At 37.6% G+C, this 72,089-nt stretch overlaps 3 protein-coding genes and 1 long non-coding RNA gene across 5 annotated transcripts; 2 read left to right on the top strand and 2 right to left on the bottom strand.

Annotated features, from left to right (window-relative positions):
• Window positions 1-42,132: 42,132 nt before the first annotated feature.
• LOC113288679 lies at window positions 42,133-44,133 on the bottom strand. Its single transcript, XR_003330687.1, has 2 exons — window positions 42,704-44,133; window positions 42,133-42,627 (listed from the first exon to the last, which is right to left on the bottom strand). It is a non-coding gene; the product is annotated as an uncharacterized LOC113288679 (long non-coding RNA).
• A 1,131-nt stretch (window positions 44,134-45,264) lies between these two features.
• Window positions 45,265-47,137, top strand: LOC113285995 (jasmonate O-methyltransferase-like). Of its 2 annotated transcripts, XM_026534724.1 has the most exons (5): window positions 45,267-45,497; window positions 45,589-45,754; window positions 45,845-46,008; window positions 46,332-46,607; window positions 46,703-47,137. In XM_026534724.1, the coding sequence occupies exons 1-5, from the start codon at window positions 45,423-45,425 to the stop codon at window positions 47,060-47,062; spliced, it is 1,041 nt and encodes a 346-aa protein (XP_026390509.1). In that variant the 5' UTR covers window positions 45,267-45,422; the 3' UTR covers window positions 47,063-47,137. The 2 variants fall into 2 exon arrangements, with proteins under 2 accessions (XP_026390507.1, XP_026390509.1); XM_026534722.1 differs by having other exon boundaries at window positions 45,265-45,497; window positions 45,589-46,008.
• A 577-nt stretch (window positions 47,138-47,714) lies between these two features.
• Window positions 47,715-50,394, top strand: LOC113288678 (abscisic acid 8'-hydroxylase 4-like). The gene is made up of 9 exons (XM_026537796.1): window positions 47,715-48,039; window positions 48,245-48,578; window positions 48,660-48,815; window positions 48,917-49,124; window positions 49,272-49,351; window positions 49,432-49,512; window positions 49,595-49,780; window positions 49,883-50,007; window positions 50,083-50,394. Exons 1-9 carry the CDS (start codon window positions 47,789-47,791, stop codon window positions 50,120-50,122), a joined length of 1,461 nt encoding a protein of 486 aa, XP_026393581.1. The 5' UTR covers window positions 47,715-47,788; the 3' UTR covers window positions 50,123-50,394.
• Window positions 50,395-67,514: 17,120 nt separating this feature from the next.
• Window positions 67,515-68,303, bottom strand: LOC113291237. The gene has a single exon (XM_026540794.1). It carries the CDS (start codon window positions 68,301-68,303, stop codon window positions 67,515-67,517), a length of 789 nt encoding a protein of 262 aa, XP_026396579.1.
• Window positions 68,304-72,089: the final 3,786 nt, after the last annotated feature.

The following is a 72,089-nucleotide window of genomic DNA, read 5'->3' as shown; positions in this document are numbered from 1 at the left end:
GTGAGAACTCTGATAGTTGATCGGGTGCGATTCTGTGAGTACGGAAAGATGAAGCATCGCTGATTTGGTCGATCAAAATTCCAATTTTGGTCGATTTAGGATTTATGGACCCAAGCCCAAAAATGGAAGCTCATGTTATATTAGGTTTTGGAAATAAAATTGATATAAGAGGAAGCCCTAAATTTCTTTTATTTTTTGGTCGACCAAGCACTTCATCTCTTCACCACCTTCACGTGAGTAGCAGCAGGAGGGGGAGATTTTCCGCCGGACTCAGCGTCGCCGACCGTCACCGAGTGCCGATCAAGTTCCGGCCGGACTCAGCGAGATAAGACGAATCATGCTAAGGGAACGAATCCTACCATGCCTCTTAATGACCGGAGAGTCACTTATGATGATCTCATGAAGAGAAAAACCGAGGATGATAGGTTGGATGATCATAAATGAAGAAGGGAACGAGTCTGGGGCAGAGAGCTAGCAGCTGAGGAAAAACTTCAATCTCGAGCTGATGGTGTACCCTATGACTCTGATGCTTCGGAAGATGAACCCGTGCGGGTGCCGCGGGATCGCAATATTAAGCCAGACCGGCGTACCATGGAGATCGAGAGACTGGTAAAAGCTGACCTTGAAGCTGAGCGTAAAGAACAAGAGTACTAGGACTCCTTATACAAGATCCTGATATTCATGCAGACTTCGTCAATGGCCCTGATAGTGATTCCGACGAAGAGATCGAAGAGGATTCCGCGAAAGACGGTGATGATGAATCTTATAATTCTGACAGATCTGATGACCCCGATGAATCTGATGATTAGTATTGTTCATGAACCTCTCTGAGATTATTTGTTTTTTTCGAAGTAGATATTCTCTGGTTATTTGAGAAGTTTTACTGTAGGGACGTTTCTTTAGAGATTATTTTTTGAATCATAATCCCTCGTCGTATCGTTTTCCAAATCTTCTTCATATCTCCAGCTGATGGACTAATGTCCACGTGGACAATGATCATCCACGAAGTGCAACTATATGAGCTGTCTAGAGAAATACGCGGTCTGCCGGATAATCAATCTATAGTCGTAATATTGACTACACCTGAATGGTCAGTCCCTAGTATTGTTACGCTTCTCCCATTCGTCATGCCTCTGATTCGAGATTTAGGGTTCCAGTAGAAACCGCAACAACTTGTTTACCCGTTATGGGATAAATATCCACGTTTCGACTTGCAATGCCTAGGGTTTCTTACACAAACAGTCCATCATCTCTTTCCTTTGTATACTATCAGAAGAAATTTTGATCACGATCATACCTCTCATCACCATGTCTGGAAGCAGTGTTTCTTCAAGAAGTGAATCTCGCGCAGAACGTGTTTCGGTAGTATCCGTCTCGGTGAGTTACACATTTTCCCTTATCTCCGTTTAAAAAACGTGATTGATCAAAAGAAAATAATTTGTCGCAGGATAATCAGCAGAATCAGTATTCTTCTTGTAGTTTGAGACCCAAACAGACTGTTAAAGCTCCTGCCCGATACAGGTCGGCTCATGCTGAATCTGGAGCATCCGTAAGTAATTCCATAACTTCTCAACTGGAGTTTTACCATGCTCGATGTTCGATAAAACTAAATATTCCTTCACTTCATCGCAGGATGATGTTCGTGTTGTTGTCGATGCTAGAAAGAGGAAGAATGGGAAATCCGTGGTCGTGGTCGACGATAGCAGCAACCATGTCGACGAAGATCCTACTGATTCCGTGGAGGCTGGGGATAGAGTTCACGCTCACGAATACCCAACATCTGGACTCTCATTTGAACCTCCCATGATCAACAATTGCCCGAATAATGAAGTGGTTGTTGGATTCGTCATTCCCAAGTGTCACGCGCCCCTGTACACCAACATTTGGAGAAGGTACGGGCATATTGCTACGACCGAAGTATGGAAGGGCTTTCTACCAACCCTCCTAACTACAGTTGCAGGGTTGTTACCGATCATTAAAGAGATGAACCGGATGCATCTGCGAGATGTCAAGAATCATGAACTCCACAAATGGGACGAGATGATTTCAAACTGTGAAACCCTGCAGTTCAACATAGGCTGGCTTCGTCATAGGCTCGAGATGATCAAAATTCACAAGGCGGCGGCTGCTGCTGATGCGATTTCTGCGACCACTGCCATATTGGAGGAGGAAAAGATACTTGCCTTGGAGTCAGCAAGAGTTGAGAAGGCGGTTCAGGACTTGAAAATGAAAACCAAAAATTTACGGAAAAAGCTTGACAGGGTTTTCTATAGAGATTATCCTCTGTTGGATGCTTTGGTCCGAGTGAGCGTTTGAGAACGAATATTTTTTATGTAGGTCTGAGATTTTGTTTTGAATAAAGTAGATGATTGAAAAATTCTTGTGAGATTCACAAAATACTTGAAATTTTGAATGAATGAGCATACTGCATACTCTTTTGGAGAAAATGGAAATTACATTTAGAAATTTAATACTTTGAGTATCGTTCAAGCATAATACGCCTTGAGACACTTGTCATTGATGATGTTTCCTTCGACTCCTCCATTAACAACTAAGATTTTGTAATATCCGCTAGATACTGCCTTGATAACTACATAAGGCCCTTCCAATTTAGGAGAGAACTTGGGGGCGGACATGTCTTGCTGGATATGTTTTGTTGTTTTCAAAACCAAATCTCCTACTTGAAATGTTCGAGGTCTTACCATTTTGTTGTATGCCTTGGAAATTCTCTGTTTGTAGGTTTTCACATATTTTTATACCCAGTCTCTTCTCGATTCAAGCATTTATAACTCAGCAATCCTCGAGTTAGATACTTCGGCTTCATTTCATTGCACTCCACTGGCCGCCGCGATTCTTGCAGAGGGAATCTTGATCTCAGCTGGGAGGATAGCATTAGTGTCATAGACAAGCGAATACGGTGAAGTCCCAATTGAACTCCTTGGTGCGGTACGGTAGGCCCATAAATCCATGGGTAATTCATCATGCCACGATCGTGGATTGTCATGAACTGTTTGACTGAGACTCCGGATAAAGGTTTTGTTGGTACTCTCTGCTTGTCCGTTTCCTTAGGGATAGTATGGTGTGGAGAAAATATGTTTGATCCCATATTCGTCGAGCAATTCTGCAACATGTTTGCTGGCGAAGGGAGTTCCATTATCAGTGATAATGTGTTTAGGAATTCCGAATCTGCAAATGATATATTCTTTGATGAAAGATTCAATTGTGACTCCAGTGGTGCTTCAAAGAGGAATAGCTTCAACCCACTTGGTGAAATACTCAGTTGTTGTAATGATGTATTCATGTTGCTTCGAAGATGCTGGATTGATTTTACCGATAATATCCAGTCCCCAGTTGTAGAAGGTCCATGGAATGCTCACAGAATTTAATGGAAGACAAGGAGTGTGAATGAGGTTACCGTGAACTTGGCATTGATGACATCTCCGAACATAGGCGGCTGCATCATCTTCCATGGTTGGCCAATAATATTTTTCATGAATTTGGAGAAATAACTTCTTCTTTCCTTGGTGTTCACCTTCATGTATCTCTTTCAAGATTGTAGGAATTTCATCTTCATCCAAGCATCTCAGGAGATTCCCACCAAAGCTTTTGCGATACAAGATCCCTTCCAGGTAGACAAAACACTTGGCTCTCTGAATGAGTTTGATTGGTCCCTTCTTCTCCGATGGAAGATCGTTGTCGCGAAGATACTTTATGTAAGGTTCTCTCCAGTCCCCACTGTAATGGATTGTTAGAATCTCCAAATGATGAGGCGGTGTCTGGCAATCGGGACAGGATCCTTGCAGCATCCTCGACTGAGCTTCCATGGAGGGCCAATAGTATCCAAGCCTTTGAAGTTTTCTGTAGAGTGTGACCACTAGGGTTTTCCCACATATTTCCTCATGTGTCCGTTTGAGTTATTCAGTGGCCTCTTCATCTCCGAGGCATCGTGACAGAGATCCATCAGGATTGCGATAATATAACGCTCCGTGCAGCAAGAAAAAGTTTTTCAACTCCTTGAGACTAATTTTCCCCTCCGTAAGAGAATTGCTCAATTCATGAATGATGGGCGCCCGCCAGTCGTTCGATTGAGCATCTTCGACTTGAGTAAGCCAGGTAGATGATACATAGCTCCTTTCTATAGTGATGGATTTCTCTGATCCTTCATATTGAAGTTTGGATGCTAGAGTTGCTAGACAATTAGCATGTCTATTATTGGTACGACAGGTATGGACAATTGTTGCATCAGAAAAATGAGTTAATAGTCGTTGCGCCTCGGTCCTGAATAGAGCAAGTGTTATTTCTTTGAGAGAGTATACGCCATTCATTTGATTGACCAGCAAATTTGAGTCTCCTCTTATTTCTAAGTTCTTTGCTCCGGCTTTCTTAGCTAAAGATAACCCTAGGAGAAAAGCTTCATATTCTGCTGAATTGTTGGTGCAGTGAAAATCCAGCTTGAACGAATGTGAGAAGACTTCACCGAATGGAGATACTAGCACAATGCCCGCTCCACCAGTATAATTGCTCGGAGTGGCAGATCCATCAAAATATAGTATCCATGTTTCTTCTTGAATGACTGAACTTTCTGGAAACTCACCGGGCACTTCTTCATGCAACATTGTGACGTCTTCTCCAGGGAAAGCAGCAAGTAAGTTTGTGACTGCTTATCTTTTTATTGCTTTTGGAGGGACACATGCTATGTCAAATTCTGACATTTGAAGTAGACATTTTGCTGGTCTCCCGATCAATGCAGGTTTTGATAGTAAGAATTTTATGGGATCAGCTTTGGCCACCAACACGACCCTGTTTGATAGTAGATAATGTCTGAATCTCTGAATTACGTTAACCAATGCTAGACACAACCTTTCAGCCTTTGGGTATCGGAGTTGGGCATCCCTCATTGTGCGACTGAAGTAATAGATTGGACGTTCGATACCTTCTTCATCCTCTTGAGCGAGGATTGTTCCAATGGCAACATCGCTGGAGGCTGTGTAAAGTATCAGCGGTCGTCCTTTCACTGGAGATTTCATGACAGCGGGTGATAGTAATATTTGCTGTATTTTCTGAAATGATTCTTGTTGAACAGTTGTCCATGCAAAATTTGCTCCTTTCTTCAACAGGGGAGTGAACGAAGCAATGAGTTGAGTGAGTCCAGGAATGAAACGCCGGATATAATTGACTTTGCCCATGAAACTCTGGAGATATTTCACAGTTCGTGGAGGAGGCATGGTAGTAATAGCTTTTGTCTTTTCTGGATCAACCTTAATTCCTTCTGCAGTAACCAAGAATCCGAGAAACTTTCCGGAAGAAACACCAAAAGCGCATTTTAGAGGATTCATCTTTAGTTTGTATTCCCTGTATTTTTTGAAGACTTGTCTTAGGATGTCCGGATGGGATGTCCGAGTCTTCGATTTCACCACCACATCATCAACATAGTCCTCTACTTGCTTGTGCATCATGTCATGGAATATTGCGGTCATGGCTCGCTAATAAGTGGCTCCTGCGTTCTTCAATCCGAAAGGCATCACTGTGTAGTGGAAGTTTTCAATGGGAGTCTGAAATGCAGTCTTGTTAGTATCATGCTCGTACATCTTGATTTGTTTGTATCCACTGTAACCGTCCATGAACGAGAACATGTCGTGACTGTTGGTTGTGTCGACGAGCATATCAATGTTTGGAAATGGAAAGTCATCCTTCGGGCAACACTTGTTCAGGTTCCTGAAATCCACAAAGCATCGGATCTGGCTATTTTTCTTCTTGACTGGGACAATGTTCGCCAGCCATGTTGGATGTTGAATGGGTTTTATTAATCCTGTTGTTAGTAGTTTCTGGATTTCCACCTTGATTTTTTCATCAACCTCGTGTCTCAATTTCCTTGGCGGTTGTTTGAAAGGTTTGGAACCGGGACTGATGTGCAGATGATGAGTGACTAATTTATCATCCAGGCCGGGCATCTCTTCGTATATCTAGGCGAAGATATCTTGGTACTCTTTCAACAGACCTATCAATCCTTCTCGTTCCTCAGGTGAGAGAGCAAAACTGATTAAAATTGGCATTGGGTTCTCGTCTGTTCCGATTTGATAGTTTCAAGATCGTCAGTTGTGGAATTTGTGCCATCTTGTAGATGTCGTGGTGCATCTCGAATTTCCTATCGGGTGATTGCTCACTATGGCATGATTCTTCAGGGCGGGGAGACTTTTCATCGACCTCCCCTGTTAATTTCTAATCCTTACGACGGAGATAAATGACTCTCCTTTCTGCATCATAACTAGTAATAAAGTTGGACTTTTTATGAGTCGTACCTTGACCCTGACGAGCTTGAGTGGTGTGGTAGACGACTTGATGGATTTAGCATCTGTTGATGATGGTTTCTCAGCTTTCTCAATAGACTTCCAACTTGGGAGTGGAGTACTGCAGATATTGCTTGGAGGTTCGGGGATGCTCTTTGGAGGTTCCAGGAAATCAGCATCATAAACTGGAGCAGAAGGATACACCGAAGCTGGGATGCGAACAATTTTGTTTTTGAACAAAGCCTTCATACACTGGCGGTATGTTGAAGGAACAACCTTATTGTCGTGAAGCCATGGTCTTCCGAGTATCATGTGATAGTCAGGGTCTTTCTCGATCACATGAAACTTGACGGTGAATCGAATTGGACCCACTTTTAGATCCACATAGACATACCCGTATGTGTGAATTTGACTTCCTTCAAAATCCGTCATCAATATGGGACGATGAACGATCTTGCTTTGTGGAAATTTGTCCTCCTTGAGAGTCTTCATAGTGATAAGATTCGTGGAGGCACTTGTGTCGATGATAAATCTCCTGAATTCAGAGTCCTTAACAAAAGCAGTTACTAACAGGGCTCGGTTATGGCCTTCCTCCGCCATTCGGTCTTTCTCAGTGAAGGTAATGTTGTTGATCGAAATTTTATATACCATGGACACTTGTTCAACCACCGGAGATGATGGAACTATTCGCGCGTCAGATAATATTTTGTTGAATGCAACAAACGTGTTTGTGCGCTGATCTCTGGAGAAATGAAGCAGTTTACATAGATTCTCGATCAAATGTGTGACCTCTTGTTCCACCAGCTTTTCATATGTGGTGAAGTTGTTGGATTGAGGATGATCATCGGTCAAGGGATTTTTCATTAGCGTCGGAGTTTCTTGAGCAGGAGCGCCACTCAAGTCTGATGTCAGTCTGACAAGGAAATTCAATATGTTGTTCAACGTCTCTTTCATCAGGTCCATGTTCCTTGTATGAATCTCTTGTACTCGTGCCAGTTCGATCAAGGTAGGGATTTCCGAATCTTCTGTTTCATTGGAAGGAGTGTTGGAAGGAGGAACATTTACATTCGAAAGATTCTGACTGGAATTCGAAGTAGTTGAGTTAGACCTAAAACCAACCATTTTGTGAAAGTTGAGATCCCAACCGAGAGATTAATCTCCCAATGTGGTCGCCAATCTGTGGATGGGGAAAAACGGTTTGCTGCTTTTTTAGGGAAGTGAAGAGTCGAGCGTGTTGTCGAGACTCCTCGACCGAGCAAACTGCTGAAACTCACACAGATGCACTGTAAAGGGAGTTCTTAGATTCGAGAGATCAATCTGTAGGAATCCGTCCTAAACCAATTCAATGGCCATTCCAGAGTCAATTCGGTCGCAAAGAGGGAGATGTGTTGATCTGTAGGAGGGAAGCTGAGAATTGTGTGGGATCCAATGATGATCAAGGATTGTGGATGTGTTGAAGGTTTCTGCAAATTGATGAACTGCTGAAGTTGAGTTATGTGAATAAGTTTTTTAATAGAATTGTTTGATGGATGATGATTCCTTATCGGTTTTCCTCGATTTAGACTTATTTATATTGCAAGAATGATGAACCCCCTGATCCCTGTAAGTGTGACGGTTTCTTGAGTGAAAGAGTGGGAAAGTGGAAGATCGTGGAGAAACCAATTCCAGGTCGTGCGGAAACTTGGTTGATCATTCACCCACTACTTTGCTAACTTCTTCAATTGTTGCACGACTTACTCACATTCTGTCATTGTGGATGCATCCACGTGCCGTAGGACGCCATACCAAAACCCTAAGTGATATCCCCCATTTATGACGTGATTGATGTCTCACGAATCGTGGAGTCTGCATGACAGACGTCTGTTTAATTAGTCATGTTGACTGATTTAGACATTCTAGGTTTTGTTGAATTAATGATTGACGAATTGCTCAGTGGAACATTCGAATAACTGAGCAAGTGTTGCTCGACGAATTACTGGATATTGATGGTTGGATCAATATTCGAGCAATTGACCAAGTATTGCGAATTACTGAATATTGATAGTTGGGCAATTGAGAAAGTATTGCTCAATTCGAAGAATTACTGAATATTGACAGTTGGATCAATATTCGAGCAATTACTCAATTCGACGGATTACTGAAAAATTACTGAATATTGATAATTGGATCAATATTCGAGCAACTGAGAAAGTATTGCTCATTTTAGCAAATTACTGATAATTTACTGAATTTTGATGGATTGAGCAAGTATTGCTCAATTCAGCAAATTATTTAGGGATGTCGTGACCAAGTAAAAATATTAATTAAAAAATATTGGTAGATTACAAAATTTATATAATTAATTCGCGTGTTGTTTGCTGGATTAACATAAATTTATTCAGTGTGTGAACATGCTCAGAATGATAATTTGTTGAGCGTTTGTTCAAAACCCTAAATTTTGATCGATTGCTCATTAATTGACGGATTGCTGAAAATATGTCATGAACCAAGGAGGGACCGACCACACGGGACTATGGACGTCCATGTGATGCCAAAGTGCTCGAGTGAGCATACACCAGGGTCCCGAGTTGACCGGTTGGTGAAGGAATGACAATTAAATGTTGGTTTCATCATTTATTGAAATAGTGCTCGATTGAGCATTAGGTGATAAAACCTAATTATGAAAAAGTGAGGGACCGGCCAAGAAGGCATGGAACCGTCCCTTGAGGGTGTGGGATCGGCTGATGGTCGATAGAGGAAATCCCAAATTGTTTGGAAAGAGCTTGGACCCAATATGAGTAATTGCGCAAATTAGGTCAAAATTAGGAAAACGTGTGGGACCGGCTTTGTGCAAGCTCTAGGGATGACCCTGGTCGATCAAGAGGGCATGCACGTGTGACCATGGTGTCCATGTTTCCGTACTGAGAGTTTCAGCATTTTTTTATGTGCGTTCGAGCAAAATTGTGAATTTTCAGAAGAGTTTCATCTTGACTGAAATTCTTGATTTTTTCAGGAATGAGCATGTATGCTCAATTGATCAATAATTTATAAATATCAAAGTATAAATATTTTAATATTCTTTTTGTGAGTAGCCTAGTCGGTCATGGGGACTATGTTGACTTTTGGCTTTTTGATGGTTTGAGCAATATTTGAGAAAATATGGAGAAACCATGATTTTTGCTGAAACAGGGAAGTTTCACAAGATGAGGGAAATAATAATTTACGAAAGATTAGGGATTGCAAGGTGTGGGACCAGCCACGGGTAGGGCATGGCCGGCCGGCTAAGTTGGCCGGTCCCGTGACTCCTTTCCCTATTTTTATATTATTATTTTTTATGAAACCACGAAAATATGGAGAAACCATGAGTTTTTCTCAAACAAGGAAAGTTGTTAGAATGGAGGAGTCTTCATGGGTTCATGAAAACAACAAAAATAAGGAGAATAATGGATGAAGCATGGGACCGGCCATGGCTAAGGCATGGCCGGCCGTCCGGTGGGCCCGTCCTATCGGCGCTTGTCCATTATTTTAATATTATTATTTTCTCTCTCCTGTTTTGTGCAGGATTCCTCATTTGTCCATATTTTGGATGCTCGTTCGCGCATTTGGGTGCTCGTTCGTGCATCATGGTTGAGTACACTTGCACCATTTTATGGGACTCACTCAGGAATAACCCATATGCCCGATTGCTGAGTATTTATTACTAATTTATGAAATTCAGTGGAGAATGATTCATGAAATTGAGCAATAAGAGTGATTAGTTTATTATTATAAATTCATAGAATCAGTCGTGGATTCGACCATGAATTCGGAATAATAATAAAATAGGTATTACCTTTCCATGGGATCGTGGATTCGACCACAAAATCGGAGTAATAAGATTGTTGGTGATATTACCATTTCATGAGGTCAGCCGTGGATTTGACCATGAAATAGGTGTAATATCTATTACCATTTCATGAGATCAAGCCGTGGATTCGATCATGAAATCGGAGCAATACATTTATCTATTACCATTCCATAGAACCAGTCGTGAGTTTGACCATGGAATAGGAGTAATAAGATAAGATAGATTATTTTTTAGGAATCCAGTGGTGGATGTCACGGTAGAATTAATCTATTGCAGAAGGGATATTAGCCAGTTAAAGCGTCATACCCATTCTGAGGTGCATAGTCAGGAAACAGCGGATGTTTGCCGAAGTCCTGAAGACTTTATTACTCTCAATCTTACGGAGAACCTCCTGGGTCTATACACGGTTTCTCTACATAGTCAGGGAACAGTGAGTGTCACCGACGTCCTGAAGGCGTTGTTGCTCTCAATCTTACGTAGAACTGCCCAATTATGTTATTCTACATAGAGGACATGATGAAATGAGAGGTATCGAACCCTCAGCTAGTGGAGGCCTTCGGAAATGCATAATCACCATGGCTTCGTAGAATATGAATCGTCACATGCCTGAAAGACGTGTCAGAAACATGTACCATGATTTTACGGTTTTTACCTTTGTTGAAAATCCACCATCTACATACCCCCGCTTTTTCAATTGGTATCAGAGCTGGCAAGCACGATAAACCTAATAAGTTTGTGTTTGTTTGATCCTAAAGACTTTCCTAATGGGAAATTACTTTGGGAAACTTGTTTTTTGCATCTGTAACACACACCAGAAATCCTCAAAGATTGTTCAGAGTTTATTTTTCTCAAGACCTCTGGTCTCTCAAGATAATTTTGAGTCATCTAAGACATTAGAAATCTTAGATGATGGAAAACAATCTAAATGAAAAAATAAAGGTTCCTTTAAAAAGGTCCGTTCCAGGAAACGCGTGAACAAAAGCTCAAGGATATGGAACCTCACTAGACTGCTTCTCAATCTATTTGAAGAATGCTATCAGGATGGATCAATCGACAAAGATCTATTTAAGGCTTTTGAAAACGTTTTTAAATCGCTAGAACGACTAATGTCAATTAAGGAAAAGGTTTGTACTGGTGAAAATTCCGATTATGTCAATTCATGTATACATGATGTACAGTCGGGTCTTGTTATGAACTCAGGTAAAATCGATAAAAAGATTTCTGATGTTTTTGTTGCAAGTTCCAGATGTCGGAAAACTCCATTCCTTAATCAGAAGAAAAAGGTATCAAAAGGTTCAATTAACCCTGAGTATCATCATTACTATGATTATACTTCTGGTACACTTCACAAATATCAACCGGAGATGGTACATGAGGGATCTTCTGTCCATCTAGCCTCTTGGTAACAAGATTGGCTCCACCCCATCTGTATATAACTTGAGATGGGGCAAGTAACGGTTTGATTAACTTTGTGTTTTTTATGTGTATTATGGGTTAGTTTTGATTTTGAAATATAAAATACCTCTTTACAAGAAAAGCTCCTTTTAAGAAAAAAAAAATTGTCCACCTGAGGTAAAATAATGTCATGTAGGTTTTTTACTCTCTAACATTGCCTCAGTATGCGAACCTCATGGTTCAGGATTTAGAGCTGGAATCCTGTTTCCTTTTATGGGTCACAGTTCTTGAACAGGTCCAAGCCCAATACCAGGCTTTTAAGGGTTACATATGCGTACCCTTGTTCTTCATCTCTTTGTCCGCGTACGTGAACAATGCTGATTTTAGGGTTCACGTATCAACTCCATTAAAACCAATTTTGGAGGTCTAAAAGAGGCAAAGGCTTGTCATCATCTTCAAGGAGCATATCAAGTAAGATTTTCCTTCTATTATCTCTCTCAATTTTTAGGTTTCATGGGGAAAATCAATAATGATGATCAGAATTCAAAGAAAATGTCAAAAAATCTTGTTTCATCTTCTCTTATGAATATGAACATACCAAGTGACCTAGACTCTATTAGAATTAGATTCATCAATAATTGTAGTGGTATGATTTTTGAAAAGATTTCTAGTTGATTCATACTAGAGAAGAAATTGGTGGAGGAAAGTGGTCATAAAGAAAATTTGGTGTGTTTTAAGAAGTATAATCTTGGTAACATCTTTAATGATCTTGGTGAAGGATTTGACACTCTCACAAGAATCTTTTATGCTAACATCCATGATGTTAATCTTGATTTCTTGGAATTCAAGACTACGATAAATAGAAAAATGATTCTAATTGATAGAGAGTTGATTTCAAAGATTACCAAAACTCCATTGGGTAATCTTCGCCTTTCTAGACCAAGAGGAGAAAGACCGTCATGTGAAACCATTTCCAATGGTCTTTGTGGAAAGAATTTGATTGGATATAATGCAAATTTCCTTCCCATATTCTCGGTCTTGCTTTGATGTTTTTCGAAAAATTTGGCATTTCTAATCTTTGTCCCTCCACAATAGAGAATTCTCCGTGGAGTCATGAATTTTCGGAGTTGTCTATTTCCTTGAAATGGGTGCTCAAAGTCTTGATATTTGTGGATTTATCATCCTTCAAATGGTCTCAATGACGTCATCCAATAAGAAGTTAGGCTTTCCATGCTTGATTGGGAAAATATGTAGTGCACATTCCGTTTCTCCCATTGGCAACTTTATTAGAACTCCCAAACTTGTTCGTCCTTGTACCTTCAAACGTATGAACATGAATCTTTAAAGAAGACAAAGATATGATTCTCCTGACGGTTCTTGTGATCCTACCACCTTGAGTATTCTTCATCAAATTCACAAGGGTTTTCGTAAGATCAATTCCAAGGTAAAATTAATGTGTGCAAGAACAATTATGTGTGATTGCTACTAAGTTTCTTAAGATCAAGGAAGAAATGGAAAAAGTTCAAGCCTCTTAGATGGCTTCCGATGATGAAGATAGTGATTGATTTCTCTAACTCTTATCTTCTTATTATTGTCTAGGAAACTTTTTATGAGAATTTATTATTGTTTTTAAGAAGGATATCTAGAGTTTGGAATAACAAATATTGTGATTACACATAGCTATTGCCAACGTTTTTCATCTAGCAATGTTTTAGATTTATTTAATTAAATTCTAAGTTATTTGGAAGATGATTTTGCAGTATTAATTTTTATTGATTTTATATATTGCAAATATATATTTTATGGGATATGTGTGTTTACGTCCGTGAACTATGATTATCTCATATATGTCAAAAGTTAAGTCTATTATGTATTTATGGAAATATTGCTAAAAATTAGAATGAACTTTTGAATATTCCGCAGTATTGATCTTTCCCTGATCCACTTTTATGTGAAAGTACTGTATGGCTCCGCAAGTTTTCTTATGTTGAGTGTTTCCGATTAAATTAATCTATAAGATCTTCTTGTGATTAATTTATTCGAGTTTTATGGATACAAATACATATTTTATATAATTTTTTAATGTCCAAAGAAATCCTTCTTTTCTTGTAAAATCAAGGTCGTTCTTGTTGTTCTTTCGGGAATGACATTTTATGGGGAAGAGTTCTTAATTGAACTTGTGCTTAATTGCCAAATCTTTGTGGGGAGCGCGGTTGTGGAATATTGTAGGAGTTAACTTGTATCTTTATAAACTCCTTGATGAATGCATTTTGTTTCGAATATGTGATTGCATCTAAACAAAGTTGATATGTTCTCTTTTAGTCTTGAATTATCTCTTTGACAATTTCATTATGATCCCGTAATTTTCGTACCTTTTCCAGTTTATATTGACAAAAAGGGGGAGAATTATTTGGTAGTTCACACTACAAACATACGGTTTACAGATCATTATGTAAGAGGGAGTGGTTTTCATTGTGAGATGGAAGTATTGACTAAGGGAGAGTGATACATATCACGGTAGTATTATTGTCAAAGTTAAATTACAATTGGACTTCGATGCTGAGTAATAATACCATGACGTTGTATAACAATGATTGAGAACATATGTTTTTCATATGTTTTCTTATTGTTATGGCTATAAATCTTTAACCACAAGGATGTTGAGTTGAAAACGTTCAGAATCACTAGAGTACGTGGAGTGGCGAACAATTCAAGGAATGTTAAAGAACCAAGGAAATCAAGCATGATGGATGAGAAGATACAAAGTTTATTTATTTTGTAATCCATACGTATTGATAGTTTTGTCACTAAAATTGACAAAGGGGGAGATTGTTAGAGCATTTCTCGGTCGAAATCGCAACTGTTGCTATCTCAAGCTTGTTTGTCAAGTTTAGTTGATCAAAACTATAAGTCTTGATTTCTAGTCTACTTATAGCTATGTCTCGGATTAGGATATAATGTGTAGTTGAGCTTTAGACTTAACGGCGTTCATCAATTAAAGACGAATATCTACTGAGGAGAGCTTGGACGAACTTCATCAAAAAAAGGTATGTGGAGACTAAAACTTATCTATAACTTAGAAGTCTATTCTATTCTATCTCCTAATGAGACATAAGTCGTATAACTATATAGACTTTTATATTATACACATTTGATATTTCGAGCTGAGTTTAACTCGTTATATATTTCTCGAAATATGTGTTGGAAGCTTTTTTTTTAGTTACGTTCATCATATTCTTGAAGAGTTTAGTTGGAAACAATTTATTTGTTGGAAACTAAATAATAAGTCAAAAGATGATCATGTGAAAATTTCCTTGAAACATCTTACATGATTTGTATGAGACAATCATTTAATGCCGACTCGGAAAGTTTCGTATTGATCATTCGATCACTTGAAAATTACTTATAAGCTAATAGTTTTTGTGAGACATCTATTGTCTTCTTCTAATGATGTTTCAATGATTGAAATGGGAGTTTAGAACAAAACCTTTGTCTGGATACAACACAGTATGCATACCAGTATGCAAACAGTTTTGATATGATACAGATCCGGGAACCTTGTTTGCATACTTAGTATGCAAACAGTTTTAATTGTTAAAGTCTGGGAACCAAGTTTACATACCAATATGCGAATGGTTCTACCTGAGTTAAGGTCCGGGACAACAGTATGCATAGTCGTTTGCAAACTGCTGGACAAGACCAAAGTCTGAAAGCTACAGTTTGGGTACTTGTTTGCAAACTTAGTGGTTAAAGTTCTAAAATCGGTCAAGTATGCTTTTCATACTCATGAAAAAATACATTTATGAATTAAGGAATGCAATCTTGCAAACCGTGGCTTAATGTTCATAAATTGATTCTTATGAATCAATCCGATTTTGATTCAATTGGTTCATTCATATTTATGTGAATTAGTGAACAATTTAACAACTTTATTTGAAACACAATTAGGTTCATTTGATTATCTTTCATGATTGATTTATCATCATAGTTGATCTATAAGTGTTAGATTAATGTGGTTAAGACAAAAGTGTTCATATGGCTAACTTCGATTAACTATTATTGAGCCAACTCAATATACACGTTTAGGTACGGTTACCCATATATAAATGAAGGTATATTTCATTTTTGTGTAACAAACTAAGACCATCTAACGGAGGAGATATATTGCTTTGGTTCTAAGCAAACTTAGCTTGAATCTTAAACCAGGTTTTCATCTAATAGTGAATATTGAATGCTTTGTTACTAAGCTACCTTAGCTTTGGTTGAAAGCAAACCGTGATTTGAAAAACTATGTAACGATAATCCCGGCACTTTCTTGTGTCCTAGTTGAAAGAGTCGACTCTCCTTTAACCTAGGTTTTTCCAAAACCATTATAGGTTAATGACTTGAAGACTTCATTTGGGAGTCGTGAAGCCAGACCCAACTATTTTCTCTATAGTTGCGTGATCTGAACTTAATTTTTCTATCGTATTGAGTATTGTCTTCTCTAAGATTAACTCGAGATTTATCTCCGATAGGTAAGATACAAAAAGTAATCACAAAGCTCTTCGTCTCATTCTTTGTAATTCCTCGATAACTTCTTCTACTACCATATAGTTAAGTTATTGCGAGGTGATTGATATTTTTAGGCTGCTCTTCGGGAGTATAAGACCAGATTATTAATTGGTTCCTGTTCACCTTGATTTATCAAAAGATGGAACAAAACTTCATAGGTACTTTTGTGGGAGACATATTTATCTACCAGAATAGACTTATCTGTGGGAGACATATTTGTTTATAAGTCTTCGACTTTGGGTCGTAGCAACTCTTAGTCGTGGGTGAGATCAGCTAAGGGAATCAAGTGCGCAGAATCCGGCGTGGTTCAAGAGGAATAAGGAACGCGACTGTACCTTAATTGGTGTGGTACTTGGTTATGGCTCAACTATATTCCATTCTGAAGTTAACTTGTAGTAGGCTAGTGTCTGTAGCGGCTTAATACAATATGGTGTTCAAAACTGGACTAGGTCCCGGGGTTTTTCTGCATTTGCGGTTTCCTCGTGAACAAACTTTTCGGTGTATGTGTTATTTCTTTCCGCATTATATTTATTATATAGTTTAAATATCACAAGTTGTGCGTAGTTCAATCAATTGGTAAATACGACCTTGATTGTTGGATAGTAATTGATTGGCACTTGGGCATTGGTCTTTGGTACCGTCCAAGTTATTTCTCATATCAATCGGGCTCACAGATTTCTATCTGTTCGATTGCAGATTGTATTGAGAAATTGAGATATAACTCTTTGGTATATTTCTTGACTGAGCTCTCTTTTTAAGTTGGTGCTCTCGGAATTATATTGGAGTTAGTCCATACAGATTGTCGAACGAATTATTGGGTGTGGTTTTTATACCCCTGCTTTCAACTACAAAAGTAGTTAAGCTTAGATTCGCAATCAATCAATATAGATCTCAAAGAGAAACTATAAAATTATGCCGATCTCACGAAATTAATCAATCGAATAAATCTGATTCTAGTTGGATCCCAGCCGATCAAGGTTTGCGCACACAATAAGATACGAAAACCAATAAGAAAATATTCCTTGTCTTCAAATCTTCTTTAATCTTCAAATAACCTGCAGAACACCACTTGAATCTCTTCTGATCAATCACGCATAGAACGGAGTCTGTTAATAATGGATTATCACAAGATGTCTTTAGATCTACAAACATTTCTAAATATCTCGTCAATACTTCGATCTAGTTTGAGTGAATCTTATATCAGAAGAGAAGATTCTCAAGAATAAACAAAGTAGGTGCAATCAAAGTTTCAACAACTGTTAGTCAATCTAATCAATAGAAAACTAATAACACTGCAATCATCTAGTTTCCCACCAATGGTACTTATAGAGTTTCTTAATCACGCAGAAGTCTTTAAACGAGCGGTCGTAAGAGATTTCACCTAATTAGGATACTTTCCTCTCCGAATAGACGGCTCCACCAGAAACACACAAGAAATGAAGTTTTCTGGCTCTTAGGATAGTTTGATAGAAATGAAAACTTAGATATTTATAGACCAAGGATGTTTGGAAACCATGGAATTTCCAAAACTGAAAATATTCTTAAGATTTGTAATGAATGGAAAAATTCGGTTTTCCTAATTCCAATAAATGCTTGTCCAATATTTATGAAATCTCTCAATAGAAAATCTCCAATTAGTAAATGCACATTACTAATTTTTATTTTCTAAAGATACGCATTTAATTGTTGGTAATTAAAGCATATAAAACCAAAAACCTTAATTAAGAGATTCTCAATTTATTTCGGCACGGGATCTCCTTGAGTACTAAGGAATATCTTTGAACAATAAATGATAAGAGGTAATGTATGTGTTCAAAGTATGTTGACATCTTTTTCTGTAAATATTTATTTCACATTTACATGGATTTACATTCTCGGAATCTGTCATACCACATTTCCAAACAAGTTTAGAATTGGTTTCCCTGTATTCCAAGACAACTATGTGATTGATCAAATATCAAATCACATACATGGGTTCAATCGGTTCTACCAATCACTAGAATCGGTTATACCTTATTGTGAAAATACTTGTGATCGGTCACACAAGTTACCAGGACCGGTTACACCAGTTACAAGGATCAATTCCATCGACATATGGTAATTCTTGTGACTGGTCACACCAGTTACCAGGACCGGATACACCAATTACAAGGATCGATTACACAACACTCGTGATCGGTCACACCAATTACTAATATCGGTCACACCAATTACAAGGATCGATCATGGCACACATTGTGATTACTTAGGATCGGTTACACTAATTAATAAAAACCAGTCATACCAAATCATAAGTCAGGCATTGTGATTTGTTATACCAAGATACATAACCAAGGTTAAGATTGGTTCTACCATCTCACACATATTGGTCATCCAATAAATAGCCAGACCAATAAGCCTAATGATTTCCCTTTCAATTCTTAAAACAAGTTCATAAATGTACTTCCTTTAAACGAATGTAAAAATTGTTTCCTAGGATGAAATCTTCACCATAACACATTCACATAATCATAACAATATATACAAGATTATGTTGATGTCACATCTACGAAGTTCAAAAGATAAGTGTTATAGTTCGTAGTTTAATTCCCTAATACTATGATCATACAATTATGACCATGTCATATCACTAGAGTATTATACAATATGTACAATATATACATCTTCGCAGTTATGTTTTCAATATAACACGGCTTGAAAGATGCTTTAGGAATGAAACAGTTCAAGTCAATATTACTAACCTCAAGTGGAAGGATGATGTCTTCATTGTAGTTTGCTACTTCTTCACATTATTCAGGTCTTCGGAGTAATACTTGTATGTCTCAACATTCCTGTACTTTCTAGTCTAACCTAAACGAAGTTAACTCTAGTATTTAACCGACTTTAGATGAGTTTTAACACACTAAAATATGACAACCAAACTTGACATACCAACGCTTGGTGAGTTTAACAGAGCTATGCTCTAATACAGATACCACCTCAACTACCATGAAAGAAGCAGAAGAGAAACAAATGCAGACAATGACCAACGATTGAAATTTATTTATTTTGTCTTAGTTGGTCTTAAAACTATTGATAGACTTCAAAATTTATAATCGTTATAATTATCTATGTATATTAAGAACTCTATCATTAGGAGTGGTGGTGATACACTAGCTACCTGCTCAAACAAGTGCTACCCTTAGGTTGGTCTCAAGACTCTCAGTCTAAGTTTTTTAATTGAAAAAAAAAAATCTTGTCAAAAACTCTCAGGCCCTCTGGGCGATGTACCTGGTACCCGTCTGTGCTGAGCCATTGTATTAGAGCAAACATCATACAATTGACTATTCCACGGAAAGGTGCAGTCATGGTCGAACTCAGCAAAAAGGTGCAACCATGTGCGAGTTGGACTCAGCTCGACCAAGTGAATTAACTAAACCCGTTTTTGCCTAACCTACCCTCCCTGGTCGGGTTAGTTCATTATCCCTGGTTAGGTTAGGTTAGGTAATACAGGTCGGGTGTTGAGATGAGTTAGGTTAGGTTAGGTTATATATATCGTATCTCTTCTCCAAATTCTGTCTTCGTTTTCTATTTCACCATCCTCATATACAATTTTTCAGAGTCAGAGACCGGTGGATATGAACTCATCAAGTCCAGATGGTACGGGTATATAGTTCTGCATACCGTATTTCGTAGGATTCTATAAAATAAATAAGGTACCTTGCTAAAACTATCGTATATATTTAGATGGTTTTCTATCTATTTCTTTGAGTATCATCATCATGTCGTGGACTTATTGGTCAATGAACATCTATGTTTCTTTCTTAATTATATCATCAGTTTTGATTCTTATAATCTTAGGGGTTTATGATAAATCAACTTTAAATCGATTATCTTATTTTGTATAAGCAAGAGAATTAGAAGCATTTGCAAAATAAGCTACTCACTATAATCATATTTTTATAATTCATTTACTCAGATTTTAATATTAGTATTTAGGTTTTTTTAAAGAACCTTAGATCTTTGTTCTTATTTTAGAATTTGCTTGTTATGATTCTAAACAGAAGTCACCTTCTTGATACCACCAAAACATAAACATGCTCATTTAAATTTATACTGCAATAGAACAACATATCCAATTTATTTAGTGCGACCTTCATAAATGTGGTACCCAGTTTATTTTATACGACTGTCTGCCTACTTTCATTACTTGTTTTCCAATTTGATTACTTCCCATTAGTATATCTAGCAGCTAATATCAATTACCACATGAATTTACATCATAAATTGGTTATTCTTATTTTATGTTCTTGTTTGGGTAGGCAATTGTCGAGTATGAATCCTACTGGAATCTTATCACCAAGCTCCGTCGATTCTCTAACTTGGAAATGATGTAATTTTAAACCACCAATGCACCCAACAAATTGTTGCATATGAACGATGTCACATGATTCTTTTTCTACTGATTAATACCTTTTCATTTTATTTTTGGTTCATTATGGCGGGGATTTCTCTTTTATGATGTAGCTAGCTTTGAGGAATTATGGGCTTTGGTGGGAATTGCTCCTTCAAAGGTATGGAGTTTGTTGTGGTTATATTATGGGGTTTTAGTTTTTTTTTTAGATCAGTAGATATGTATTATGTTCTTTATAAGAAGGGTAGTACATATTTATTTTTGTTGTATGGTTATTGTTAACACTCCTACAAGCTCAATTTGAGTCCCTAGTTGTCCTTACCGATTCAGTTTGTTGTGTGATATTACCAGCCAATAACATAAACAGAGCCAGTTTTGGATTTTTTTGTTGTTGGCCCTTTGTTGTGTGATATTACCATCCAATAACTTAAACAAAGCCAGTTTTGGCTTTTTTTGTCGTTGGGACCAACATCTTAGTTTTCTATTTCTTTTCTTTTTTGTTGATTACTCTAGTTGTTTGTTTATAATGAAAAATCAATTCAACTAAGTCTTTCATCCACTGTTCTTTTGCAGTTTGAAAAGATCGCTTTGAGAATGAATTACGAAGATAGGATGAAGGGATCCATCGGTCAGGTATGAACATCTCTTAATGATACTAGATTGTCTTGTACTAGTAAGTGTAGACCTATTTATCTGTATTATACTTGGTACCATGTATTACAAGTCCGAGTATTTTTGATTTACTTTATTGTATTATACTTGCAAGTAAGACAATACAAAATCTACGAAAGACAATACAATGCAAATTTATTGTATTATAGTTGGTACTGAATTTGAACATATATTCTGGTGGAGGATTGATGAGTTTGGGGTGGTAATTGGTGAGTGTTATAAGCTAATAGTTCCCTCGGTAATGAGAAATGAGGCTACATTTTCCATCTTTTATCATGATTTTAGAGATGGGTAGAGACATGGCCTTGTTAAGAACATGTAGAGGTAAAGTTCTTAGTGGTAGGATAATTAGAAATTTGAATCATAAAGCGTTAATATGTATTTCTATTAGCTTCGAGAACTAGTGCTTTCTTGGGATTCGGTCGAATAAGTTTTGACTACATCAACTTACTGTATGAGCATTATTTATACAACGGAATGGTTTACTATGTTTTTTTTTTTGAACTATATCAGTTCAACTCCCTTCTTTACTGACAAATGCTTCAATATTGTTATGAGTTCCCAGTAGCAAGCTTAATTTATTTCCAATATATATTTCTATTTGATATTTTCCCCTTTTCTCATTTATCTGCATCCATGTAGAGCTTTCAATAAGTTAGAATATGAAGGCATTCGATAAGCGCTGGTGATCCTATTGAGGCATGGCTTCATGTGGTTTACTTTACTTGGAAGATACTAGTCCCACTCCTAATATCAATAGGAAAATATTGAGGTATGGATACATTGCAGAGTCCTCATCAATAGGAAAATACTATGGTATGGATACGTTGCAGTAGATATTATGTAAGCTTTCTTGGGATTCGGTCGAATAAGTTTTGACTACATCATCTTACTGTATGAGCATTATTTATACAACGGAATGGTTTACTATGTTTTTTTTTTGAACTACATCAGTTTAACTCCCTTCTTTACTGACAAATGATTCAATGTTGTTATAAGTGCCCAGTAGCAAGCTTAATTTATTTCCAATATATATTTCTCTTTGATATTTACCCATTTTCTCATTTATCTGCATCTAGGTAAATCTTTCAATAAGTTAGAATATTGAAGGCATTCGATAAGTGCTGGTGATCCTATTGAGTCATGGCTTCATGTGGTTTACTTTACTTGGACGACACTAGTCCCACTCCTAATATCAATAGGAAAATACTGAGGTATGGATACATTGCAGAGTCCTCATCAATAGGCAAATACTGAGGTATGGATACATTGCAGTAGATATTATGTAAATAACTATACACTTTTTTGTTATCACAAAAACTGTGATATATTTGTGTAGGTAAGGTTTCTTTTTTGTTGAATCCAATCACTTTTTTGTATATATTTTCTTAAATATTTTTACCATGTTTGAGCAGCAGATGATGGCTCTTTATATATCTTATTGTTAGAGCATTGCTCGGTCGAACTCGCATGCGTTGCTATCTCAAACATGTTTGTCAATGTTAGTGATCAAAACTATCAACCTTGATTTCTAGTCTATTATAGCTAAGTCTCGGACTAGGATAGAAAGTGTAGTTGAGCTCAAGGACTTCATGGAGATTCATCATACAAGCAGAAGAACTACTCAAGGAACCGGTGGAACTTCTCGAAAAAAAGGTATGTGAAGACTTGAATTTATCTATAACTCAAAAGTCTATCTACTCTATCGACTACTCTTTGAGACAAGAAGTCGTATGCTATATATATAGACTTTGATTATATACATTTGGTATTTCGAGCCGAGTATACCTCGCCTATCTGTATCTCGAAATATGAGTTGGTAAGCGTTTCGCTTTAACCAAGTTTATCTTTACCATATGACGAAAGTCATGATATGTTTCAATCATCTTGAAAATTTCTTTCACGAGAAATGGTGTAAAACAAATATAACGTCCTCTAAAAATGTTTCAATGATTGAATAAGAGTTTAGATTACATAACCAATGGTGGACATAAGCATTGTTGTGGAAACACATTTATGTATAAGTCCTATTCCTTGAACCAAAGTTTGCGAACTTTGTTGATCAAGAGAACCGGAATAATGGCGTGAGCTAAGTCCGCGAACTGCCGAAGTTCTCAAACCCGAGAATTTCTGCTGGAATTGACAAACTATTTTCGTGAAACTAAGTACGCGAACTCAGTCCGCGAACCGGCGAAGTTCTCATACCCGAGAATTTCTGCTGGAGTTTGTAAACTCCGCCCGGTAACTTAAGTCCGTGAACCTAGTCTGCGAACTTGAGAAGTTTATATATCTGAAGATGATTTCTGAACTTAAACTTAAAAAGACTAAGGAATGCAGTTTGCAAACCGTGGCTATAAAAGTTCATGAACCGATTCAAGTGAATCAAATCATCTTTGCTTCAATTGTGTCTTGTGTAGTACGTGAGATTTCCTTGCAATTGAACAACTCTCTAACTAGTTCATCTTGAAGTCATTTGAACTAGTTATGGTGAAGAAGAACATGGTTGATATGAAATTCTCATATGGATAACCTTTTGGTTAACTATTATTGAACCAACAAGTACATACGTTTGGTACGGTTAACAAACCTAGAAGCGTGCATTGTCAAGTGTGTGTAACAAGCTAAGTTTTCAATCTAACGGTTGAGAAATATTAGCTTGAATCTAAATCAGGTTTTCATCTAACGGTGGATATTGATTGCTTTGTTACCAAGGTAACCTAATTGCAAACCATAATTTGAAATACTATATAAAGAAGACATCTAGTATTGTGAAAAACTAATCCCCACACCTCACGTGTGATACTAGTTTGCATACTAGAGTCGGTTCTCCTTTAACCTTTGGTTTTCTTCTTCTAAAAACAGGTTAATGACTTAAAGACTTCATTGGGATTGTGAAGCCAGACCGATACTACTTTTATCGTAGTTGTGTGATCTGATCTTGCATCTTCTATCATATGAGTACAATCAGATTGATTGGCTTGAGATTGATATCTCCGATAGGCAATATATAAAAAGTAATCACAAACATCTTCGTCTCATTGTTTATGATTCCGCAACATCTTTATTCACTACCATACGATTAAGATTGTTGTGAGGTGATTGATAACTCTAGGATTTTCTTCGTGAATATAAGACCGGATTATCAATTGGTTCCTGTTCACCTTGATTATTATCAAAAGACGGAACAAAACCTTTTAGGGTTTATCTGTGGGAGACAGATTTATCCTTTGATAGACTTGTCTATGTGAGACAGATTTGTTTATTGTCAAAGCCTGCGATTTTGGGTCGTAGCAACACTTAGTTGTGGGTGAGATCAGCTAAGGGAATCAAGTGCGCAGTATCCTGCTGGGATCAAAGGCGTAGATAGTACAATTGTACCTTGGATCAGTGGGAGACTGATTGGGGTTCAACTACAGTCCAGTACGAAGTTAGCTTGGAGTAGGCTAGTGTCTGTAGCGGCTTAATACAGTGTGTGTTCAATCTGGATTAGGTCCCGGGATTTTTCTGCATTTGAGGTTTCCTCGTTAACAAAATTTCTCGTGTCTGTGTTATTTCAATTTCCGCATTATATTGTTTTATATTTATAATTTAAATAATACAGGTTGTGCGTTAGATCATCAATTAGAGTAATCCAACCTTTGGTTGTTGATTGTCATTGATTGATCCTTGGATATTGGTCTTTGGTACCATCCAAGTTATTCCTTGTGTTTGATTAAGGACTCGCTGATTTCTGTTAGCTCGAGTAAATCAAAAAAATAGAGAGATATTAACTCCTCGATATAATTTAATCTAAATTGAGTCTGACTATCTAGTTGATTCTCTAGAAAAGTATATTGGAGTTAGTCCATACATATTGCTAAGCGAAATATTGAGTGGTGTTGTTAGACCCCCGCTTTTTCAATTGGTATCAGAGCAGGCAAACACGTTCAAGACCTCAAAAGTCTGTGTTTGTAGCGATCTGACTATATGGACCATAAAGTCTCAATTGACGTTTCACCAGGTTTAAAAACCAACCGTAGAAAAAAGTCTGATAAACTGGTTACTCTTCAAAAGCGGTTGGATGAACAAATCCGGATCAACTCTGGTGTTGTTGCAGAAATTGCAATTCTTAAGGATTTGATATCTGGTAATAGTCCCTTGGTGAATCTGAGAAACTCCAGTTGTTCCTCTTTAAAGAATAGTCGTAAATCAGACGGTAATCAACGACCGATTTTTGTGAAAACTGATATGACTAGGAACCACTCAGACAAACTTCAAAGTTTTTGCCCGCATTTTTGTTGTGATTCTTCCAATCACCTTCAACAAGTTTGTATGTCGCTTCAAAAGAGTCTGAATGTTGCAACTAACCTTTGTAAGAAAACTAAACAACTTTTTCATACTCTGAAAGGACATACAAAACTATCAGGAAGCTCTAAACAGAGAAGTACTAATAGTATGGGTGCCTTTGCTTTAAGATCTACGTCTCTTTTTAAATGGTTTATTGATAGTAGGTGTAGTAGACATATGACAAGCGATCTCACATGGTTTGTTTCGTCTATTGACTATGAAGGAGGTCTTGTAACGTTTGGAGATGGGAGTTGTTGCTACATCAGCAAGAAGGGAACGATCAAACTTCCCGGTGTTCCAGAAATTCATGATGTAGTATACGTAAAAGGTATGACTGCTAATCTTCTTTATATTAGTCAAATCTGTGACAAAGGCCATCGAGTTGTCTTCAATGCAAATGGATGTGACAGTGTAGACAAAACTGAGAAAGTAATTTTTCAAGGAACTCGTGGTAAAAACAACTGTTATCTACTTGATACTCAGTTTAACAACCGTTGCAATTTGACTAAGGTGGAATCTACACATCTTTGGCATGAGCGTATTGGTCATATCAATTATCGCCTTCTAACTAACATCATTAAAAAAGAACTTGTTAGAGGCATTCCCAAAATCAATGCAAAGATTGAAAGTGTGTGTGGTGCCTGTCAAAAGGGTAAGCAAACGAAAGTTCACCACAAATCATCTCGAGATATTCTCATTAAAGCTCCACTTGATTTAATTCATATGGATCTCTTCGGACCAATTCAACAACCCACTGTTGCTGGTAAGAAGTATGCTTTAGTTATGGTAGATGATTACACCAGACTCACTTGGGTTGCATTTCTATCTCATAAGAATGAAATTCTTGGTGAATTCAAGATTATTGTTAAAAGGATCCAGAACGAACAAGGTCGCAAACTAAAGAAAATTAGAAGCGATCGTGGAACTGAATTCAAAGACACCAAGGTATTTGAATTCTGTGACGAACTGGGGATCATTCAACAATATTCACCACCTATCACTCCTCAAGATAATGGAGTTGCTGAAAGAAAGAATAAGAATTTTCAGGAAATGGCTAGGGTAATGCTCCATAAAAAAAACTTACCATTAAGGTTTTGGGGAGAAGCTGTTTTTACAGCATGTTACTTGATCAACCGTGTGTATTTACGGTCTAAAACCCTTAGCACTCCTTATGAGTTGTGGTACGGAAGAAAACCCAACCTACACTATCTCAGGGTGTTTGGAAGTAAGTGTTATATTATGAAAGATCGATAACAGAAAGGGAAATTCGACAACAAAAGTGATGAAGGTATCTTTCTTGGCTATGCTTCTGATAGTCGTGGTTTTCGAGTGTTTAATCTCAGAACACAAGTCATAATGGAATCTGCTAATATTATCATCGACGACATTAGTAACTTTCGTCATCATAATCCTCTTGCTGAATTGCCTCCAACCGAGACAATTGAGAAAGTCAAAGAAATCCTAGAATCAGTTGAAGTTATCCCAACTGTTGCTCATCCTGCATTTCTAGTGACGAGGAAAAGAGCACTGATCAAGCCATTCCTGACGAACAAGAATGTGTCCCTCCACGACATCTCTGGGTTCAAAGGAATCATGATCCCAACAGTATTATTGGAAGAAGATATTCTACAGCCAAAACAAGAGGACAACTTCAAAATATGTGCAATTTTGGTTGTTATCTTTCGCAAGTAGAACCAAGAAATATTGATGAAGCTCTGAACGATCCCTTTTGGGTGAATGCAATGCATGAAGAGTTAAATCAATTTCAAATACAAGATGTTTGGGAACTTGTACCTTGTCCATCCAATATCAATATTGTCGGTGTTGATGGTGGATTTTTGTTCAAGGCTAAAATTGTAAAGGCCAAACTTAATACGCTGACCTCTTGCAGAGGATAAAGCTATTTGATAAGTGATGAATACTTCTTCACTTTATTAATTCACCTTGAATGGAGCATGTGGCAACAATCCCGATATTTTGTGAATTAAATACACAAAATTCACCTAGAACGGAGCATGTAGAACCAATCCCGAATATTCTGTGAATTTTTAGCATTATTAATTAATGCACGGCTTTCCTAATATTTATTGTGTTGTTCCCTGGAACTCTCACTATTGGTGCGGCATGATGACAGAGTGTTGCTCTTGAAAGAGTAACATGAATATCCAAGTATCAATAATGAGGCATGCACGAAATACTCGTATAGGCAACATCTCTCGGTGTGTTTATATTAGCCCGATTGAGCATATTTAATCTGGACTGACCGTATGAGTCTCAGAAATGATCACGGCCACACAGGTTGACCGCATGATTTAACCAGCCTAGACGATCCTCAGCAGGAGCAGTCTACCACCTTGATAACCACTGGAAGACCTATTTATGCCCTGGACGGTCGAACATCACGTCTTACTTCTCCGCATGCTGAAAACGCAAGCCTTAATAGGGTGGCCGCGCTGCTTTTGGAAGAAGTTCGAACGAACAGGACTGCTTAAAACAGTCTTAAAACGATCGTGAACGTCCAACTTCACTAGCCTGATTGGACGGCTTAGATCGCGCCATGAAAAATGGAGGAGGCGCTAACACACACATTGGCGGCCCACTCTATCCCTAACTGATCGGTTTGCTCACGGCGTGGTCATGCAGCCACGATCGCATGCCCGAAACATGGCTAGTGTGATGCTTTGCAAGCGTCACGAAAATTCCAATAATGTCTTAAACTGATCACAACCATCCATCTTCACCAGCATGTTTGGATGGCTTAGATTGCGCCTAAGACCATTAGAGAAGTGCACACACCTTAACCGTCGGCCCAACGTGGGTCCCACACAATGGGTCCCTCCAAAAAGGGAGCATGACTTTCCAAACCGTTTGGTGAAATTCGTGTGTGCGTGGTTGTTTTAAAACCCTAATTAGGGTTTGCGGCGCTGCATAACTGTTGCAGTTCGATCACGACCACCCATCTTGGCAATCTTAGATGGAGGGTGTAGATATAGACTTAAAAGGTCCCAAGCATGTCAACATGATCACCGTGGGCCCACCTTTGCGTGGATTTGGTAGGCCTAGGCAGACTAGGACTCGACGACCTCGAAACGCGCGCCTGAAAGTGGCGTGCTGGGATGCTTCTAAATCCTTTGCGTCAATGGATTTCTGCCGCAAACTGATCGCGACAAATCACCTTTGCCGGTCAAATTAAGTGGCCTAGATTGCACTTTCATGAGACAAAGAGGTGTGGGCGTATACACCGGCGGGCCGACTACACGCATACCTGATCGGCCCCACCAAAACTTGCACCCAAGCTCGGATTCGGTCAAGCATAGGAGTGATGCTTGCACACCTCCTAAAACCCTAAAAAATCCATCAACGGTCGTAAATAAAGGTCATAAACCATCTCGTCCGTCCAACTTTGCTAGCTTGGCCGGACAGCCTAGGTTAAGAGCTAGACGACCAATGAAGCATCCATGTGATCACCGTCCGTCACTCTTCCACATGGAGTAATCGGCCATGAGATGGATCGCCCATGCGGCCTCCAAACGATCACTCGAAGATGGATGGACGTGATGATGTTTTAAGACGCTTAATCCGCGACTTATTCGGTTAAGCCTTAAAACAACGATGCTTCATTATTTAACTTATAACCATATGCTACTTCCATTGGGTCCTATGATCCACTCATTCGAGACATCAAGCATGTCACAAACTGGGGGATACTTACTGGGATATTGGTCTGGAGATTTACAGCGTGCAGCGTGCAACGCACCATCACAAGAACGTGTCAGGAGGCATGGACGGTTATCGATAATGGGAGAAGTGGGCAAAGACTGATCGTGTGACACTAACACGACCCTACTATTCCATCACTCCATTTACTCCACTTTCTACGAGAGACGAGGTTGTGCTCAATAACTTATATAAATAGGTTCTCCTTCCTATTTCTAAGACTGACAGAAATCAAGTGTTGATACAACGTATTCAAACACCCAGAGTTGATTACTTACATTATTGCAAGCTAGTTCGATATTCTGATACAAGTCATAAACAGCCAACACCTTCACAATCTCAACACCTTCTTCGCTTCCCTCCCTAAGATCAACCCCATCTCCTTCACTTTGTGACCGAAGCAATTCTGGAACGGCCATTTCTTGGTTTAGGCCAGAATTGTATAGATTGATCTCTCGAATCATAAAGCACTCCCATGCAGTGCATTTTTTTAGGGTTTAGATTCGTTTCTCATCCACACACACCCAAATTTACCAAAAACCGCAGAAACAGTTTTCACCCATAAACAATTGGCAACCACAGTGGGAGATTAATCTCTCGGTTGTGAAGTCAATTTCTTCAATACACGATTCAATTTTACTGATTTCAAAAATGGTGGATCTTAGGTCTGGATCAGCAATCAATCCCGACGGAACCAGCACCGACAACACTCTCGGTGTTGATATCCCGATTAATGGTGTTACCGTGCAACCTATCAATACGATCAATGTATCTCGTGGAATTGCGCCCTCTACCACCAGAACCAGCGGAGCAGGAGGAGATATTCCATTGGGTGTGACGCCTCCTATCACCAGAGCCAGAGCAGCTGCAAACCTCGGCATTTCTTCGAGTGTAACGCCTCCGTCTGTCACCAGGGAAACTACCACTCTTCCCTCAGGACGAGGGGCCGGAGGAGCTATAAGAGGACAACCCCCTATTACCATGGTGGATTTGATGGAGAGACAAGAAGTCCTTTCTAAGGCACATACGGACATGGCTACAACTCAGAAAGAGGTACTCACTTTTCTCAAGACATTAACTGATCGTTTGCCATAAGATCCAAGACACTCCCTGGATCCAACAAGGAGTGCATTCAACGCACCTGGATCAGGTGCCTCAGCGGCACGGGCCTACGTGGACGAAGAATCTCGTGTTGCTTCTGAGCGTTCGAGAGAAAGTGACCAGGAACGTTCCAGAGAAAGGGACCAGCCATCCAACTTCATCACACGTGAGGACCTGGATAGATTCCTCCAAAATCGTAGCAAAGGAAATCCGATGGATATGCACCAACACAACCTCCATACCCTCAAAATGTGCAGCGGATTCCCCCTCCCAGGGGTTACACCTCTCCTCAATTCACCCTTTAACGACGGTAACCGTAACGCCCGGGAACACATCTCTTGATTTTTGTAATCCTTGGGGGAGCATGAGTACAATCATGTGCTCCGCCTGAAAGAGTACTCAAAATCACTTACGGGAAGGGCGTACACCTGGTACAACAACATCGCACCTAACAGCATATCCAATTGGGGCGAGATGGTCAGCGCTTTATACAGGAAGTATTTATTCGTGTCTGAGCAGATCACCTTTCAGATCTGGGGAGAGTCTCTCAACGGAACAACGAGCATCCAAACGACTTCGTTAAGAGGTTCAGGACTCAAGCATTGGATTGTCACGATCCGAACGTCAGCGAACGCCAGTTGGTGGATATGTGTACTAACGGTATGGTACCCATATACCGTGCTTTGTTAGAGAATCTGGTTTTCCAGACATTCTCCGAGATCCATGAAGCTACCAAGCGTTCAGCCACAACGGCCCCAGCGTTGCTGGAAAGAACCAGGGTTATTCGAAACGAAGATCCACGTGAGAGCTGAGGAAGAAGGCATCTCATCAATAAGCAATATAACATTGGTCCTTCTGTGAGCGTGGTGGGCGAAGGAGGGAAAGGAAAGCTTCAGCAACAGAACAACAACCCAAGCGTGCGGCTCCAGCTCACACAACTTCATTTCGAAAGGGAACGGGCAAGACTCCTGCACAAGATGCCGAAGATACAGGCTTCCCATTCCCCATGAATGAGGTAATAGAACTCTTGGAAGCGTGGATTAAAGATGGCGATATCAAGATACCTCCTATCAGACGCCCGCCGACCGAGAAAGAGATGGCAGACCCCAAATATTGTCGTTACCACAGGTTCGTCCATTACCCTACCAAAGATTGCAACAAATTGAAGCACATTTTCAAAGAAAGGGTAGAAGCAGGAGAACTCCAATTAGGAAACGAAGGTGTTCGTAGAGATCCTCTTCCTATTAGGGGATGCATGATTTCCGCGGATTCTAATCGCAAGACTGTATAATCTATGATGGAGCATTTATGTGAAATCATATATCTTTCCAAGGCACAAAGTCAAGACATATTCGCAGCCCTCAACCATATCGTGTCAGTCAAGCGCTTGTATCCAGAAAAGAAAACAGTCTCAGAGTCCCAGTCTTTCCTGGAAGGTACGACCAGCAAGGGAAACTGGGGACTTTTGACCATCGCTTGCTTGAAGGATATCGAGTTCGACAGCACATTGATTGATGCAGCCTCCGAATTCAACATTATCACTGTCAAGACTCTGAAGGCCGCAAGAATTTCAAAACAAGAAGTTACTCGAAGCCCAACCATGATCAGGAACTCAGAAGGAGAACTCATGGACGCCTATGGATGCATTGATCTTGACATAAAAATCGGTGATGCGCCAACGCAGGCCAAATTTTACATATTCAAAGAATGTCTGAATTACGACATGGTCCTGGGACGCCCATGGATACATGACAACAAAGCAGCACCGGGAGTGTGTCCTTTACCAGTTTCGGTACCTGAAAGAATCTCCAACGAGCCATCAAATATTGAAGACTGTTTGTTGCCGTATCAACAACTTGAAAATGTGACACAAATTCATGGAGAAATCTCGTCGTCATACCTTAAGAGATTTCGAGCTTAAGTAAGTCTCATCGAACAAACTTTTTTACAAACAGTAAATCACCTTCCTGCTGGGCCTCGGGGACTTGTTTAGGTCAACAACCTGACTGCCACTAAGAGATGTGAGTGGGGTGACGGCCCTTTTAAATGTTTTGCCAAGAACTTACAAACAGTCAGAGACAACGTGTCCCATAATCGAGATGTAGTGTCCAATTCAAATCCGTTTCAAATTGGAGATATGGTAGCAAAGATAACCACGTTTCAAGTTGGAAACGTAGCAGTGAAAGTAACTACCCAGTCTGATTTGTCGGCAAAATAAGATGAAGCATATTTGGTAGCAGATGTCATCTTGGGCGGCTATTGCAAGAATATTAATGCATACAAGCTCGAAGGAGTGATTATTCACTCACGATGGCTCAAGCCCTACGATACCTAAGAGCACGGCGCTACCCCCTTTTCCTCCAGTTTTCTCCGTATGAATTCCTCCAACAATTTCCCTTTTCCTCCAAAATAATCGCACTGCTTGCTTTCATAATTATTAGGGTTTCAATTTTCAAGTAATTAAAATATTATTTCCTTTAGGAATTTCTTCACCCCTAGGAATGACACGAAATTCTGAGTCATCCTAAATCATCATTACCCAGAAAGAAAAACCTAAAAAGAAATCTTTATACCTTCTGAAAACGTTGGAGGAATAGAATATGTACAGAGAAAAATGGGAGGTGCTTTGAGCAGTTTACTTCAACAGAATCAGACTTACATCAGGAGAGCACAAACATGTTCGTGGTATTTTATTATGGCATTACTTCTCTTATCACAAATATCACAGGCAATCATATGAAGGCGCACCACTACACCTGAGAAGACTCAGATGCAGTCTTAATGAAAGATTTGTCTCAAAATAACGTAAATAAAAAGCCCATGTTCAAAACTATCAAGCTGGAAAAGAAGAATACCTTGAACTCAGCCGCCACTGAGTATAAGGAGAAAATGTCACAAATCACGAGAAAATACTTAGGAAAAACAAAAAGAAAAAAAGGGAACATGGAGATTTAGTAATCAAGAGGATTGATTGTGTCTTCACCACCACTGGAGCCTTCTTCGGCATCATCATCGTGGGTCGCTACTGTTTCTTCCTTTGGATCTGCCTCATCTTCCACTTCAGATATTTCTGCAACCATGTTGTCCGCCTTAACAACATCCTCAGTACGGACAGCTTCCAAACCTTCTTCAAGGGCCACTGCAGAGATTGTGCTGAAAACCTTTGGGTGCTTGGGTTCATCCGTGTCAGAATCAACGATTATCACACCATCACGGATCGCATAATCACGCATATCTTCCTTTGGAGGCCATTCATGTTCAACCTTCACCTTTTCAGCCGAGCTGCAAACCTCTCAGCTCTTGCGCTCTCCGGTAGTAGAAACGACGCTTCATCATGCCGTCATTTCTCCTCCCTATCGATCGTAGCCAAGAGAGTTTGAATGCGTTCTCGAGCGATACACAAGTGTAGAACAGACATGCCCCGTATAGCACGATCAACCTCGCGAATCGGAAGATCAATTCTAGCCATCACCTCCTCGAATGCGTCATCGGCCTCAGGTTTATTGACTTCGAAGCTCCTTTCTGGAGAAGTACCCGAGTATCCCTTGCCGGCTGCCTCTATAAAATTCTACGGGAAGAGAGAAGGAGATTTTTCTGCGACGGGAAAAGAGTTTTGGAATATTCTTTAAATTTCATAAACTAGCAAGACCTTAGGAAGAGAAAGAGTCTTTACTTATCGTCTATAAAAGCTACAAATGCGGGATAGTGGTCAGCGATGCTTATCAGATATATTTGAAGGGAGAAGCCGCGGTGAGAGGAAACGCATCAAGTCCAAGAAACGGACCAGATTCTATCTTGGGGAATTAATCGGTCGTGGGAGAATATGAGTGCAGCGGGCCCGCGTCCACATTTGAACGAAGCAGGCACAACAGGGCCGACGTCCCACATCCATAGTCCGTGGCAGACAAACAGTGGACTTACGTATGACTAAAGCATGCACACGGTGGAACCCACACATTCGTCCAGAATTACATGTGAGCTACACAAAAGGCAAGTAATTATGGCACGTTTATTTTATGGGCGGAGTCGAGTCACGTCCTAAGACTAGGTTTTGCGTGCAATAAAAAAACGGTGGAGCGCTTACCTTGCTGAGGGACGGCAGCGGCGATGACGAATTCCGACGGTGTCGGTATTGTTGCGGCGTGGTCGGCGGCGTTGAAAGCTATAGATGGGGAGAACTAGCCTGAACAAAATATATATATACATATATGAGAAAATAAAAGGGGGTCGGTTCCCTTTTATACACAAATAACGGGAGAATCTTGGTAGAAAAAGGATTCTTTTTTTAGTTTGAACGCCCAAAAAAGGAAACCGGTCCCACCAAAGTTCCATTCTTGCACACGTTCACATGGACAATTGCTAGCAGTCGGTCAAAGCTCTTCCGGGTAAGATTCCTTCATTTCTTTTTTCTCATGTATATATGTCACCATCTAATGCCTACCCCACAATAGTGTAACCATTGTGTGCTAGGCAGGGGACTTAATGTTGATGGTGGATTTTGTTTCAAGGATAAATTGTAAAGGCCAAACTTAATACGCTGACATCCTGCAGAGGATAAAGATATTTGATATGTGATGAATACTTCTTCACTTTATTAATTCACCTAGAATGGAGCATGTGGCAACAATCTCGATATTATGTGAATTAAATACACAAAATTCACCTAGAACGGAGCATGTAGCAACAATCTAGAATATTCTGTGAATTTTTAGCATTATTAATTAATGCATGGTTTGCCTAATATTTCCTGTGAACTCTCACTATTGGTGCATCATGATGACTGAGTGTTGCTCTTGATAGAGTAACATGAATATCCAAGTATCAATAATGAGGCATGCACGAAATACCCGTATAGGCAACATCTCTCGGTGTGCTTATATTATCCCGATTCAGCATATTTAATCTGGACTGACCGTATCAGTCTCAGAAATTATCACGGCCACGCAGGTTGACCGCATGATTTAACCAGACTATACGATCCTCAACAGGAGAAGGATACCACCTTGATGACCACCAGCGGACCTATTTATGCCATGGACGGTCGAACATCATGTCTTACTTCCCGGCATGCTGAAAACTCCAGCCTTAATAGGGTGGCCGCGCTGCTTTTGGAAGAAGTTCGAACGAGCAGGACTGCTTAAAATAATCTCAAAACGATCGTGAATGTCCAACTTCACTAGCCTGATTGGACGGCTTAGATCGCGCCATGAAAGATGGAGGAGGCGCTAACACGCACATTGGTGGCCCCACTCTATCCCTACCTGATCGGTTTGCTCAATCCACGATCGCATGCCCGAAACATGGATGGTGTGATGCTTTGCAAGCGTCACGAAAATTCCACTAATTTCTTAAACTGATCACAACCATCCAACTTCACCAGCATGTTTGGATGGCTTAGATTGCGCCTAAGACCATTTGAGAAGTGCACACACGTTCACCGTCCCCCCAACGTGGGCCCCACACAATCGGTCCCTCCAATAAGGGAGCATGACTTGCCAAACCGTTTGGTGGAAGTCGTGTGTGCGTGGCTGTTTTAAAACCCTAATTAAGGTTTGCGGCGCTGCATAACTGTCGCAGTTCGATCACGACCATCCATCTTCGCAAGCTTAGATGGAGGGTGTAGACATAGACTTAAAAGTTCCCAAGCATGTCAACATGATCACCGTGGTCCCACATTTGCGTGGATATGGTTGGCCTAGGAAGACTAGGACTCGACGACCTCGAAACGCACGCTAGAAAGTGGCATGCTGGGCGGCTTCCAAATCCTTTGCGGCAATGGATTTCTGCCGCAAATTGATGGCGACCACTCACCTTTGCCGGTCAAATTGAGTGTCCTAGAGTGCACTTTCATGAAACAAAGAGCTGAGGGCGTATACACCGGCAGGCCTCCTACACGCATGCCTGGTCGGCCCTACCAAAACTTGCACCCAAGCTCGGATTCGGTCATGCATAGGAGTGATGCTTGCACACCTCCTAAAACCCTAAAAAGTCCATCAACGGTCGTAAATAGGGGTCATAAACCATCTCGTCCGTCCAACTTTGCTAGCTTGGCCGGACAGCCTAGGTTAAGAGCTAGACGACCAATGAAGCATCCCTGTGATCACCGTCCATCACTCTTCCACATGGAGTGATTGGCCATGATATGGCTCGCCCATGCGGCCTCCAAACGATCACTCAAAGATGGTTGGACGTGATGATGTTTTAAGACGCTTAATCGGCGACTTATTCGGTTAAGCCTTAAAACAGCGATGCTTCATACATATTGATCATATTCGATGCATTACATGCATAGAATACACACGATATTTTAAAAATATCGATTTCTTAAATAACTTAGTTATTTAACTTAGCACCATATGCTACTTCCAGTGGGTCTTATGATCCACTCATTTGAGACATCAAGCATGTCACAAAATAGGGGATACTTACTGGGTTGTTGGTCTGGCGGTTTATAGCGTGCAGCGTGCAACGCGCCATCACAAGAACGTGTCAGGAGGCATGGACGGTTAGCAATGATGGGAGAAGTGGGCAAAGACTGATCGTGTGATACTAACATGACCCCACTATTCCATCACTCAATTTCCTCCACTTCCTACGAGAGACGAGGGTTGATAAATAGGTTATCCTCCCTATTTCCAAGACAAACAGAAATCAAGTGTTGATACAACGTATTCAAACACCCGGAGCTGATTGCTTACATTATTGCAAGTCAGTTCAATATTCTGATACAATTCATAAACATCCAACACCTTCACAATCTCAACACCTTCTTCGCTTCCCTCCCTAAGATCAACCCCATCTCCTTCACTTTTTGACTGAAGCAAGTCTGGAACGGCCGTTTCTTGGTTTATGCCAGAATTGTATATATTGATATCTCGAATCAGAAAGCACTCCCGTGCAGTGCATTTTTTTAGGGTTTAGATTCGTTTCTCATTCACACACACCCAAATTTACCAAAAACCGCAGAAATAGTTTTTACCCATAAACAGTTGGTACCAAATGGATATTCAAGAATAAGTCTGATGAATTTGGCACGATTGTCAGAAACAAAGCTAGACTTGTCGCTCAAGGATATTCATAGATTAAAGGGATTGAATTTGACGAGACCTTTGCTCCTGTGGCATGCCTTGAGTTCATTCGTCTTTTGTTAGCTCATGCTTGTTTTCTTAAGGTTAAGCTGTTTCAAATGGATATAAAATCTGTGTTCCTAAATGGAATTTTAAAGGAGGAAGTCTATTTCGCTCAACCTAAGGGATTTGAAAATCCTGATTTCCCAGATCATGTGCTAAAACTCAAAAAGGAATCGTATGCGTTGAAACAAGCACCTAGAGCCTGGTTTGAAAAACTTACCAGTTCTCTCATTAGAAAAGGTTTTTCAAGAGGCTGAGTTGATAAAACCTTTTTTACCAAATGTATTTGGAAAGATGTTGTCATTGCTCAAGTATCTGTGGATGATATTATCTATGGATCAACTTCTGAAAATTTTGCAAAGGACTTCCAAGTCTCTCTTGCTAAAGAATTTGAAATGAGCAATGTTGGTGAATTAAAATTCTTTTTAGGATTACAAATTCAACAACATAAGGATGGAATTTACTTATCCCAAGAGAGGTATGCTCGAGATCTTGTGACAAGGTTCGGCCTGGATAAGTCTTCTCCAAAATTGACACATATGCCCACTACTGGTAAACTACATAGAGATGAGAAAGGAGCAAAAATGGATCAAAAGATGTATCGATCTATTATTGGTAGCCTTTTGTATCTTACAACTACTAGACCTGATATTTCTTTCAGTGTTGGTTTTTGTGCTAGGTTTCAGGCGAATCCAAAGGAATCTCATCTTGCAGCTGCAAAAAGGATCATTCGATATATTAATCACACTGCCGGGTATGGTCTATCTTACACTTTTGATACTAACACTGACAACTGTATAACGTCCTCTAAGAATGTTTCAATGATTGAAATGAGATTTTAGATTACATAACCAATGGTGGACATAAGCATTGTTGTGGAAACACATTTATGTATAAGTCTTATTACTTGAACCAAAGTTTGCGAACTTTGTTGATCAAGAGAATCGAAAGAATGGCATGAGCCAAGTCCGCGAACTGCCGAAGTTCTCAAACCCGAGAATTTCTGCTGGAGTCGACAAACTATTGCGTAAAACCCAGTCCGCGAGCCCAGTCCGCGAACCGGCGAAGTTCTCTTACCCAAGAATTTCTGTTGGAGTTTGTAAACTCTGCTCGGTAACTTAAGTCCGCGAACCTAGTCTGCGAACTTGAGAAGGTTATATATCTGAAGATGATTTCTGAACTTAAACTTAAAAAGACTAAGGAATGTAGTTTGCAAACCGTGGCTATAAAAGTTCATGAACCGATTCAAGTGAATCAAATCATCTTTGCTTCAATTGTGTCTTGTGTAGTACATGAGATTTCCTTGCAATTGAACAACTCTCTAACTAGTTCATCTTGAAGTCATTTGAACTAGTTATGGTGAAGAAGAACATGGTTGTTATGAAATGCTCATATGGATAACCTTTTGGTTAACTATTGTTGAACCAACAAGTGCATACGTTTGGGTACGGTTAACAAACCTAGAAACGTGCATTGTCAAGTGTGTGTAACAAGCTAATTTTCGATCTAACGGTTGAGAAATATTTGCTTGAATCTAAATCAGGTTTTCATCTAACAGTGGATATTGATTGCTTTGTTACCAACGTAACCTAATTGGAAACCCTGATGTGAAAGACTATATAAAGGAGACATCTAGTATTGTGCAAAACTAATCTCCACACCTCACGTGTGATACTAGTTTGCATACTAGAATCGATTCTCCTTTAACCTTTGGTTTTCTTCTTCTAAAAACAGGTTAACGACTTAAAGACTTCATTGGGATTGTGAAGCCAGACCGATACTACTTTTATCGTAGTTGTGTGATCTGATCTTGCATCTTCTATCGTACGAGTACAATCAGATTGATTGGCTTGAGATTGATATCCCCGATAGGCAAGATATAAAAATTAATCACAAACATCTTCGTCTCATTGTTTGTGATTCCGCAACATCTTGTTTCGCTACCATACGATTAAGATTGTTGTGAGGTGATTGATAACTATAGGCTGTTCTTCGGGAATATAAGACCGGATTATCAATTGGTTCCTGTTCACCTTGATTATTATTAAAAGACGAAACAAAACCTTTTAAGGTTTATCTGTGGGAGACATATTGATCCTTTGATAGACTTGTCTGTGTGAGACAGATTTTTTTATTATAAAAGCTTGTGATTTTGGGTCGTAGAAACTCTTAGTTGTGGGTCAGATAAGCTAAGGGACTCAAGTGCGCAGTATCCTGCTGGGATCAAAGGCGTAGGGAGTACGACTGTACCTTGAATTAGTGGGAGACTGATTGGGGTTCAACTACAGTCCAGTCCGAAGTTAGATTGGAGTAGGCTAGTGTCTGTAGTGGCTTAATACAGTGTATTTTCAATCTGGACTAGGTCCCGGGGTTTTTCTGCATTTGCGGTTTCCTCGTTAACAAAATTTCTAGTGTCTGTGTTATTTCAATTTCCGCATTATATTGTTTTATCTTTATAATTGAAATAATACAGGTTGTGCGTTAGATCATCAATTAGAGTAATCCAACATTTGGTTGTTGATTGCCATTGATCGATCTTTGGATATTGGTCTTTGGTACCATCCAAGTTATTCCTTGTGTTTGATTAAGGGCTCGTTGATTTCTGTTAGCTCGATTAAATCAAAACAAGAGAGAGATATTAACTCCTCGATATATTTTAATCTAGATTGAGTCTTACTATCTAATTGATTCTCTAACAAAGTATATTGGAGTTAGTCCATACAGATTACTAAGCGAAATATTGGGTGGTGTTGTCAGACCCCCGCTTTTTCACTTATCACTATAAAATTTCTCGAAAGGATACTTCAAGAAGTGATGTGATATATATTTTCTTCTTCTGGGCTTATACAAACAGTTCAAAGGAGATGGTGCTGAGTTTCAATTCTTGGAAGAGCTGGGGCATGTGCTGGCATGATTTCTACCCTTGTATGTACCAAAACTTGCTTGTTTTATTTTCTTTGTCTTTACTTTGAAAGGGTTAGATGGCTTTCCTTTCTTTGCCATTAAATCTATACATTTAGGTTGACTTGATGTCCATCATACAAGAGTGGTTATTTCAATCACTCGTTCAGGTTTGTCGATCTGTTAAAACCAACCAGAGACTTGATGATTTCACTGAACAGTAAATTCTACAACTGCCATGGAATCGACCAGGAAAACCAATTAGCTGATGGAAAGGGAATCCCCGACAAAGTTTCCAACGGCAATGCATAGAGAAAAAAGGAAAGTGAAACAATACGTACCATCCATTTCATGTGTTGCTCGTTTATGTTCTATTGGAACCCAGTTATAATAGAAGTTCCAACTTTTTTCTTGAAAACAACTGCAGATAGTTATCGGAGCCTTCGCATCCCTTTGTTGGAGGTGGATGACAAAAAAAAAAAGGTACTGCTCTTAACATTTAGCTTTGAAAAGCCTAAAACATACAATTGTCTAGTCTTTGCCCGAACATGAACTTACAGTTCAGTATGAAACTAGGAAAGCAAAAGAAAGGCATGATGGAAATTTCACTATTCCAGAAGGACAACGAATCTTCGATCCAAATATGCTTACTGCAGATAATCCAGATCTTAACTTTTTTAAATATGAGACTCTAGCTATTGCTACAAACAATTTCATTGGATATAATAAGCTTGGTGCAGGAGTTTCTGGTCCAGCGTACAAGGTCGATTCTTGTTCTTGGACGTTCTGCTGTAACATTATAAGCTGGCAATAACTTTACCTGCTTATTTCCAGGGAGCGTTAGCGGACGGGGAAGAAATAGCAGTAAAAAGACTCTCGACGGGCTCTGTACAGGGTCTAGAAGAGTTTATGAGTGAAGTTATAGTGAGCTTAAAAACTCCAGCATCAAATCTCGTTAGGCTGTTGTGTGGAAGAGGATGAAAATATGCTGATATACGAGTACATGCCTAATAAAAGCTTTTATGATTATCTTTTCAGTATGAGATTTTTTAACAATTTTAGTCACTCGAGAAATTCGGACCAAATACCTTACATCTTCCATACAAAATAGTTAACCTTTTTTTTTTGTACGACCATTTGACTCAGGTACCCATTTTAATTTATACTACCGACTGTACCAGTTACCCATTTTATTCTATACGACTGCTTGAACAGAATACCTAATTTTCTTTTATGGTAGCGTTTTGTTGTGTACCCAATTTGTTTTATACATTAGTTTTTGTTGTGTACATAATTTATTTTATACTACCATATGGAAGACAATGTATGTATTGTAGGTAACATTTAAGGTTGCGTGGTACCATAAAAAATCATATAATATAAGCTGAATTTGCTGATTTGTGGCACATAAATTAAAATAGGTACCGAGAAATACATTAAAATGGGTGCATCGAGGTATTATATATACTCAGTCCGGATAAAAAAATGTTCCGAATAGTTTCGTATTTCAATTGCATTGCCGACATCAACATGAAAATGTAGGAATGTCAAACCACCCCATATATCTACAGAAGTAGGCCTACCTGAATTTAGGTGTAAATGGTTGGAACGGTGATGGTACCAGTTGAATGATCGGGTACCTGACTGAAAAACTGTATAAATAACTCTAGTTTGACAGATGTACTGCATAAATAACAACATTGTCAAATCCAAGATCTATTCAATGGATGCTTTCAGACTTAACAGTCCATGCAGACCAATGCAAATACCATCATACACAAACATTTTGACTTTATTATTTTTTGATGCAAAGAATTTTTAAGAGCAGACTAAAAAATTAGAATTTCTTGATGCAAAGAATTTGTCTATCTGACCAATCTAAAGACACATGAAATTTCATACTTAACTTAGCCGGCCAATCATCTAGTTTATTACAGTTTCTATTTAAGAACATAAAGTTTCATTAAGTTTCTCTGCAGTATCTACAAGGACATTGAGTTCGGTTGTGAGATGGTGTTGACATTTCCAGCATAAAATTCAATTATTCCTTTCAAGCCTGTCTCCATCAATACATCCTTTAGCTCTAGCTCCCAGCACCAATTTACTGCATCACTTATAGCCATGCATTATGCATTTAATGCCTTCCCTGAACCTCCAATAAATTTGCTCTGCACCTCCTAAAGACATTCTCCGTTCAAACTGTATTCTTTTATATTCATTTTAGAGAGTGGTTATTCTTAATATGTCCCGGCTTTCTAACGAATGACTACATAAATAATGTTGGAGTACACCCGCATAAATAATGATGGTAAAGTAACAGTGTACCTGCATAAATAGTGCGGGTAAAAAAATTGATTACCTGTAATTTCAATTCATACAACGTCTTACATATGTGTAGTACCATATTCTTGACTCGGTAATAGAAAGGGAAAGAGATGAGCAATATCCGATTTCACATCAGTCGGTTGTTGACATGTTGTCCCTGAATCCATTTCAAATCTAATATATCATAAGAAATCTAAGTTAGTTCTGGGTTACCTAAATTTTAGGAAAAATTACTAATGATGAAGGCAGATCAGGACCCCAATCTGGTGAGCAAGCCTGAAATATGAGAATCTAGTCTTTACTTTGAAAATTGCAGTTAACAAATTTGTATCTTAAGGCAAAGACAGAGATAACATAGTAGCAACTCTACTTCAGCAGGAATCATTGACGTCTTGCACAAGGCTACAACGTACAATAGATCACATAGTACAAGGATTTCTAGTATTAGAAGCACTTGCAAAATCAAAAGTAAAAACCTGAATCCAAAGATATGAGAGCGAAAGTTCGTGTCACTGGCAACTCAAATAAATCAGAAACAATGTAGTGAGTGTGTGAAGGTTTGCTTTACCTCATACCGCCCAAGTATTTACCATTTTCATGGGATTGTACTTGCAATCCCCTTGAACAGAAGGATCTCTACCCCTGAAGTAGCAACGAAAAGAACATAACAAACTGCATCATATTATCATACTTTGCTTGACACAATTACTCTTCATAGTCTAAAGTTAAATCTCAAAATATACGTTGACATCCATAAAAAAACATTCGAGTATGAACCTCTGTAACAATAGCACTATGTTTTTCCAGAAAATAGGTTTTCAATCAAAAAATTAAAAGTAACAACATTGGTATCAATGAATTGATCTTGGCTGCAACAAGTGGACCAATTTAGTTGAAAAAATAGACTTGGCATATGACAATGATACAAATTAGATCAATGTGGTATTAATTTATTTTGTATCAATTAGATGTTCTTCAAAATATCTGAATCACCTGAACAATTATGTTTATCAAACCATAATTAAAAACAACTGATTCCACATTACACTGAAACCCTATAATTTTGATTGCACACTCAACTGGAAGAACCCTATATATCAATGGAAAAACCCTAAACCCATTTGACCTAATTCCCAATGGAGAAACAGAAACAAAATAAATCAAACCTGTCTCAAGATAAGTGATATACCATGAGCTGATTGCAGTTTTCTAATTAGTGATATACCCTATGTTTCCTAATTGCAGTGATATACCTAACTGTTACAGTGCAAATGTTTAATAAACACCATCGTAATTAAATCTGTTGGAACCTTCGTTGCATACCAACCCAACTCAAGTTTTGAACAATAACGGTAGTAGATCACCATCAATTGGACAATTGGATTAAGTTAAAACCATCTCCCATCCATTGATTAGCACCCAGAACATCTTGGAAAGAACTCGACAGAGTTGGAGAAGAAACTGGATTTCTATAAGAGAGTTTAAACCACCATTTCCTATCAGGGATACCGACCAAACCCGTTTGAATCTAACCTAACCAGAATACTTAACCCAACTCGACTATTGAGGGCAGGGTTGGTATGAATTGGATCACCTCACTGGACGAGTTCAGCTGAGTCCAACTCGCACGTGGTTATTAGCTTTTTGAAGAATTGGACTGTGAGTGAACCTTTTTCTGGAATAGTCAATTTTTTTGAGGTTCGCTCATTGTATTATTCAAAAGAGAAGAAGAAAAAAGATACCTCCCCCTTGCATGACACGTATCCCCAACAGCATTGCCCTTTTTTCAACGGGGAACAAAAGAGGCAGGCAATTTTGTGGAAAAACACTGCTCAATAGAAAGAAAACCTCCCAAAGCAATAAGCGAATCAAATCCAATTGATACCAAATCCAATAATGTCACTCATGAATAGACACCCCCAGCTTCTTTCTTCCGTATAAAGCACTGGTGGAACTTATTAGTTATCGGCATACTTCTGTCGCTACTCGCTCATCATGGAAAAGATCTATGCATTTTTTTCTTCAATACTCAACTAACCAAGTACAACTTGGTGAGCAGTAAATTTCGACTTGACTAGTTATATGAAGTCGACATACATGTGACACTACCGGTCGTCTCAGCCGAGTAACAAGGTCAACTAATAAAGTTGGCAGTTTTTGTTGTTAGTTCGGTATTGGTGTGAGATTTGTAAAAATATCCACAATATTGTAAATGTGCTGGTAAATTTTTTAGAAAGTAATAAAATTGTGTTTGGTAGAATATCATGTTCTAAGAGATCAGAAGAAAAAAGAAATTGCGTGCATCATTTTGGCAAACTTATATGCATGAGACGGTGCGATTTAAGTTACCATTTCAGACTCCATCAAATATACACATAGCTATGCCAATGCTTTCTCCAAATATGTAATGGAGAGCTACCAAAATGTCCACACCTGAATAGTGTTTTCAATAGCTGGCTTTGGCATGGCAAAAAGTATTGGCTTTTTTTTATCATTACATACCTTTTGATAATTGGTTTCCAAGAGACATGGTAAAAAATGTTACTTGTCAAAACAACCGTTATTATTCTTCCATCTCTCTCATCAATTGGTTACATCAAATAATTGAAATGAAAACCCAATGACACAAATTATCAACCACCATTTAAAATTTCAGAAATAAGTAAATAAAGCTCAAGAAAAAAGATTGGCTATAAAAATGGAAAGAAAGTGATGCCCAAGTTCTCATTTCCCACTGTCCAAGTTCAGGCAGCCAAGGTTACTGAGAAACCCACGAACTCTTAGTTTTTTCAAGTATGGATGTAGAGAAAATTTTCCACATGAAAGGTGGTATTGGAAATGAAAGCTATGCAAAAAATTCTTCACTCCAAGTAAGTTTTCCTAATCTTTAGACCCGTCTTCTTCTTCTTCTTCTTTTTTCTCACCATGTACTGATTTTGGTTTACATTTTTTGTTTTGTAGAAGAGGGCTTTGGATATGGTAAAGACCATAAGAATAAACACCATCATAGACCTCTATGTGACGCTAACCCCGCAGAGTTTTTCAATAGCTGATTTAGGTTGCTCATCAGGACCCAATACTTTATCAGTGATTCAAGAAATCGTCCAAGTTATCGATGAAGCGAGTAGTAAGATTTCACAACCAACACCAGAATTTAGAGTATCTCTTAATGATCTTCCTAGCAACGATTTTAACTCAATATTTACCGGTCTACCAGACTTTTACAAGGGACTTGTTAACATTAATGGGAAACAAGGCAGGAAAAGATCAGGGCCTTCGGTCTTCATAGCTGGTGTTCCTGGGACTTTCTATGGAAGACTCTTTCCTGCTAATAGTTTGCACTTCATTCATTCTTCCAACAGTTTGCACTGGCTATCTAAGGTTTGTACTTTGAAATCTTTGTGCTTATTATCATGGATAAAGTTACATATAGCTAATCAAAGCAATGGAATCTCCAACTGATTTGATTTTCATTTTAGAGCTAATTTGGCCCCATTAGATGTATTCAAAGGTAGTACAAAAAGACCCCATCAATCACTGGACTGGATGGATAGGGAATCCAGTTCTGTCGACCACCTTGTTTTAACTGCCAACTTCTGGCTCCAAATCTAATGTCCAATCGCCAATCTAGACCTTAAAGTCTGAATTCTCTGGTAGTACGTATTCTTACACTTTGTATACATATACACAAATGTTTTGTATAGGTTCCTCCTGCAATTTATGGGGATCGAAACAGGTCAATAAACAAAGGAAACATATACGTATGTGAATCAAGCCCTGCAATAGTGTCCAAGGCTTACTTATCCCAATTCCAAGATGATTTCTCAGTTTTTCTCCAGTCAAGGTCAGACGAGCTCGTCGTAGGCGGACGAATGGTTTTGATCCTCTTAGGAAGGAAAGAGTCTGATCATTGTAACGAAAGGGGTAACGCGTTCCTGTGGGCACTTTTTGCTAAGGCCATGACTCTATTGGTTTCTCAGGTGCTTGCACACTTCTTGCTTGAGTTGAGTTAGTTAAGCATTTCTTGCGTTCCGTTTTTAATACTAATTGTGTGTTTAATTTTATTTGATTGTAGGGAGAAGTTACGGAGGAGAAACTGGATTCATATGAAGTTCATTTCTACGCACCATCGAAAGATGAAATAGAAGATGAAGTGAACAAACAAGGGTCTTTTGAAATTGATCAACTGGAGATGTTTGAAACAGAAAGGCCGGGCAGCGGTGGCATGAAAGATGGGGAAGTTTTAAGTTACGGAACCATGGTCTCTATGGCTGCCAGGGCGATCCAAGAGTCTATGCTTCAGTACCATTTCGGAGAAGGATTAAACATTGACCATTTATTTGATGTTTATGCTAAATTACTTGATGAAGAAATTGTTAAAGAAGATATTAGGCCACTTAGCTTCATTTTAGTTCTTAGAAAATTATTTACCTGAATTCCAAGTTTTCATTTCTGTTGTACTTGAAATTATATTAATATGACATCTTCGCCCTCAGGGTGTCTGAACAAAGTTATAGTCTCTCTGAATCATCTTTAGCTGCATATAAATTCCACAACTCAAATCTTGACGAAAATATTATTCAGTGCAGCATCTTCTGACCAACAATACCAAAATCGGAAGTCTGTTTGCCATTTGGCCTCCAGTAAACTTCGCTAGCTCCATGGCTGGTGCAAAATTCCGGAACTGTAATAAGACTGATGTACATATGCAGATTTTTCCGAAATGAACCGTAGACACGGGGTAGTTAACAATAGCGTCCTAAATTCAATGCGCTGATTTCAACCGTCAGTGCCAACTAAAAAAAGGTCGGATTAACAGGCATGGGAAATGTGATGCATAAAGGGATCTGAAATGGGAGACATGTATTATTGGGGAGAAGACATCACTTAATGAAAAAGTTCAGTAGTGGTGGAGTGCCATGGGAAAAAAGACTAACGAGAAATGAAATAGTGAAAGAGACAATCATGGCCTGTCTTGACAAAACTTAAAACCCCTAATCATACATGCGTCCACTTCCACCACTATCAAATTATGTAATGATTCTGATGCTAAATATCTAGATTCAAATAGCTATTTATAGGGAGGGGGGAATTATTGTTTAGCTAAATGCACTTGAAAATTGCGTTAGAAATTGAAACTAGAAACATTTGAGTTTTGAGAATGGGTGGTGATCCTATTCAAGTTCCATTTTATTTCCTCATCTACTTACTTTCATTACTAATCGTAGTGTTATTGTTGATTCAAATTGCTAAGATAATCTTATTTTATCATCACCGTAAGCCGGTTGCATCTACCGCTCAAACTCCTCCAGGTAGCTTAGGATTCCCTTTTATTGGCGAAACCATACAGTTCTTATCAGCTAATAATAGCACCAAGGGGTTCTATGATTTCGTTCTCTCTCGACGACTCAGGTAATTTACCTTTACCATACTTTTCTTCATTGTTCTTTTATGCAATGCCAAGGCCTGCTCACATGTAACCGGAACGAACCCGTATGATTAGCTTGCACTCACTAGGCCTGGTTAGTTGACAAGTTCCAATAGATTCATACACTAAATCGCTACAGACCAACAAGGGCATATCTCTTATGCTTCTGATTGCACATCTTATAAACAGGCATGGGAAGTGTTTCAAAACCAACATTTTTGGGGACACGCATGTGTTCCTGTCAGGTAGTACTGAATGCGCAAAAGCAGTTCTTGGAAGTGATTTTGTGAATTTCAACAAAAGATATCTAAGATCAATAGCACAATTGATTGGAGAACATAGCTTATTACTCAGTGCAACTCAAGAACAACACCGGTTCCTCAGGAGCAGTCTAGGGACTAACCTCGGCTCCACATCTTTTATCTCTTCTTTTATCAAACAATTTGATGAGTCCATTATTAACACTCTGGCAGACTGGGCACAAAGAGATACTAATGTGATTGTATTCGAGGAAGCTCTTAAGGTTTGCATTTCCAAAATTTGCTAAAATCAATCAGCCAGAGTTTAATTCGATAAATCGGTCTTATTTGTGTTATTGTTGCAGATAACCTTTAAGGCAATGTGTAAAATGATCTTTAGTTTAGACGATGCGGATGGAGAATTAGTGGATATGCTTTGCAAGGAAGTTGGTATAGTTTGTGAAGCAATGTTGGCGTTTCCTCTCAAGTTACCTGGGACTAGATTCTACAATGGCCTCAAGGTACAATGAGACCTCAACCAATGTATTAAAGCAGCCCGTTTACAAACGCAAAAATTTTATCGCACTGTTTTTACTTTTTGTCCTTAATGTTAAAAATACAGGCAAGAAAAAGATTCATGGATGAGATAAAGAAGATAATAAAAGAAAGGAGGACAAAAACAGCAACCAAGGAAACACAACATTGTTATCAAGATTTGTTACAGTCGCTGATCCCCGGATCATTATCAGATGATGCTAGTAATCATACACAAGTGATGAATATGAGTGCTGCTCAAATACAAGACAACATCTTGACTATGATCATTGCTGGTATTATAACCAAAATGAATTTTCTCACCTTGTAAGAGTGGGAGAAAATGTTCATGGGCCTAGGCAATTTTATACTATTTGGCCTAGGAAGATGTTACGTGGCTTATGCCGCTTATTGCTGCGCCTTTAACAGTAAAACTAATGCAGGTCAGGTAACAACAGCAAGTGCAATGACTTGGATGGTGAAGTACCTAGATGAGAATCAAGATCTTCAAGATGTTTTAAGGGTAAATATATACTACCACGACTTTGCCAAATTAAATGGATGACTGCCCGAGTCGTCGTATTAACCGTTCTAATGAATCAGGATCAGCAAATCAAGTTAGCACCACCGGGATCATCTCCTCTTACACTCGAAAACCTGAATGAAATGTCTTTGGCTTCCAAGGTAATAATAATTCTCAAGAATATATTGACGTGAAAAATGAAATGGAAATGTTTATCATTGAAATGATTGTTAATTTTTGAAGGTTGTTAAAGAGACTTTAAGAATGGTATCAATAGTACCCTGGCTTCCAAGGGTGGCCCTCAAAGACACTCACATTGAAGGTTTCATTATAAAGAAGGGATGGATGGTTAATATTGATGCAAAATCAATACATCTGGATTCAGCGGTCTACAATGACGCCACTAGGTTCAATCCATCAAGGTTTGATGTGAGTAGAGTTGTCCAGTTTGCATTTTGGTACAATTCTCCTCCTCTTCTGAACTCTTTGTGGACCCCTGGGTTTAAGCAATTGTTTTACCATGTAAAACAGGAACATCATCTTTTGATGCCGTATAGCTTCTTGGCGTTCGGGACAGGAGGAAGGACATGCCTTGGGATGAATCTTGCTAAATCTATGATGATCGTCTTCCTACACCGTCTGATCACAACTTACAGGTAACCTAATTTTTGGGCCATCTTGGACATATGGGCCTTAATGGAAATGGCTGATATGTGATTTTGAATAAACAGGTGGGAAGTTATCGACTCAGATCCAAATCTTGAAAAGTAGGCAATGTTCTCGAGATTAAAAAGTGGATGTCCAATTCAAGTGACATCTATTTAATGCACAACACGAGGAAACTACAGTGTACTTGCTTAAAATTAGTTTGAGCTCTTTTGGTTTGATAGTCTTGTTTGAAACTGTAAAATCCCTTTGCCGGGAGGCACTTCTCCTAGTAATTCCGGCTAAACACAATTCTTACCGTTGTACTTGTACAACTGCACCGATCAATCATCATCATTTGTACGTGTTAAATTATGAGAAACTAAAATATTAATTAAGAAACAAACAAATTTCCAGATCATTGGAGATGGAAAGGAAAATGAAGGGAAATAGGGGTGAACCATGAAGGAAATTGATTGACACCACAATTAATGGCCTAGCTTTCTGGATAGATGATGGCTAGGGCCTAGGAGTCTAAGGACAAAACTTAAAAGATACCAAAACAGAGTGACTTTCCTCTTGTTCTTCTAGCCAAATCTCTAGGTACATTCGTGCACTACTGCTATCTATCAAACCTAATGGATGGATTTATTGTTTGCAAGTACTTAATAAGTTCATTTATGTGTCCCCTCCCTCATTAAACCAAAAATCCAAACAAGAAATCCCAAATCATACATGTAGTACAAAATTACAGAAATGTGTTGTAATTGGCATTATTGTCTCTGAACAAATCTATCCAACCATCCAACAGTATAATGCACACCTGTTTTTGTAAGGTATGAAATCTGGCATACATAGACAGACACACAATTTATTATATTAATTGATGTGGTTCATCCTGCCTCTGTTTGTTTTATTTTAACTTAAAATATCTAGTAGGTAGATTCTGTCTCTTTTCTTCTTCTTTTATTTCAACCAATAATGTACTTGTTAATGCCTGAGCTGAGCTCTATTATTAGAAGTTGGAACTGCTAAAGTGTGGGATTGATGATTTTATAATTTTGATTTTGAATTCTACTTGCATCCATTCATTCCTTGTCATATCATAAGGAATTCTGTCAAGGAATCTGACAATTTTCTGAGATAAATCTCTCACATCTTTTGCTTTGTCTCTGCACTCATCCTTGTTGTGGTCAATGATGAAGCATGCTGGACAGAGTTGATGTGGCTGCTTCTGGTAATAGTAAGTTACCCACTGAGTGCAATCAGCTGCATTTTGAGACAGGACACCTCTAATGAGTGACTTGGAGATGTCAATTTCAATTAAGGCTCCTACATCATTGGAGTCGACTGGCTTAGCATCTTCAGGATCAAGCTCTTTGACTTCTCCTAGCATCTTCCCCATTTCGTTACCCACAAACACATTTATAAACTCTTCAAGGAGGTCTTTGAAGATGACCCATAATTGTTGTTTGTCAAAATCCATATCCCTGAAGTTTGGAGTTGGGTTCCATGGTTTTATGATCCATAGATACCCATCAATACACCAGGGAGCTTCAGAGAGAACCCAGCTCCAGTCTTCCTTGGATTCAAAGGTGACAGTAAAAATATTTTTACTTTTCTTTCTGAGCTCATAGTTTCCAATATTGTTTCTCCACATCAATTTCAGTTGTTTTTCAACAAAACCTCTGCTCATTGTTTCATGGGTAATGACTTTTCCAATAATGCTGGTACCATTTCTCTGGAGAACAAGGCTTGGATCAATTTGAGCAATATTGATGACATGCCTAATGTCTTCCCCCGAATCAATTGAAGCACCATCTAATTGGTTTGCTAGGTTATTAACATCTTCTGAAGCCATGAGTAAGTAGACAAGTAGAAGATTTAAAATTCAGAGGTAGTTGATGATGAGAATCAGTTTGTTATTCATGGAATTTATAGGAGGTTTTAAGATTCTCATCCTTCTACGTGTTTGAATTGGATTGAAACGTGCACAATCGTTCATAATCGTTTTGACAAATTTCATCCAACAAGAAGAGGGAACTGCAATTTCATTCTGACCTGACTTTATTCGAGATGACGGATTCTTCAAAGTATCCATTGGGACGAGAAAACTCTCTGTACTGGGACAAACGTCTGCAACAACAACTCCAAGGTCTTAAACAAGACAAGAAAGCTCAAATGGAATCAGAACCTGTAAGCCATAAAGCAAAGTTAAAGAGAAAAGTTAAAAGAAGAAGACAGAAGGAGAGGGAATCAAAGTTTTAAATTGAAAAAAAAGGTTTTACGGGTAAGGGTGTCCCTTTAATCAACAGCAGGAAGCATTAACTCTTCAAAAGGTAACTAGATTTCTTTGAAAATTTAACATGCAATCTGATTGAATCACATTAATGGTGAAAAAAATTGGTGAGTTGATCGCCGAGTTGCAGAGCGTGACTCGGATCCTTTGCCCAAAATTTATACTAACGAGAATGAATATTGGAACATTGAGGATGCCCCAACGAGAATCTCTCCAAAGAAGAATAACAAAAACAGAAGAGCTAATATGGTGTTGTTTGTCAGACCTGAAGATGGCCAATACTGCCATTCAGTGTACCATGAACCAGAGCAAGTGGATGAGAATTCAAATGATACTTCCCAGAGAGATAGAGTTCTAGGAAGCAGGAGTGGAATTTTCAGAAGGTTCAAAAGAACTAGAGAAGGTGAAACTTCAAGGGTTAGCTCCAACCAGATGACTGAGAGATATGAAGAAGGGGAATCTAGTCAGCAGCAAATGCATAATGATCCCCAGATGGAAGTTCAAAAAGAAGGTGACTGGGACAAATATATTAACAACAACCAAGGTGTTGCAGCAGGACAATGAAGCTCAATGGTAAATTTCCTAAACCATCTTTATTTAAAGTTTCAGATTAATATTCAATTCTTTAGTAAAAGTTGCTTGTATACACAACCAAATATGAAAATATTAGCCTGGAACATTCAAGGGCTAGGAAACAAACTCACTAGAGACCATCTAAAAAATTGCATTTTCAATTACAACCCAGACATAATTTTTCTATCTGAAACCAAGTCAACAATCGAAAAAGCTTCTTTTATCTTAAAACAAATGAAGTATCACAATGTTTGGTGCAATGAAGATAGAATTAGAGTGGGTGGTCTAGCTTTACTTTGGAAAGATGGCATGAACCTGGAATTTATTCATAGCTCTAAATTTATGGTGAATGTTATTATTACTAATCCTGAATCTAACAAAGAATGGTTCCTAACATGTCTATATAGTTCCACTTATAATAATGATAGACAGGTTCAATGGAGCTTCATACAAGAAATGGGAAGAAATTTGAGTATGCCTTGGGTTATCATGGGTAATTTCAACTCCACATTATACAGCAATGAAAGATGAAGCTATTACATTAACCCTACTAAATCCCATCTTATAGTTGTTAACACTATTACTTCTTTAGCCCTCATGGATATACCATTCTCAGGATGCCCTTTCACATGGTCAAACCATAGAGATCAACTGAATCAAGTCATATCTAGACTGGACAGAGTTGTTTGCCTTCCCAACTGGATGAACCTTCACCCAAATGCCACTTTAAAAAATCTCATACCCTCTGGCTCTGATCATGCTCCAATTCTTCAAATCACTAACCCACAATCTGAAAATCTGAGCAAACCTTACAGATTTTATGAACACTGGTTAACAAATAAAACTTGTAAGGAAGAGATCAAGAGAAGTTGGAGTAGTAATGCTCAAGGAACTGAAGCTTTCAAATTCACCAGCAAGGTCAGATCTGTCAAGAATGACTCAAAGAGTGGAAAATAAAGGAATATGGAGACACAGATAGGAAGATCAAGGAGGCTCAAGAACAAACTCAACAATGCTTGAACCAGCAAATTATAAACAATCAAGAACATCAAAGGCTCAAACAACAGCTGAAGAATCTATATGAAATTAAAAATAGAATAGCTTACCAACAGTCCAGAGAAAGCACCATCAAGTTTCAAAATAGAAATTCTAAAAGTTTTCATGCTCAAGCTAGTTACAGAAGAAGGTGCAACCAAATTGATGCTCTCAAAAACAAGCAAGGGGAATGGAAAGACACTAGAGAAGAAATTGATGTCATCCTCAAAGCACACTTCCAAGAGATTGCTACTTCTAACTTAATTGAGGATGATCATGAAATATTAAATCTCATTACTCCATGTATCACTGAAGCTGAGAACAAGGAGTTAACTGTTATCCCAGATGAACAAGAAATCAAGAGCAATGTCTTCCAAATAAGAGCTTGGTCAGCACCAGGGCCAGATGGTTTTCAAGCAGGTTTTTACCAGCAAAATTGGGAAGTGGTGGGATGAGATGTTATAAAAATAGTGCAGGAATACTTCAAGAATGGTAAACTGCTAAAAGAGCTCAATCATACTTTTCAAACCCTCATACCAAAAAATAATTGTGTTCAAAACCCTTCTGACTTCAGACCAATAAGTGTATGCAACATATCTTACAAAATTATATCCAAGATCATGACAAACATATTGAAACCCATGCTTCAAAAAATCATCTCCCCTTGGCAAGCAGCATATGTTCCAGGAAGAAATATCATAGACAACACTGTCATTGCTCATGAAGTAGTTGAATACATGAAAACCACAAAAAATAGCAATGGAGCTGTTGCAATAAAGCTGGACATGTCAAAGGCTTTTGACAGAATGGAGTGGAATTTCATCATTAACATCTTCAGAAGACTACGCTTCTCTGAGAAATGGTGTCAATTGGTCAATCAATGCATATCTACAACAAGCATATCAATTCTTCTCAATGGTTCTCCAATTAAAACTATTCATCCTACAAGAGGATTAAGACAGGGTGACAGCCTATCTCCATATATCTTCATCACTTGCATGGAAGGTCTAAGCAGAATGATCCAAGCTTCAGTAGATAGCAAAGACATTACTCCATTATATATCCTGCTAAAGGAAGTCGTCCAATATCTCACTTGTTCTTTGCAGATGACTGCATTCTATTCTCCTCTGCCAAAATGAGCTCCATAAACAATCTTAAGGATATCATCAACAAGTTCTGCAAAGCCTCTGGTCAAATGGTGAATCTCAGCAAATCAAGCATATATTTTAATAAAAGGATCGAGGATGAAATAAAGCAACAAATCTGCAATACTATGAATATGAATGTTATGCCTTTGGAAGAAAAATATTTGGGAATAAATCTATTAATAGAAAGAAAGAAATCCAACTCTTTCAAAAGCATAAAGGAGAAAATGCAGAGAAGACTGATTCAGTGGCAAGCTGGTTTCACAAATCAAGCTGGAAGAAGCACACAAATCCAAGATGTTACAAACTCTATGGCTCAATTTCAGATGAGCTGCTTCATGTTACCTAAGAAAAACATAAATGATCTTGAAGCAATGCAGAGAAGATATTGGTGGAATATAAAACAAGGAAAAGGAGGATTCTTAAAGTCTTGGGAGAGTATGAATATACCAAAAAGATGGGGAGGGCTGGGTTTTAAAAATCTGCAAGTTTTCAATGAAGCAATGGTTACTAAACTGGCTTGGAGGATGATACAAGAAAAGAACAAGAAATGGGTGGAAGTTCTTAAAGCTAAACATTTTAAAAATGAAGATATTCTTCAAGAAGATGTTTCAAGTAAAGGGAATGATATTTGGAGAAGTATAAGCACTGAAATCAATTGGGTGAAACAATTTCATATTTGGCAGATTGGGAATGGGAAGACAGTTTATGCTTTCAGAGATAATTGGATTGAAGGATACACAGCAGTACAAGTGCAACAAAATTTCTCTAACTATGAAGAATATCCATACTACATGAAAGTCAATGAGTTAATTGATATTCATACTCAAAGATGGAATTTGGATCTTCTTCAAAATTACTTTACTCAAGATCATATAGAGAAAATCAGTCACATAAAACCTTCAATGCAGCAAGAAGTTGAAATGGTTTGGTCTCTAACTAGAAATGGTCAATTTACAGTTAACTCCACATAAAATGCAATTCTCTGTCAGTAAAATCAAAGTATGGTTAACAAAGAGGAGGAAGCAAAGTTTTGGATGAGCTTATGGCATCTGCAGATTCCACATAAATGTCAATTTTCTTATGGAAAGTGGCTCATGATATAGTTCATGTGAATGAAAGACTTGCCAGACACAATCAAAATCATCAAGTCAACTGCCAAATATGTAATGATGAAGAAGAAAATATCACCCACCTGCTGCTCAAATACAATTATGCCAGAGATGTTTGGAATGTTGTTGCTCCTCAGATTGGCCAACAGATTGATAGCATCAATGACATACAACAATGGCTAAGAAGCTGGAGCAACTCTAACAATAATATTTGCTTCAGAAGGAAAACAATAGTTAATCTAATTACTGTTACTATGTGGTTCATATGGAAATCCAGATGTGAGCTCATTTTTAATAACAGCAGATGTTCCATCTCAAGCCTAAAACACAGGATTCTAACTTACTGCACTGAGAATAAAATCCACATAAATCAGTCAGAAAGTATAGTCCAAGTTGATAGAAGCATGATAGGCAGAAATGAAGCTAGTAGAGACAATAATAGATGGTGTCCCCCTCCTAGAGGAAAATTAAAAATCAACATTGATGCTTTTATTTTACCTAATCATAATATTGCTGGTATTTCTCTAATCATAAGAGATTTTACAGGGACTGGACACTGGTAGAAAGAGTCAGAGATGTCGCCCAAGCTGAAGAAGTGGCAGTGCTTAAAGCTCTTCAGTGGATTGTTCAGTTGCAGATTCAGCAGGTCATAGTGGAAGGAGACAACAAATAAGTTATGGAAAGCGTCAGGGGTCCTCAGATTACTACAAAATGGGAGGATGCCAATATTATCAGATATTGTCAACATCTAGTTAAGTGTCTAGGGAATGTTCAAGTTTGTTTTAGAAATAGAAAGTGTAACCAAGTAGTTGATCTACTTGCTAAGTTTTCCAGAAATAATAATTGTACTAGGAAATGGATTTCTGAACTCCCTCAGTGTGTCGAGTCTAGATTAAAAAGTGAAAGAATAGTGATGTAATGCCTTTGGTTGGCTTTTGAGCTTAATGAAAATCTTTCATGTTTTTCTTTCAAAAAGAAAAAAGAATTCTACTTGCATCAGTATAAATAAGAAGAAGATGAAATTCAAACATTATTCTATTTTTTGCATTTCCAATCTTCTGTTATTCTGCTTTGTTGTGGCTCGTTCCTGCTCTTTTGTTTATTTGCTAAGAGTGTTCTCTCCAATGGCTAAAGGTGTGAACGTATTTTATTTTGCATGGCTAAATTGGGGCCTATAGGATTTAATTGGGGCCTATCAAATTTTCATTCTCACACCACCAAATTACTCTAGGCACTCAAACTTTTAAAAAATACTAATTTACCCCCACATTAATTCCTAAAACAATCTCATATAAATACTAATCTTTCTATTTTCAATAAATCCAAAAAGAAAAAAAACTAAACCTAAAAAAACTTTCTATTTTCATCATAATCTTTCCAAATTCTCAAAACCCTAATCAAATTTTTTGTTGATCCTCTCCTCCAAGATCTTCGATCCAACCAAGAAAAAGGTAAATCTCCGTCAACCCATTCTATGATTTGCATTTCTTGATTGATTTACATGTTTAAATCTTCAATTTTCGAAAATCAAAATCTCTGATTACATCCAGAATCGGTTTATTGACATATCGAATAAACCGATTATGGGTTTTGGTTTCCGCCATGAAGAGCATGCACAGTAATCGGTTTATATGATGATTAACATCAGCCAATTTTAGGGTTAGAAACGAAATATGAAAATACATCACCAGAATCGGTTTGTAAGTGCTTTAGAATAATCCTATTCTGGATACATTTTTTTCTTTAATTATGACATCCCATAATCGGGTTTTATGTGCCTGATAATTTACCGATTATGTTTGGCTCTTCAGATTCCTTTCATAATCGGATTTTATATATGTATCTCATAAACCGATTACCAATGTTTCACACTCATGTATGTTTTTGTAGTCAGAATCAGATTACATATGTTTAATTATGTAACGATTCTTAACTAATTTTTTTTTATATAGATATAGACTTCGGACACCTATAGTTTTACTCTCGAGAGCTCACATTGGATGACATTCTTAGGAAACCACAACGAGTGCCATAAAGAAGCCTCTATAAGTTTTCTTATGGCGCGTGAGACCAATCTTGAACAATCCCTCGCATTGATTGACAAGCTTGCACTGGAGGAGCTTTATGAGGTCATGAGGTTCACTAGGATGAGGAGAAACATGATTTCAGCTGAGAGGGAGCTCCATGCAGAAATGGAAGGTATGTGGGAACAAATGGCTCAAGCACAAGCTGCTGCTCCTGATGGTGCTGATGCTGGTGATGTTGTTCCTGCTGATGGTGGTGCTGCAAATGCTCCCGATGGTGCTACTGCTGCTGATGTCGGTGCTCCTGTTGTTTAAGTTTTTACGTTTAATCTTTAGATATTAAAAGTTTAGGTTTATAAGACTTGTGGTTGTTTAAGTTCTTAACACTCTTTTAAGCTTTGTATTTTGGATGATCTCTGTGTTGAAATTAATGCACTTGAAATTTTAATCATAATTATGTGTTGTTGCTCAATAATTCTTGCCTGACATGCCAACAATCGGGCTACTCGATATGCCAACATAAACCGATTATGCAAGTTATTTCTCCTGTATGTTTTTCAAGCTAGAATCGGGTCACATATGAACATATATATACCGATTTCTTGTGACATTAAAACACCAGGAATCGGTTTTTATATCTTCATATGTGACCCGATTCTAGCTTGAAAAACAGAATGGGTTATACATACCTTCTAGAAGACCGATTATGCCAAATTATTTCACGTTTTCCAGAAAAATAGTTGTTAGGGACTTTCTTTATAAATAGAGACCTCACCCTTGGATCCCATTTGCCCCAAAATTGATCATCTTATTCCCTCTCACTCCATATACTTCACAACTACTCATTTCATACCTCCACATACAAGAAATTGCATCATTTGATTCAAACGAAGATTTGGCAATCTCCAAAGCATGGTACGCGGAAACTCGAGTTAGACGTCAGTCCTCCGTAAGGGTGGATTCTGTAACCTTTTGGGCTAGGGTACACAACAAATTTAGCCAAGAATTTGGAAATCCTAATGGAAGAAGTGTTCAACAAGTCCATGATAGGCACCTAGTCATCGAAAATGCGATGCTTTCTTATTTAGTTATCCAACCTCGGATTTTTAACACTCGGCCCTTCAACTTGTCCATTGAACAATTTGTAAGTATTTTTGTGGTTTATTTTATGTAAACCATGTTGTTTTATCTTCCAATGAAACACCACTAACAAACGTAAGTTTGTTTTTGTGTTTTTGTAGCACGAAGTCGTGAAAGCGCGCTACTTGGAGGAAAAGAGGGAAGCATTCACATTCGATGCAAGCTATCACTTCTTGGTAGAAAAAATCCCGGAGGATGACGCGGACTTCATGTATCGTGTATCGTCTTCGGAGGAAGATTGATGGCTTTAGAAGTTTTTGTATAGGTTTTGTGGATAAACCTCTATGTAAACCCTCACGAGACTATAACTCGTCCACTAGGGTCTCCTAGGGGTTTAAAGGCTTGATGCATGTGCTAAATGCATCCTACTAATAATGGAATGAATGAAAAAAAAAATCGTATTAAAGGAAACAATCGGTTTATATATGTAATATGTAAAATCCGATTATTAAAATCGGACTACATATATGGCAACGTTAACCGATTATAAATGTCCTCAGTTAATTTGAAACACCAATCCAGAATCGGTTTACAAGTGCATGAACGTAAACCGATTCTGAGTATTGTTTACGAAAAAATTTGATGTTTTGAAGAACTCTCTAACATTAGTTAATCTCACACCAAAACATAATTAACCCCTAATAAGATTAATTAATCAGGGATAAAATAGGTACTTGGGTAATTATTTTGATAAGGGATGGTGTGAAGGTTATTTCTAATGACCTTTTTGTCATCTAGCTATAGTCCCAAATTAAGTGATACAGGCCCCAATTTAGCCTGGTTATTTTACCAAAAAAGAAATAAAAATGATCGGTATAATCGTCAAATAGGTAATTTTCACTGAAGTAATAAAGTTATTATGCTCCTTCCAAAGCCTAAACTAAGACTTAAGAAAAATATATTAAATGCAATCCATTTGGCTTGGTAGAAACACGTATTAACGAACGTGGAACTTTGTTTTTAATAACAATCCTGTTATAGGGGCGGCAGATTTTGGTAGAGGGGCGGTGGATAATAGGATAAAAAAGGGTCATTACATGGCAATTTGAAGTGCCCCTTATCCAAAAATGACTAATTAACCCTTACATAGTTTAGTGTTGATAATCTAGTTTAGTGTTAATGATTAAGTTTCACTTCAATTAACTCTAAATTAAAATAAAATCAGATTTTAGAGTTAAAAAAAAATCCATTTTTTTACATTTTCAGAACTATTAACAACCGTAAATCTTAATTACGGTTCGTAAAAGATGAACTACCAACCGTAACTGGTTAAATTTGGGAAAACCCAATCGTAAAACCAGTTACGGTTGGTAACCAAACGCTCGAGACGAAGCGTAACTTAGTTACGGTTCGTAAACTAAAATAGTTACCAACCGTAACAGTATTTACGGTTCATCTTGAATTTTAGTTATGAACCGTAATTGGTGACCTTTATGAACTCTGGGTTCCAGGGTTATTTACGGTTCGTAATTCTGGTATCGACATCAACTGTAAGTTCACTTATGGTTGAAAAAAAAAGGTAACTGAAGAAAATTCTCAGATATAAGAACATACGGTTGTTAATAGTTCAATTACCAACCGTAACAACATCAGAATCTCCAGTTACGGTTCGTAATTGAGTTAAAATCAACCGTAACTCACATAAACCCAGAAATTTGAATTTCAATTTTCATCTAAAACCCTAATTGTTGATAGAAATTAAACTTAAATCGAACAAAATAAACCAAATCGTAACTGAGTTTTTCAAAACATATCTCATATAAGTCATTACACTACACTTGATTAATTTTCGAATCGTCAATTAATCGAAGACGATGAAATTTTGAGTTTTAATGGAGGTTACGGTTGATGGGAGGCGGAAAAGAGAAGGAAAAAGAAAACAAATTTTCAATTTAGCTTTGATTTAAGTTAAAAAATGGAAAGGGTAACCTAGACAATTTACAGCCCCTATAGGACATTTCCTAATGAACTAGAGGGACATTATTATCCCACTGACGCCACTCTAATAAAACTCGCCCCCTATAATAGGTTATTTTAATAATTTGCATCCTCATAAAATTTTTAAGAATGTGATGGCAGATGTAGTAGGCCTTCTAAATTAGCTCATGACTTGCTTGAGTGGAGTCCGTGACTCCGTGGACCAGACTTTTTTATTTGTACTATTAGTTCATTTCCCGCCTCAAGATACCCAAGCAGACATTATACTGAAGTTGAAGTCCATTTTTGAATTTGCATGCGTTTTATATAAATTCGTACGTGAATCAAATATGTTGCATCCCAGGGAGAATATGAATCAAGATCATTTGATATGGCGATCAACGACCTTATTAGATGATCCTGATTTTGTTGTTACCATCTAACTCATTCCATATTTGACTGCCCAACAGTATTATTATTGTAGTCCATATACCATATTACATGAAAATCTTTTCGATTAAACTTGGAGTTCTCTTGTCACAAAATCGGTCGATTGTGTAAAACATGGTTTGTTTAGCTTTCGAGTAGGGCAACAATTCCATCACAAAACTAATTTAAACAAATAAAATTGAAATTAAGGTTCTGATTCTCTAAAATTAAAACCACTACACTAATATTAGATTTATTTTATTTTTTCTTTATACTAAAAAGAATCCGAGGTCGAGACCAAACTCTTGTCCTGAACCCTACAAGTACAACAAAACTTAGGTTATTGTACATGTTTAAGTTAACAAATTAGATCAGTTGCTCAAAATTTAGATTAAACAAGTTTAAGAATAATAATTGGAATGGATATAGAGGGGAAAGTATTATAGTTATACTGAGTGGTCTATTTCATTTTCAGTTAGGTGGGAGCAACAATCAAACAGCAAAACAGTAGTTCAGTAGCAAAAAGAGTCAAATATTAAAGCGAGAACCAACCCCACGGAGACAAGCCTTTTTATTAATTGGGGAATCATTTTGCTTTTCTGCCTGTTAAATCATTTATTTATCCACACTTGCACTTTCCATACAAGTACACAGCCACACAGGTTACAAGTAGAACAACAATAATTCCAGTTGTTAAATTGAACTAATAAAAGAAATGAAAGAACAGAGACATGTTAGATCTTAAGATAAGCTAGGTTGATAATCTGGGGCATTGGAATGACAACAAATTATATCCATCCCACTCAAATTTAATACAGTCAGTATATGCGCGTGCCTTCTTTTTTTCTGTATAAGATTAAGACGCTTCTTTTCTTGTAGGAAGCGTTAGATTAGTACTAGATTGACAGTTTGACACCCATCCTGCCACTAAAAAAAGGTTTGAATGGTCCATTAGCTAATATATTTATTTGTTATTATTTTACGAAGAAAAAAAGGCTGGTTACCAAATCTTATATGGGAATGTTAATTTTGTAAATATGAAAATTCAAGTTATTTCGAAGATTATTTTGTTTTATATGAATTTGGTAATTCTATGGAATTTGGCAACGCCATTGTGGTTTTGTAAAACAGAGAAACATAAAATGATTTGGAAAGAAGTTAATGTTAAAGTGGATATGAAGTTTAAATCTTCAAGCCGATTTTAACAGGGTTGGAGTTTGGAAATACCAAGTGCAAAACAAGATTATGCTGTAGTCTTGCATGAAAATGTCTATGTCTCTCCAAGAGGAAAAAACATAGCCAACCTCATAGTGAATAAAAACATGGCAAATCCTCATACCACAGCATAATTTGACATTAATTTTCTAGCTAACCTCTAACAAACATATACTAAAAATAAGATACCAGTACAACCAAAGACATATTTATGTTTGGCGACTAACAACCAAAAGCTCTTTTGTTAGGACACCCCAAGACTTTTCTCCCTAAAAATTGATTATGGGCCCCTTAATCCATACAAACTTATGGATCATATAGATATAGTTAGGAAAAAAACTAATCAATGAGAAATAAATAATGAAATTTAGAACCAAAAATTAAAGGAGGAGAAAAAGGAAAGGAGGAGAGGATATTGACATGCCTTATATGAACTTTGAAGGATTTGGTTAGTTCAGAAAGAGAAATGGTAGTGGAAACTTTGGAAATTTAATTTGAGTAGTGACCATGCCTTTATAAGTAAACTAAATGTCCTTGGCAAACAAAGTTTAATTTCTACCTCAACAACCCCATAATCCAATTCTTAATTGATGGGGTTAAACAGAAGTTTCCAAACTAAAGAGAGAAACTTTAGTCCAAAAATGTTGCCCTTAATCCAAGGAAAATATAAACCTAATTCAACCCTTGATGGGTTTAATATTGGTCCAATTGACTTAACAGTGTAAATCGATTATGGACTCCCAAAATTCAACATTCAACGTCAAAATCGTCGCCGAAAAACTAGATTCAACATGGCGTTCAAGCGTTTGCTTGAATGCCGTCTGGAATCAACTATGCAGCGGCAAATGGTTTGGCGCCGCATATTATTTGGCCTTTTAAACTTGAGCCCTTAAATATTGTTTTCAGAATGTAAAAATTAATGGTTATGTTATTTGTGCCTAATCATTAGGCGCCTTTATTATTAATCATTAGATTTTTTTTAAAATTTAAAATCTAACGGCTCCAATTTTCTGCACCAAACTATTTGACGCTTCGTGGCAAAATACATGGCGCTAATTTGGTTCAACCTTGAATTATCGTGGAACTTGGATGCTGAATAAACTTGACGTGACAAGGATTGAACCTTGAATCTTGACTCAAGATCAGAAAAAGCCTTATCCAGGACATATACATTCTTGTTTAATAAACCTTTTTTTTTATCGAAAACACAAATTCAGTAAGATAGCAAATGTGTTGCAAGACTCCACTATCCTCGATGAGGAAAGAATTAATACAACTTGGGGATATACTTCTATACATTATACTGATTTAGAATTTTAGCATGCTTCGCAAGAGAATCCGCAGTGTCATTACAAAACCTTACTACATGAGAACATCTCAGAACCATAGCTACTTTGAATATCATCTAGGATATTCTGATCCTCCAACTTTTCATTTCCAAAATCCGAAGCAACAATTTCTATCACGAATGTACAATCTCCTTTCGGAAGCACATTCTTATATCCTTTTCTTTTCCTTACCACCTTAGCATCTTTAAGCATTGTTAGCGCTTCAACATGCTCATGATCTCTAACTTTATAAAAGTTCTTATGGACTCTAATAATCTACCTGCATCATACATGACTATTAGATCGTCCCCTGCTATCTTAGTACTTTATCGAAAAAAGCATCAAAATCCATTTTAATTTAATCCTTTGGTTATATTGGATATATATGTTCCTGCTTATTATTTTTCCTGCAAGAACTGTTAGAGTTTTTTTATAGTATGTCATACTTGACGTAAACATCAAACGTAAGATTTTTAAAGTTCTTAACTGTAGTGCCACCATAAAAGAGCAGGCCTGCGCAGATCAAATTTTCATCATCCTCTCTTATACTTCTGACCTAGGTTAGTTAGTTGAATTGTAATTTCGAGTTATTTTTTTTTTAAGTTATCAACTATGGTTATTTGTTGGGAGTCAATTTTCTTGTTGTGTTCTTCAAATCTTGCAAGTTTTTGTTTTTATAATGGTGATTCAAGTTAAAAATTGGTGGACAAGTACTAACAATTGTGGTTGATTCTTTTCAGAAGAACAAGTCCTTTGCAAAAATGGAAACAACATCGACATTAATAAAAACTTGTTTAACAACTACATCATCAAAAACTCTATCAACAAACTCACTAATAACTAAAAAACGACGACACAAAGGTTCAGATACCGATTCACACCGAATCAGAAGACTTGGGATAGTGTTGTTGTCACTTATGTTAATGTTATTATTTTATTCAAGAGATTACGAACCCTTAGTTGGATCTTTTTAAAGATCCCGCTACATCGTTTTTGCTGAGCGCAAATCTGCTTTGTTTAAAACAACTTTAACCTTTTAAAGTAGTTATGTTGCTAATACTAATTGAGTTGTTACGGATGTTTGCAGAATATTTAGTCATGAATTAATGGAGTCTCCACAGCTTTGATGATTGCAATATGATCCTACAATTTATTCTTGTATCATTTTTGGTATTGAATCGGTGTTATCTATTAGTATATGAGGCTTGTCTCTTTTTCGAGTAAAACCTAAACTTACTCCAGATTAAAAAAAAACAGAATGAAACTGCCTACAAAATAACAACTTTGAAACTTGAAGCACTATCTCTTCTAAAAACTTGGGATCAGAATACCCATAGCTGCTTAAACTCTGCTCAGATTGCTCCTTACGAGCATATCTAAGTAGATCAGATCTTCATCCATCATCTCTTCTTACTTATTACCTTGATTTAGTTAGTTCAATCTTAGTTCCTAGATTTTTGTGTTTTAATTTTCAGTAACTTTTTATTAGCGTATCACGTTGGAAGTAATTTTGTAGTTGTGTTCTTCAAATCTTGCAAGTTTGTTTTTTAATGACTCAAGCTGATAGCTAGTGTTAAAACAATAAGTTTTTGCTGATTCAACTGTAGATCTCCTCCATAAGAAAAACTATTTTTACGTGGATAGAAACTACTTCAAGGAAAACTCAATCAACAACGACTTCCATAACTCCTCTACCAGACTCATCATCTGCAACAACAAAGATACTGAGACTCCAATAATGATTTAGAACAATTTCGACCACTCCAGAAGACCCGTGTTACTGTTATTGTTACTTAGGTTGCTGTTATTGATACTCTTTTACACATGAGATTAAAGATCCTTGGTTAAATCAAGAGAATGAAAACATTCGTTTAACCAAAAACTCTTGATTAGATCTTTCGGAAGATCCCACTGTTGCTTCACTGAAAAGTGCAAATTTGATTTGTTTCAAACAAATTTTGGCTTTTTATGATATTATTACTTAGTTGGTCTTTAGGGATAGTTGGAACAGTAGAAGTCAGGAATACATGGAGTCCCCATAACTTTGATGATTGTAATCTGATCCTTGATCACTTATATATCGATTCTGATTTTCAGTCGGTTTTATCTATAATATACGAGGCTTATCTCTTTATTGAAGAAAAAGAGGAGAAGAAGAAAAAAGGAAAAAAAAAACATTAAGACTTCACCGCTGACTATCAGTTCAATTTAACTCAATAAATTACGAATTTTATATATAAAAGAAAAACAATGGAATTAAGAATAACTCCAGTATATATAAGGAAAAGAAAACGTACGGCCGTGGCAAATTATGATTCCAACCAGCAATCACTAATTAGAGTAGTAGCTAGTGCAGCTACTACTCACTAGTCGGTTGGTATACTCACTAGTCAGTCAGTCACTGGAAACAGAACAACTACTGGCGGTCTAACTTTGATAAATTTTGATCCGCAAACTCGCCAACAATTGACCCTAACCTTAACTTATTTTTGTCACGGTCAAATCAAATTCAACCATAACTGTTTTAGTACGGATGGAGAAGATATAGGTATCCAACAGAACAGGTAATTTAAGTCATTGAAATGCTTCTTTATTTCCCATACTGATCGGTTTCATCACTTTCATGTTATATGAGAGCAGAAAAGAGAAGACAATGGAAGAGAACCACTCAATTAAAAAGCATATACACCTCATAAAGGAATTCAGAATAAATTCCTTCCTACTAAACTTTTTTAAATAAACGAAAAACATCCAAATACAAGTTTGAAAATTATGGTGCCATCAGGTACAATTCTTGCACGCAAAAGTATATTACTCTAGGCATATGTTCCAGGAAATGCGAATAAATTTTATCGAGTAGAATTCCCCTTGACCACAATCAGGGATGGAGGCAGCTTTCGGCAAGTGGAATGCCAATGAAGTGTTTAGGGAAATTAGACTTGATTTTTTCTTTTCTCCTCTTCTATTTGTCAAGTGGAATGCCAATAAAGTAAAAGAAATTTGTGTATATTTTGATATTTTGCTGGGAAAAATAAAAATAAAGCGAAAAAGAGATGATAAAATGTAAAGGTGAGAGAGCAAAAGTGAGAATTCAATTGCCCCTGTTTCTTCCTTTCTCTCGTGATATTTAACAACTGTATGTACATCATAATCCAGATCATTAAAGACCCATGAAAAAGTGAGCGAACTTAAAAGAAATTTAATTTCTTCTTTTCACTACCACAGTACTTAAGAAAAACTCTAATCTCTTAAAAATACCGTTGATTAATTAAATTAACCACTAATTAATAGACATATTATATCACTGAAGAACAATAGCCATTGATTCTTCTCTACGAAATAGTCTCTGTTTCGCTATGAACTCCTCTATAGTCCTCTGGAACTCTTCATTACTCATCTCTTGCTCATAATCCACTTCTACTGATTCCTCGACAGCAGCCAGTGGGTTTGGTCTTCGGCATTTCTCAGTCACTGATCGTCGTAACTCACTTTTATTAATAGGGTTCTCAGTATTTGAAACACCTTTGGGAATCCCAGACTGAGTTCTCCTGAATTTTGTATCCTTAGACTTGTTCATCTTCTTCGTCATCTTTGTGTTCGTGTTCATGGCGGTCGTTGAAGATACATATGTAGTATCAGAAGAAGGAACTGTATAGTTCTTCTTCTCTTCATATACTGTTTGTTTATCTTCATACACAATCTCTTCTTTAGGAGAAAAGTGAATGTTTTTCTGAATTTTCTGGTTTGTTTCGTTACTTTTCTTGATGAACTCATCATAAATATGATCTCCACCACTGTTTACTGAAGAATCATCATTGCTTGATATTTTACCGGACTTGATAAAAAGTGTTAAAATGATTGCATTACCCAAGAAGAATACAAATCGAGGACTTACTAAAATGATACAGAATTGCTGAAAGTAATGCCCCAAGATTTGAATTACGTTTGGTAATCTAGTTGAGAACCATGAAAGTAAGACCAGAACTACACATATCTCGAAAATCCTGAAGAAGTTTCCGATCTTCTGTAATTGATCGTATCTTTTCACTGCATTTGCTTTCTCCATTTTCACATTATCCACAAACTCCATGATCTTGATAATATCTTGATAACTAATCAAGTTTAAGCAAAACAGATATTTAGAATTCTGCAAGAAATTCAAGAGGGAGGAGGGAAGAGGAATTAGAGAGAGATTTGAAATGGGTTCTTAGAGAAAAATGAGAAGAGGAAACTAATTGTTTCAGTTAGAGTGAGTGATTAGAAACTGAAAATTTGGGTAGAATAGGTTCTCCTTTTATAGACTTGTGAAAATTCTATCATTAATTAATTAAATAAAAATAATTCATTAAATGATGCTTCCACGTATACAACATGTAGGCTTGAAACTTTTGAAATATTTATTGTTATTATTTGGAGTCCCGTGGAGAGGGTATATACGTGCCCACTTCTAAATGTACGACAGGAAATGTTTTACTAGTCTCTTTGATGATTCCTCGAGAAATTGTCTATCTATTTGGTTGGTTAAAATATCTTTTACCAAGTTGAAGAAAATTATGTAACTAACAAATGTGATTGAGTTATCATGATTGATTTGATAGTTCTAGAGAGAAAAACTATATTTTGAGCGCTATACAGCCAGGATACATATGCTAGTGGCTTCTGTGAGTTTGTTCTGTATGTTTGGAATCATCCCATTTCAAATGGATCAAATTCCATTAGCTCATCCATATATATTTTGATGCGTGTAATCTCTTGCTTTTTTTATATAAAGTTTACGCGGTAAGTTCATCCATTAATCCATCTAGCTAGTAGTATTCCTTGATTCCTCATCAGCTGCCTACTGTTTGTAGGTAGGATTGAAATAAATTTTACACATCAATTATTCCTCTATAATTTTTTGAAATATGGATGATTGATTCTATATTGCCCGTTCATGTTGATGATTGTCATCACAAATCTGTGCATGATGAGGAAATATTCAAACACTCCAACCGTGTGTATTAGGTATGAAACTATCAATTAATGCATGCACAATTGCACATGAACGTTCAAAATACTGCTAACAAGTTTTTACAAGTTCTTCCACGTGAGTTGTCAGATGGGTACGATCATGCACGTACGGTGTAGAGAAAGAATCAATCAAGAAAGAAAGTTGCTAAGGCAGCAGCAGCACCTTATCTTGGGAATCAACGAGGTCTTTCCGGCCCAGAATCAAAGGTGATATTGACATGGTCTCTCATTAGGGTTATCAATGGTTTCATCGAGTCTGACACACTCTTATCTCAGACACGCGACCACAAAGGCACACAATCGAACTATATCAACTCCCCCCTTTACGTGTTCTCTTGTGTTTTCTTTTGATGAGAGGAGGGCCTGCTAAGCCAAAATGCTCGTGTATAAATCTGACAAATAATGTCATTAATGAAACTTCCATGAAATCTTCCATGAATGATTAACAAGTGATTAGGGTTAGGTAAATGTTTTAATTTCAGCTGCACGCCTAATTCAAGAATCATGATTACCTACAGAGAAAAGAAGAAAAGAAGATAAAAAGGAAGAATTAATTAAAGCTAATTCACCAATAAAGGTGCCTCTAATGGAAATCTCTAGGTTTTATTTGGGGATCAATCAAAGTGATTCTTGTAAAAGGTAAAAAATGTTCACAAATCAGATACATGTATGTGAATAACGCAACCTTTCAGAACCTACGGTATTCCCATTAGCTAGGCTGGCTAGGTTTTTTGATAACCTTTTCCATTATGTTTTCTTTCAATCATCCACTGCCTAAGTTTCTAGATTATCTTTTATAATCACTTGTTGATAATCTCAAAGTTGATCTGTTTACTGTTTTGTAAAGTCATTAACTAGTAAATTCTTGATTGTCTTGTGTGTACAAGATGGATTTAAATTTTAGACCAACTAACCTCACAAGCATTTTTTAACCATTAGCTAGCGTATATTAAAATGTAGAAACCTAGCTGAATATCTTATATTTCATCTTTCGGTACAAAGTTAGATGAAACTTATTAACTTAATACTAAATTTTACGGCGATATTTTGCTCAAATCAGCATATTACGGCGAATTATGGAGTGTGAGGTTGTGTAATATACCTAATACATTTGAAATTTGTATATAAGTTTGAATAAAGCGGGAAGCAAATTAATGAAAGTGAAAGAAGGATTAGAATAAGTTGATTAGACATAAGCACAAGTTAATGCAGACAAAAGAATTTGCGGGGTTCGGAACTCGAGGTTAATTAGTCCCCTTATGTCTTGCAATCATGACAAAAACTTTTCTTAAGACTAATTTTTTGAAAAGAAAATTAAAGTTTCCATTTAGCTAGCTTTTTTAATCGCCACCCAAGAATTAGTGAAAGTAGTACCTTGCTTTATGGTAAGAAAAAATCTGATTATGATTAACATCGGGAAAGCTAATTTTAAATGGTGTGTCACTTAACTATAGCCTGATCTGAAGTCGATCATATCATCTTGATCTCAATAATAAAAAAAAAATTATGATACAGTCATTCATGATCATGCTACAGTTCTGTTGCTGCACCAATCTTCTGACCAGATATTTGGTGCTATTGTGGGACCGCTTGGGTCGATTTAAGATTGCACGATCACGGGTCGGATGGCATTGGAGATTGGTCAGTAGGTCAATCAGCATTCATTTGGTCAGACATGTGGTCATGGTCTTTGTCCCAACATTTTTGGTGCTTAAGCCAAGATTGCTAACATCCCAAGAATCTGGGCACACGAAAGCATGACCCCAATCCGCTGCTATGATAACTTCATGAAGGGATGATGAGTGAAGACCCCGACCCATTTATTCTGGCTCTTTTCTTTTCCCTTTTCCTGTGTACTCTTACAGGTCAATTCTCGTTCAAAGACGCAAATATAGGATCTGGTGTTGATATGTAACATCAGAAATTATTCCAATCATTAGACTTTGTCTAGCATTGCTCAAACGCCATATTAACTTTCGGATTAGGTTTAGATGGGAATTTTTTTTTGATCTAGCAGCATTAGTACTTGACACGTGGCATTTTTATGATGTCACTAAACTATACTTTAAACCATAGTTGCGTATGATTTTCCATGCTAAACTAAACCATAGCTCATTGCGGTTATTATGCTCTTCTCTTATCCCCGCCAGCCCTACCTCCTCCTCCTCCTCGGATAGTCACTTCGATTTAACTTCCGAAAGAGGTGATCAACACAATAGATTGCTGATTCACCACTGCCACTCTTGATTTCATATTTAATTTGATGAGTACTTAAATTAAATAGTGAACTGAATTTTGAAAAGGGTTTTTAAAATATGATGCAAAATTCAGAACCCAATTCCTTCACTGAACGATATATTTGTGATGGGTGGACGATTGAGTCATTAAGGTGGACTTGGATGCTCATGAATGGTGTCGTGCTTCTTTATATATTTATAACTACCCAGATGCGGACATAAAAAGTGAAGTAGCTTCAGTATTTCTGATTCAGGAGATTAAAATGATGAACACCTGCATATGGTGATAGGAATCTAGAAATTAAAAGGACAAATTAATAAAGTGTCCTGCTTCAAACCATATAATTAATAAACTGGCCAAGCTTTTAAATTCTTTTAGAAACTGGCCTTTCCGTTAGAGTTGACACCTGGGCCCACCAGATCGGTCAGCTGCGTTGAATAAGTCAAACTCGGTATGAGAATTTACGACTGTGCCCTTGCCCATTTAAAGACGCGTGTGGTGTAATCTCTCACCACACTTTCTATTTCGTCCTCTCTTCTCCCTCGTTCTCTTCTCCCTCGTTCTGAAACTAGGGTTAGGTATTGAAGCTGTTTGAAAAGAAAAAGAAAACTGATGTTATTGAAGTTGT

This window comes from Papaver somniferum, chromosome 6 (genome assembly GCF_003573695.1).
Source record: "Papaver somniferum cultivar HN1 chromosome 6, ASM357369v1, whole genome shotgun sequence".
Taxonomy (NCBI): Eukaryota; Viridiplantae; Streptophyta; class Magnoliopsida; order Ranunculales; family Papaveraceae; genus Papaver; species Papaver somniferum.
This window is presented reverse-complemented; position numbering and strand designations above follow the sequence as displayed.

What these genes read in the sequence shown, in the direction of transcription:
- LOC113288678 (XM_026537796.1), top strand. Translation starts at nt 47,789, where the DNA reads ATGGGTGGTGATCCTATTCAAGTTCCATTTTATTTCCTCATCTACTTA. An exon ending in ATCTTCAAGATGTTTTAAGG is followed by an intron (nt 49,352 to 49,431) that starts GTAAATATATAC and finishes CTAATGAATCAG; the next exon opens with GATCAGCAAATCAAGTTAGC. An exon ending in TCAATCCATCAAGGTTTGAT is followed by an intron (nt 49,781 to 49,882) that starts GTGAGTAGAGTT and finishes CATGTAAAACAG; the next exon opens with GAACATCATCTTTTGATGCC.
- LOC113285995 (XM_026534722.1), top strand. Translation starts at nt 45,423, where the DNA reads ATGGATGTAGAGAAAATTTTCCACATGAAAGGTGGTATTGGAAATGAA. An exon ending in GTTTGCACTGGCTATCTAAG is followed by an intron (nt 46,009 to 46,331) that starts GTTTGTACTTTG and finishes TGTTTTGTATAG; the next exon opens with GTTCCTCCTGCAATTTATGG. An exon ending in TGACTCTATTGGTTTCTCAG is followed by an intron (nt 46,608 to 46,702) that starts GTGCTTGCACAC and finishes ATTTGATTGTAG; the next exon opens with GGAGAAGTTACGGAGGAGAA.
- LOC113291237 (XM_026540794.1), bottom strand. Translation starts at nt 68,303, where the DNA reads ATGGAGTTTGTGGATAATGTGAAAATGGAGAAAGCAAATGCAGTGAAA.